The sequence below is a fragment of the Boleophthalmus pectinirostris genome, unplaced genomic scaffold, assembly GCF_026225935.1.
Source record: "Boleophthalmus pectinirostris isolate CB_2022bp ecotype Guang Dong unplaced genomic scaffold, ASM2622593v1 HiC_scaffold_19, whole genome shotgun sequence".
NCBI lineage: Eukaryota > Metazoa > Chordata > Actinopteri > Gobiiformes > Gobiidae > Boleophthalmus > Boleophthalmus pectinirostris.
The window spans coordinates 26725040-26797128 of NW_026571140.1; the positions used below are offsets into that span (position 1 = coordinate 26725040).

At 37.2% G+C, this 72089-nt stretch overlaps 2 protein-coding genes across 2 annotated transcripts in view; both read left to right on the forward strand.

The window, feature by feature from the left end:
- Window positions 1-878: 878 nt before the first annotated feature.
- On the forward strand, window positions 879-59744 carry rasa3 (RAS p21 protein activator 3). Its single transcript, XM_055154576.1, is given in 25 exon segments — window positions 879-1132; window positions 23976-24093; window positions 26036-26139; window positions 28762-28856; window positions 33891-33967; window positions 41478-41558; window positions 41639-41711; window positions 43506-43579; window positions 43661-43765; window positions 44944-45055; window positions 45057-45101; window positions 46219-46367; window positions 46449-46563; window positions 46689-46763; window positions 47048-47171; window positions 48524-48630; window positions 49301-49378; window positions 49471-49548; window positions 49667-49740; window positions 53800-53906; window positions 55144-55226; window positions 55337-55545; window positions 55869-55972; window positions 57272-57455; window positions 58884-59744. Coding segments are annotated over 25 exon segments (2502 nt in total). The 5' UTR covers window positions 879-1077; the 3' UTR covers window positions 58960-59744.
- Window positions 59745-63787: 4043 nt separating this feature from the next.
- The window catches only part of pros1 (protein S), a 12538-nt gene continuing 4236 nt past the window's right edge, over window positions 63788-72089 (forward strand). Inside the window, exons 1-10 of the mRNA XM_055154577.1 lie at window positions 63788-64044; window positions 64581-64738; window positions 65153-65177; window positions 65247-65330; window positions 65474-65596; window positions 67363-67488; window positions 69581-69709; window positions 70251-70491; window positions 71203-71389; window positions 71558-71722. Of these exons, the coding sequence (XP_055010552.1) occupies window positions 63966-64044; window positions 64581-64738; window positions 65153-65177; window positions 65247-65330; window positions 65474-65596; window positions 67363-67488; window positions 69581-69709; window positions 70251-70491; window positions 71203-71389; window positions 71558-71722 (1317 nt within the window). The 5' untranslated portion in view covers window positions 63788-63965. The remainder of the gene's footprint in view (window positions 64045-64580; window positions 64739-65152; window positions 65178-65246; window positions 65331-65473; window positions 65597-67362; window positions 67489-69580; window positions 69710-70250; window positions 70492-71202; window positions 71390-71557; window positions 71723-72089) is intronic.

Consider the following 72089-nt stretch of genomic DNA (forward strand, 5'->3'; position numbering starts at 1 on the left):
GATTCTGCATACAGTAAACTATACAATTTACTGAAGCTGATTTCTTAAGAGCATGAAATAATAGGCCTATAGCATCTATTAGATGTTGTCCACAGTGCTAATTGTACATGATGCCACAGGACGTGCCACCAAAGGACACATTATCTCCTGTGTACTAGGCTACATAATTACACAGCTGTTTTGTTCTCTGAAAATGTATTGTAGACTAAGGACACACACTGTGAGTGTCCTGATAGTTCTGTGTTCTCATGAGGAGGCTGACACAGCCTGATTAGATTAGAGCTAAAGCAGTGACAGGTAATCCCCACACCTTGACCGACAAAAGCACTCGAACTGTTACGATCATCTCACATGTTTCCCACAGAGCTCTTCTCCCTGAGCCTCAAAGTGTGGTTCTCTCAAGGCTGTGGCCCTATCAGGATTTGACTGTTTTCCAACACTATGCTGCTTTACTCAGGTCTAATATTATGTTTTGACATTTACATATTGATCTGGTATAGGCCAGTGTAGGCTAACAATTGGCTAATTTTTGTAAGTACTTTATGCAGATTTTTCAGGGTTTAACGCCCAAATAAAATTCTTCTTCTAACTATTGAAGGCCTACTACTAACTTTTATTCCTGTAATTCCTATTTATATCTCTAGAGAAACAGTCGATGACTGGCTGTTCAAACAAGAAAAAGACCATATGGCATTGCACACACATTGCTTTAGTGTTACTTATTAGGGTAACTAAAAATAAACAAATCAAGACTTTTCCCTCGTTGCACCCACTTCCGGTCACCCTGAGCCCTGACCACACCACATGGGAGCGTCATGCAAACCATCGGACACGTGTGGGCGGGGCGTAGCGCAGAGCCACACCCCCTGTCCCTGCTGCTGCTGCTGCTGCGGGACCAAGCAGCTCGTTCTTCGGGCAGGGAGCAGGGATCAGCCCGGAGAAAGCAGCGGCGCTATTCGGCTACTGCCTAGATGTGCACAACCTCTGGAATAACCGCGCGCTGGAGCACCCACAACAGACCACCGTGGAGGAGCGGGACTGCGCGTATCTGAAAAGGGACCGAGCCAGGGCGCAAGCATGGCAGTGGAAGAGGAAGGACTTCGGGTGTTTCAGAGCGTTAAAATAAAAATAGGTAAGAGGAAAAATTCCCACCTCCCCCAGTCTGAGCGCCTCAATGTATCGCCACACATTAACGGGCCAAGACAGGCGAGCAGCTCCCAGAACCGAGTCTGGAGGAGCGGGCAGATTCCTGGTGTTTAGTGCTGCTGGTTTTGTCATTCAAATCACACGCGCTGCTCCTTTCACTGAATATTCTGAGATGTAAATGAAAATAAAGAAATTGTGACTGCCCCAAAACAGCTTTATGGGGAAAATGTGCTATCTTGGTATAAATAAGGGTCCAAGTCATACGCATATTGCATTGACTATTATAGATATAGTTATTAGAAAAGATTACAAGAATAGGCATTTCAGCTACAAATCCTTTTATATATACATATATATATATATATGTATTTGTAATTGCACTGTTAATTACTGCTTTACAAATGATTGCCTACCCCTCCTCCCACGTCCAAAAAGCTGTACCCCAACGATGGACTGTCTAGATGTAGTCTGGGTTTGCCTGATTTGAATATGTTAACATTGTCACCAGTGGTTTAACCTGGTTTGTGTCCTGTTGTGTTTTGAGACCAGTGAGTAACGCCATGAAGAGGCCTTTTGGGGCCATTGTGGAAAGGGAGAGTATTTATGCAGATCTGTCTGTACTAGAGCCCATTGATCTTGACTCACATGTAGTTAGCCTCATGCATTTTAATATGCACCTCCAACTGTATCTCATGAATAGTAAATTTTAATTAAAAAGAAACATGTAGCCTAATAGACAGCAGACGTCTACTCTGATAGACAATGTTTTATTATGGTATTATTTTAGATTTATAATAGCCTGCCCTATCACCTTTTCTTACCAATTCCTAAATCTTCTCATTGCCTGTAGTATTTTCAGATGCAACCCTGTCTTTAACCATGGGCTTTGGACAGTACAAAGAGTGCACTGACTTACTTTTTACTAGATTACAACTATAGTATAATTTAATATCTGATATAATAAACAATTGTATGTAATTTTCATATGTCTTGAATTACATTGTAGTTGGACATCTCTTAATATGTTTTATGTTTTTGATTGCTACATTGTTTGCTACACAATTTTACAAGGAGGACAACATTTGTAAAATCAACCATGCATTAAAGTTTTCATCTCCAGGCAGTTTCTTTTAACAGCTTATGATTTTTTTTACTATAAATAGCACATTTAGATCTGCAAAGGAAACAATATTGTATTAAAATATACAATATATGTATTATTTATTGTCAAATGTAAGACTTGTTTATTATTGAGTTGGATGTTTTTATTGACATCTGGCCGTCCGTTTATCTTGTCTGCATTGTTTTGAGTCCAAACATGCAACAGAAGGGATGAGCGCCGGAGGAAGAGAAAATGACAACAAACACACTAGTAGCGGGCTATGGGGAGCGTGTGGTGCTGCCAAGACTCTGTAAATCTCTGTTGCTGTTAAACTAATACAATACATAAAATAATAATGGAGATTTGGCTACTGTACTTGTTTCTGGGAAATTGCTTGTGACGAAGAGAAGTGAGAGTGTATAGCAGAGCGTTGCGTTTGATATTCAGAGGAGGATTATAATATTAAAACCCCATAGGACTTGTTAGTTTCCGTGCACTTTCTGAATGACGCTAACACAGTTTTGTGAATGGAGACAGAAGGACCTCGCATTCAGAATTGTAAGTGCTAGATTCAAGGCTGCAGTTGAGTCATCCGTGAAAAATATAACGAGAAAAAAGGCAGGAAGGCAGGCTTTCAGTCACATTATTTTGAGTTCATCTAAAGGGCATCGCACAGCATTGTTGATATATTCAAACCCATATGTAGTATACTGAACATGAATATTAAACATTGTGAAGAGAAATAATTATGGTGGACTATTTTTAAACTTAGGGGTGGAGTACCACACCACCTATAGCTAATGAGAGTTCATTGTGATAAACCAGCTCAGCCCAGTCACTCACTCAAAACATGCCAGATGTTGACCAGTAGGAGCTGGTAGATTAAAGTGTGGACAAAGGGAGTATGACGTGACCTGTCAGTCAGATGAAGTTCACAGAGCTAGTGGTTATAGGGACAAATTTAGAGCCGAGTTCCACAGAATTTCTTAACGGACAAAATAGCAAAAAAAAACAAAAAAAAAACATGATCATGTAGAGTGAGCTAAAACAAACATTTTAAGACTAAAATGACAAGGCTTTCTGCAGCAGTTACAGAGGTGGTGATAATTTTTCAATGTAAAGTCAAATGGAGCCAGAGTAGATGGAGCCAGAAGTGTGCCATGCTCACTTCCTATTTGGAACGAGGCAGCTAGTGGGTTAGCTATGTCCATTTATATAAGTCTATGGTTTGAACAGGACAGCATCGAACAGAAATACTCTTAAACACAATATAACGATAACACCAAAATTGCTTCTCGCTACAGAGACAGTTTTATCACCTAGGCTTAATTTTTACCCATTGGATTATTATAATGTTCAAAGACTTGTCCTTAAACATTAACTATTAATTGAGTTAATATTAAACACATCCATTACTTGATCATATTGATTATTCAAAATATTTTCCTCCTTGCAGTTCTATTTAAAGGGCCCTTATTTTCTTGATCCATGTTATAATGTTGTTTCCTTATCAAAAACATACCTGGAGCTATGTTTTGTTTCATTCACACCTATTTAACACACAAATCCTGTATAGTTAGGCTGAGTTTTTGTGATGCCATGAGGTTGTACAGGAAGTGCACCGCTGTGTTTTTAAACTTCTTCATTAGAATCATTAGTATAATTTCAATCCTGGAATTTCCAGTCTCTACTGAAGAAAAGGTAAAAGGGAGCTGATAATACGAAAACTACTGCTACATAACATCACAAGATGGAACAGAACATTTTGAGCTTTGGAGGTGTAGACAGTCTAATAATGCAGGATTACTCATGTGTGAATGAAACAAAACAACTCCAGGTATGTCTTTGATGAGGTAACAGCATGAATGAGTGAACATGCCTTGAAGTTGAAGAGTTGATTTTGCGTAATATAGGACCTTTAATCTATATAAGCCCAAAATATCCCTGACTACAATAGGGAAGCAATTAACAGGGTCTTATAGTCAAGCTCGGCACATCCACTCAGATCATCTCAACCGCTTGTCTCTACATATCCGTATCATTTCTCGGACTAGATTTGACCATCATTATTCACAACAGCGTCATGAAAAAGGTGTATTTAGTTTCCTAGCAGCGGCTGTTCAAACACATTAGTCTGATTCCCGTGGCGCTCTGCTGTGTTGTGTCTGTGTAACCCTTGCATCACATTGTTTTCATCAAAGTCAGCAGCGGAGCTTGTCCTTTGGCATGGGGCCGTGGCTTCGTGATGACTCACAGTGGAGAATCTGCCATAGCTTTAGAGAGAGAGGAAGAGAGGGAGAGCGAGGGAGAGAGAGAGGGAGAGAGTGAGAGAGATGGGGCAAGAGAAAGGGAGAGAGAGAGGAGAAAAGGAGAGAGAGCATGCATTGTTGTTAGCCTGTTCTGACTGCTTTTGGCTTCCTGGCTGAACATGCATACAGATTCCCATAGTTTTAGACACAGAAAGGAGAGTGGAAGAGGGAGTTTAGAGAGAGCACTGGACAGAATAGACCAACTAGAAAGAGAGAGAGGGATAGAGAGAGAGGGATAGATAGAGAGGAAGAGACGAGAAAAGGATAGAGAGCATGCATTGTTGTTACCATACTATGACTGCTTTTGGCTTTCGGACTGAACATGCATACAGATTTCATCATTTTAGGTACAGAAAGAAGAGCAGAAAAGGGACTGAGAGAGGTATAGACAGAATAGACAAACTAGACAGAGAGAGAGATAGAGAGAGAGCATGCATCGTTGTTACCATGCCATGATTTCCTGGCTGAACATACATACAGATTCCCATAGTTTTTAGACACAGAAAGGAGAGTGAAAGAGGGAGAGAGGAATAGACAGAACAGACCAACTACAAAGAGAGAGCGGGATAGATCTAGAGGAAGAGCAGGAGAGACAGAGAGAGAAATAGAAGGAATAGACAAACTAGCCAAAAACAGAGATAGAGAGACAGCATGCATCATTGTTAACATGCCATGACTTCTTGGCTGAACATGGATACACATTGCCATATTTTTTAGGAATAGAAAAAAAAGAAAGAGTCAGATAGAGAGAAAAGGAGAAAAGGGGAGAGAGCATGCATTGCCATGCCATGACTGCTTTTGGCTTCCTGGGCCCTAGCTGAAGATGCACACAAATTGCCATAGTTTCTAAGATCGAAAGGAGAGAGAGAGGGCATGCTACCATGTTATTACTGTTTTGGCTTCCTTGCCAAAAATGCACACTAATTGCCATAGTTTTATAGATAGAAAGGAGAGAAAGAGGAGAGCGAAAGAGGAGAGAGAGGAGAGAGAGTGTGCAAGAGAGATGCCATGACTTTCTGGCAGAACATGCATTCAGATTGCCATAGTTTTAAAGATAGAAAAGAGGGAAACAGAGGAGGGGGAGAGTTAGAAGGAGAGAGAGAGTGTGACAGAGAGAGACCATGCAATGCTATGACTGTCTTTGACTTCCTGGCTGTACATGCATGAATTTCGGAAACTCAACAAGCGCTACTGGGATTCTGCACTGTCTGGGACCCGTACAGGAAACAGGAAGCTACCCCCGATCCCCTTCCTGATTGGCTGGAACAGACTACAAAAGAAAAATTGTGTTTGTTCCTGCATGGCAACAAGCTAATACAAACCAGATGCACAGGGAGTTTGAGATGCAGTGAGGGACAGAGTAGCAGGCTGGAGGTCGTCTCTCAGTAAAGACGTCAGGGTTTGGGAGAGGGGGATTTTGCAGTGGCACAGCTGGACCAGGGACACTGCTCTAATTAACAACAACACATGTGCCACAGGGATCTCTCTTATTGCCCCAAACGTGGACCTATAAAAGTTTAATTACACAGATGTGACCCAAAGTGAGAAAATAAGGTCAGGATGAGGCATGGGAAAGATAACTTAACTAACTAAATATGTTGTTTATGTCGTAATATTGTGACATTTAACAAGAGATTGGAAGGAGATTGCTGACGATTCCATTTGACAGTGTAGTAGCAGCAGTTCGGGATGCACTGATCAATCTTTTTCTGTTCCGATACAGATTCTGATTCTATAGCTTTAAACATCTGCTAATACCTGAAATTAACCGATACCACTGTAGAAACTGAAAACAGCATTTATTTTCTTAAAACTGTGACAAATAAGACAACGATCCCAATGTGTTATGTTATATTAGTAATTAATGGTTGTAGCTTAACATCTCTGTATAAATAACAATTAAAAACATTATGAGATATTATTTGGCCGATTATAAGAGTCTTATTTCATCAGTTTATATGTCCAACCAAAATATCGTCTAAACCGATATGTGGAAGCTGATTTCTGATCCAGCAGGCACATCTTGACACATTCTTGATGCATTTTTAAATGATTGTCTGAACATCGTGATTAAGATAATCATTTTTGTTAATATCGCCCACCCCTAGACCAATACACCTTGACTTTTTTTATTTATTATTCAGTATATCAATATTATAGTCGTGCTTTTATTTTTATTAAAATACATAAGTAGATATTTCACATTTGGTAGATGGTCCAGAATGCGTTGCCTTGAAAATAATGGGGTCTATATGGGAAAGTTTCAGTTAATCCAGACAGCAGAATGAGTATTCAATTCCTGTGGGATGGTTGTGTTTATTTATACAGAAATTATTAAATAAATCACAGTATTAGCAATGTAATTGAACACCTGTTTTTTTTGTTTTTTCAATTGGATAGACATTGCATATGCAGAACATTGGAGCCATTTATTTGTTTATCAATTATATTTGAAAGCATTATCTGAATTATTTATCAGCCAATTAGTTGTGTAATTTTAATTTAATTGTCTATTTATTGTGGCACTTGAGTACTTATTATGTTTTGACTACATTTTACTCATTAGGCTGAATCATTACAAGAGCTACATAAAGACCTACCCAAAACAAGGCTCTGTTTGGCATTTGAAGGATTTAACCACAAAGACGTAAGCCAGCAGCGTGATGTTTATTGTTGTCATCACAATACAAGTGTCCTTTCAGACAGACTGTAGTTTTCCACTCATTGCCTGTATACAGCGGTAATTACAGGTTGTGAGAGAGAAGGATCACATTTGGGGCAGGAGGAGTGGGAGGCTGGGTCGCCCCGGGGTGATCCTGGGAGGAACCGGGACCACCCCCTCCTCTGCTCTGACAGCTGGACAACAGAGAAGTCCAAACAATGAATGAGACAGGCATGGGGAGAAAGCGGAAATGTTTGGGGGGGAATTATCTATATTAAAGGAAAAGGTACACTGTGTAACTTTTTGGTTGGGGGTATGTCACCTTCTTGTTTCTATGGATATGTCATTGCTCTGTTTAGAATGTTCCACAGTATGACATTAAACAGATCTACCTTACGTTTATTTAATTACATGTGGTTTTACCGCTCAAAAATACCTAGAAAAATATGCATTCTGACTGTGAACGGGGTTTCTTTCCCACAGATTTGACCTGTAACTTGGTCTGGTTTGGTCTCCATGAAGATAGAAACGTTTAATGCCCTACTGTGAAACATTCCACACAAAGCAATGGAGAAAAGCATTTGACAAACCCTCCACCAGAAAAGTTATACAATGCACCTTTAAGAGTTTACAGTTTTAAGTGTAGGCCTGTCACAATATGGAATTTTGAAGTGACGTTTTTAGTGAAGGCGATACTAGTAGATGATAGAGGCATTTTTATGTTAAAGGAAAAAGAAAATTCTAGACAAAGCAATACACACATACACTTCACTTGAAAAGTTACATAGTGCGTCTTTAGTCTGTTAAAGATAAAATGTAAATACCTCTTCTATTCTTGCCTCATATGACAAAAATATGCAATATCAAAACTGCTTCACTGTTGAAACTACAGTGTTGTTTATCAAAAATAAGTAACATTTTGCCAACAATTAGTCAAACATATTTATCCTGCCTTTTTTTCTAGTTTATAATTTCTTCTTAATTGGTCAGCTTTGTCAAAATGCAAAGTCTTGATGAAATAATGTATGTTTTGGAAATTTAATAATGGCCAAAATGTAATGCCTTGACTAATAGACCTTGGTTTACGTGTTGAGTGACAGTGGACCCAGCATCATGGACAGTGCAGGGTAAATACAGGGCCACCCAGGTTCACCTTAAATACACCTCTTCAGGATGTCCTTCAAGCACCCATAGGAGTCACCTTTGCAGGGGACAATCACACAAAAAATTTACAGAGCTCAGTGCATCAGACACAAAGGGGTGAATCCATGATCATGAATATTGTATTAAATATATAGTTTCAAGTTAATGTTTGAATTATGCAGATTGATATGTAATTTATCCGAGTTTGGTCCTGTCACAAAATAAGGCTCTTATTTCAGACCTTTGGAATGCATAGAAGTACAGGGCAGACAAAATATATACTGTTTATATCTCAATGTGTATCTCAAAAATGCTGTCAAACTCAACTTTTTTGTTATCTTGTGGTCATATGTATGTAATATGGCAATTTATTACCTTAGTTCAACCAAAAAGTAAACTGACTGACTCTGTTTTTACAAGATTTCCAAAACAACATATGCCCCACCTTTACATAGACTAGTATTATTATAGCCTTCATTGATTCTTAAAGGTGCATTGCGGAAGGGCCTGTCAAAATGCTTTTCTCCATGGAGATGTTACTGCGTTGACTGGAATGTTTCATGGTATGGCATTAAACCTTTCTATCATCATGTTGACCAAACTAGACCAAGTTACAGGTCAGAACGGTGTTTTTTCTAGGTATTTTTAAGCTATAAAAAACACATGTAAGTTAGTAAATTTAATGTAGAGCTATTTAATGTCTTACTGTGGACATCTCCATCGAAACAACCAGGTGACGGACCCCAATCCAAAAAGTTACACAGTGCACCTTTAAGACAAAAATAATGCAATGAAATTAAACTTATCATGCCTGAGTAGCAGTATTCTTATTATTACCTCTCTAGCCGGTGCAGCCTCATTGAGTCTCAGATTTAACCCGTTGCCAAAGATATCATGAGTGCCACGGTGAGTTTAAACGTGGGTTTTCTGAGCTCCAGGCTTAATAGCTTTACTAGATGTTAGGAAAACAAACACACATGGAGCTTTCTGAGAATTAAGTGAATGAATATCTACAGCAGGTCTTGAGGAAGTGTCAAGGTTGAGCCTAACTACAACTACAACTCATAAGCCGGGGAACCTGCTCTCCCTCCACTGTTTTGAAATGCCACTCTAACATCCTGAATGAAAATACTGGCGTTTTAAAGTACTTTGACCCTGACTCTGAGGCAAAAGAGTGAGTCCTTTAAGGTGCACTTTGTTGCCTGAAATGCTTCACAGTATGGCATTAAATTGTCTATATTGCATTGGTGTTCTTCAAACTAAAACAACTGTGAGCAGGGTCATCTCTCCATTGATCTGATCTGACACTGTGCATTGTAGTGTCATCTGGTTGTCTCCATGGAGAAAGATAAGTTTAATGCCATACGGTGTAACATACTCGGTAAAGCATTAATACTGTACCTCCATGGAGACAGATGATAGGCCAATCCACTAAAAAGGTACATAGTGCACCTTTAAATAATTCTATAAACATGTACTTTACAAGCTTGATATAAAATTGTGGGATTTGGAGTTAATACAGAGCTTTTATTTGTACTGTATATTTGATTTTACCTACCTAGTATTTATTTATTTATTTATGTATTGCTTCAAGTATTGTCCCAGCCAATGTACTATATATGGCAAAATTGACTCTTGAACTTTAAGCCATGTCAGAATGTTGTTACCTCCTGAAAAACATACTTTCAGCTGTGTTTTGTTTCACTCACATGTGTTTGAGTAACCCTGCATTATTAGTCTGCCCACATTTCCAAAGCTCAAAATACTCTGTTCCACCTTTTGATGTCATGTAGCGGTAGTTTTCAAGTGTTAAAGATGTGTGATTGAACAAAACAACACACAACTCCAGGTATGTTTTTGATAAGGAAACAACATTGTAACATAGATCATGAAACAGTTGAAGCAAGTCTCATTGTATGTGTCAAAACGGGACTTTCTGAAGATTGTCATATTTTTTTCTACCAGTAATTCAATTGTAAAATAATTGTTCTGTCCAAGTTTCTCTGCATGTTTTGGGTTGTTGTGTCATTTGTTTTCATCACATTTTCCATTGGCTCTAACTGATCTGTGTGAACATTAGCTCTCAGAAACAACACAGCGCTGGTTTGATCAGTAACTGAAGCACTCTGAGCTGCACAGCCAGACTTCAGCTGTGAATGTGTTTTTCCACTGGTCCTGCTCAGGCCTCTGGAGTTATGGTTGACTGGAGGTCTACAGAACCAGAACCGAAACGCACTGATTGAGGAAGTGCTCCAAATGTGTGTGAGCATTGTTACCAAGGTTACAGGTTAAAGAATGCATGTGATATGATAGTTATGAGCAATAAAAACATACGTAATTTTGTATTGAAAATAGACATTTTGGAATCAGTGGTTATTGTATTCCATAAAATGAATCCTTGTGAATAAATTACAAAAAGAAAAAAAAACATCTGTAACTGAATAAATGTAAGGAGGAGATAAGCAGGTGTAAGAAAAGTTACATAGTGCATCTTTAAACTGAAATGGTAATGCTCAAATGTAAAATGTTAGTCAATTTGGGTTTTAGCGGGTATATTCAACATTTAAACATATTTTTAGCATGTAGTATGTTTTTATTTGTTGTATAAAGCAAAGCCATTTCTACTTGAAGAATTCTTGGTGATTCTACTGTAACACTTCCTGTGAGAAACCTTTTATTCTGCTGAGCATTTTTACAGTTAGCATTGTCTTTATTGGCTTGAATCTTTGTTGATAAATGAACTCCACCCCACTGAAACCCACTGTTGGTTTTTTAGGCGGAGGCTGTGAAAAACATGTGGTTTTCAATTCAGCAGTTCATTCAGAAGTTAGATGCTGTGATAGGAGCTGTAGTCAAAATAAGCCATCTGGAGTTTTCATGTTCTGTATTGTGTAGGATTGTGCACATATAAAATATTACTAACTTATGACATAAATGATAGACAGTTTTTTTTTTTCTAACTCATTGTTGGTGTTTTAACTCTACAATTAGCTAATATTTAACCAAAGCACACCAGGTATTCTTCCTTCTCTAACTTAGAAACAAAATCCCCCTTTTTGGAGCTTAACTTTGGAGGGGCACTGAGTTCAAAATGTGTGGGTGTTTCCGTGACTGGGAACAAAACACGCTATCAAGTTATAGGAAGTGAAGGATTGGTATTTTGAGTAGATTGTTGGAGAATAGCTTGCAATCTGATTCACAGATCTGTATCATGTGGTCCTGAAACTCTGAACACTTGATTCTGTTACGGCAAAACTGCGCATTTATTTGGCTACAAGATTAAGATTGCACCATTAGGGCCACTTTAGTTGTAGTCCATAATATTTTTTTATATATATATTTTGTACTGATTGTTTTCAGATTATAAACATGATGCTCATACTCCCAGATGGGGGGCAAGTTCCAGTTTTTCCTGTTGATACTTTGCAGCTGATGTCATCAACATTGCCTGGGCGTGTAAAGCTAACTGAAAGCACTGCTCTCTGTGAAGCTCTGTTACTCAAGTTAGACATAATCTGAGCTTTATTTTAACATGGTCTGATCAGAAAGAGCTGGCTTGGTTTGTGCTACAACAACTGAGCTGATTTGTGTGCTTTAAAAAAAAAAATCAAACACCTAAACAGGACCATGAACACTCGTATTGATCACAGGCTGCTGAACATGTGTTGTTTAAATTAGTTTTTAAAATTTTCTTGTATTTTCAGACAATCTAAAATGTTTTTGGTAGTTATTGCTTATGTTCACATTCTGTCACCATGGTAACTGATTAGGGGTGTAATGATATCCAAGTCTGATGATACAATATTGTCACGATATGAATCTCACGGTACAATATTTATTGCAATATCGTGGGAAAGCTTACGATATGGTGGGGAGGCTCACGATTAGGGATGTAACAATATCCAAATCACTCGGTACAATATTTTCACGATATACATCTCACGGTACGATGTTTATTGCGATATTTTGTGGAGGTTAACAAAACTGTTAATATGCTACTTTTTCCCTCTTAAAATGCCTTGACAAGACTTAATCCAAAGAACTAAAACTTAAAAGTGCTTAGAACTATTATTTCTTTATGTGGTTTGCACTGAAATGGAGCAAAGGATCGAGGTCTATGTAGTTCCGTTTGTCTTTTTTTTAGCTATTGCAGCACCATAACTCTTAATTTAAGCAAAGAGACTTGTAATTCAATATATTGTGATGGTCCACGATATTATTGCGAGAACTTTGACGATACAGTACCACGATATTTTGGCTATTGTTACATCCCTATAACTGATCAATGTTGAAATGCATAAAAATACATCCCAACCATGATCACTGCAAAATATCAATAGATTATTACAGAGTATTTTTTATGAGAAATATGCAAAAGGAAAATATACAAACTAGACATGAGAACTCACTGTTATATAAGCATTTTAACAATATTAATTTGAGCTGCCCCCATCTGTATTAAACATTACCGAATGAGGTGATGTCATCTGAAACCCAAATGATGGATGGTAAATGCTTACTTAACTTTTCTTGTGAAAGACAACAATGATTTACAGTGAGGTTTCTGTTCCTGTTTTTAGTATTTTTGTAGCAACATCAAAAGAAATCTGCTGCCCATATTTGTTACATATAAGTTACACCCTTTCTTTCACTTGAACACTGTTTTTAGTTTGGCTCAGATTGCGAAGGGTGACAGGGTTGCCTTTAAACTACATGATGTTGGATCCATCTTGAATTCCTTTCTCCTCATCTCATTTCCTGTTGTAACTAACTGCTCACTAGTTTTCTATCTGGCTGCGTCTCCTGTGCCCCTGGTTGACTGCTAAAGGCCACATGTGGTCTTTTCCCAGGCTTTTGAGTTACAAACATGACCACTGGGTGTGTTTGTCTTGAATGGGCTCATGTTTTGGAAGACTATATCCAGTGGTGTTTAGTGGTGTCTCTTGTAACTGTGAATGAGAAGTCAACAGCAGAAGAAAGAGGAACAAGGCTACATTCATTTGAGCTCCTCTACTTTCAACTTCTTTTTCACTTTTATTTTAGAAAGACAATGAATTTCATTAATTGTGTTCTTGGGTCTTTTTAATTGAGAGGTTTACAGCAAATCCTTTGTAAAAGCATGTGGTTTGAGCAGAGTTCAGACTCAAATGCGAATGCGGCTCTCAGACCAATTTTTGTTTCCTGCTGAATTTGCCCATATAATTTTAGGCAGTACTGCAATGCTAATGAATTATCACTATAACTTCATTAAAATCACAGTGCATTATGATACAGACCAATAATCAATGTCCCAAGCCTTATTAAGGGTGCTGTGTCTATGTCGAGAAGGTTTCATCAGGTATTGACACAATGTTTATGAGAAAATAAAGTTGGAATACCCTTGTTTTCGAGGAAATAGAAAAGAGGAAATTATAATATCTTTAGTTTTAAATATAAATTATGAAAACAGTGTCTTGTTTATGTTCAGGAAAGTCATTTGTATTGATTTATAATAAGAGAAAATAAAGTAAAATTTTGTCATTATACCACCCAGCCCTAGTATCCGGTCAATGCAGTATATCTACCAAAACATGTTAACTTTTTTTCGTTATTCTTGAGCCTTTAAAACAATTCCTTTAAAACAATATCTTTTCCTCCTCCAAGACCACTGTCATAAAATTGAAATCTTCTTTCTCTGTGTCAGTCTCCACTCCCTCTCTTTATTTGCATTCACACAGCAGCAGCCTCACGTGCCTGAACCCAATTTTACTCTGAAATTCTGGGGCAATTTATTCTCCAAGGGCACCTGGTGTGATTTGCCTGATGAAAAGAGAAAGATGCATGCCACTTTTATTTGCAGCTTATTGAGAAACTCGAACAGTAAAAATGCAATTCCCCTCACTCCAAGAAGGAAAGAATTCAAAAGAAGCAACCATTTATGTGAGTGAGCTTCTTAATGGCGCACTGCGTAACTTTTCAGGTTGGGGGTTCACTACCATGGAGATGCTATTGCTTTGCCTGTAATGTTCCATCAGATGCATTTATTCTATTATGGTTGTCTTTATTGCTGAAAAATACATTTAAAAACATGCATGCTTATTGATAGTGGGGTCACCTCTTCACTGATCTCACAAAATTGGCCTGGTGGCGTCTCCTGCTTGTTGTATGGAGATTGAAAAGTTTACGGCCATACTGTGGAATATTGGAGGTAAAGCATAGCATCTACCTGAAAAGTTACTCAGTGCACCTTTAAATCAAAATCACTACAATATAATTTTGTCTCACATCAAATACCTTTCAAGACATTTTGTGAATTTTGGACCCACAGTTGATATTACACTATTGCCAAACTATAGGTTTGACTCAGTACTTTGACCAGTTTTTAATTATTATTATTATTATTTATTTTTTTTACCTCAGGTCCTTTTGATGTTATGTTTGTGACCATATAGCCCAATACAGTCATTCTTGGTGATCAGTAGATACCAATTTTAAGAAAATATACATTTACTGAACTAGTTAAATCACTAATTTGAGACAGACTGATGATAGTGAGCAAAAAAAATAAACCCTGATTATGAATCTGAAGGTAAACAAAATAAGAGATGTGGTTGTGGCTTATCAACACTTCCATTTGAAACTTCCTTTTGCCCAAAACAGGAAGCAGAGAACTGTCTGGCTGTTCAAGTGCGGTGAATAGCTGGAAAGATTCTGGTTTGTTTTGTGTTGACCAAATGTGACGTGGGACCAAACAGGAAGTGACCTGAAGCAGGAGGGCATTTAGTAAGAGTCAGTAAATAAACTAATTGGTGTCTGTGTTTGTTTTCTAAAATGAAGGAAGGAATCAGTCTTTTGTTATTGAATTATACTAAAGGGTACTTGCATACTATTTTCCGTTTATCAGGATAATTGGAGCTCTCTTATGTAGCTTGATCTGGATCATTTCCAAATAATTTACAAAAACAATTCCAGATAAAAGGCTGAATGTGTATCTCTGAAGCAGAACCAGAAACAAGATGTGTGAAATTCACAGACTGGGAATTTGCTTTGGTGATGTGGTGCAACATAAAACAATGAATGGTGCATAATGTTTTTAAGGTGCCCTGAGATTTTATTGCTTTCCCTGGAATGCTCCATGGTATGACATTAAATACATCCATCTAGCATTACCAGTGTTTATATTTCTTCTGTGAATAGGGAAGACTCTCCACAGATCTGAATTGTAATGTAGCGTAGTGCTTTAACCCTCTTGTGATAGATAGATCTCATCTATACTATGGAACATTTTAAACAAAATAATAATATTTCCATGGAGTTAAGCAGGTGACAGGCAGACCCTCCACTAGAAATGTTACGCAGTGCACCTTTAAAGGTCAAAACACATCCTGATATTCTGTGAAAAATAAAAGTATTCCCAACAATTTGGTGAGGGATTCAGATTACCACCCTGGTCCCCTGAGAACCTCTTGTCTAGACTAATACGTTTAACTACTGTCCGTGTATTAAATGAAGTATCATGTATCGCAGTATTGAATGTTCCATGTGTTTTGTTACTCCTCTGGGCTCTTCTAGATACTGACACTTGTTGGTGCATAAAATGCATCCTATAGAAGTTTATGAAGTTAATTTTTTCACTCAAGATATATTGGTCTGGTTTATTCTTGATTTCTTTTGTACTGAATGACAGTTGGTAGCTGATAAATTTGATAGTGAACATAGGCCTGTCACAATAACACATTTTTAATATATTACTGAAGTAAATATAGTCGAGAAACGATAATATTTAAACCAAACCATGAACCAGAATTATTCACAAACAAGTATTCTAAATGTACAATACTGTTAAATAATGTTGGGCTGTATAAATAAAGAATTGAAATGGTAATTAGTTTAGCTATTTTAGTTAATAATTCAAACTTATACGGCTCAAACCTTATCATACTGTAGAAAAAAATAACAAAAAATGTCCCACTACTATAAAGAAAAAATACCCATGAGAATCACTGCCCCTGGAACATTATTGTTCTATTCATCATATATTGAACTATAAGTCAATGTAGTATTTATTAGGGGTGTAAGAAAAAATCGATTCATTAATATATCACGTGACTTCAGTGCGCGAATCTCATATCGATTCAAAATGCACCCAAATAGATTTTTTAAAGTCATATTTTTCATGAAAAATTTGCTAAAAATTTGCACTTACTGTTCTCATGATTATTTTATCCAGTTTTGTTCTTTTGAATGTTTACCCAACCATATTATATGTAATTATTGATAAATTACATATATTTGTATTGGTATGATATATTGAATCATGATTGGCATATCGTGATACGCATCATATTGCCAGATTTATGGCAATGTGCACCCCTAGTATTTATCATGGCAAGCCTATGTGAGTGTGACATAACTATGCCGACAGGATTTTGGGCTTGTTTTAGGGTTTAACTTTAACATACAGAAACATAACAGAAAACAGATACTACAGTGCATTTCAGAACATGCTTATTGAGTTGTTGCAGTACACTATACAGGGTAAGCAGGTTTTACACAAAAGATTTCTTGGAGGCAGGATTGTGCAATTCAATTTTGTGATTATTAAATTGGCTCTGTTATGATTAATCTTGACACCCTAATACATTTCACTCAGTTCTGTTTTACATATTGTGCTGATGGACTCGTTGCTTATTAGCCCAGAGACGCCTAAGATTAAGGTAAACTTAAGTATGTTAGATCACTGCAGTCGCTCAAAAGCTGTAATCCTTCTTTACAATCTGAATGGAGCAATCCAATTAAAGTCATCGTTAGTTATGAATGAGTTAAACATACAGGTTAGGTCAGTTCATAGAATGGACGAAAAGGAGAGTTAGTTAGACCACAAAGGTGAAGGGATTTATTTGTGATGAGGGCTGGATAATATGCCACAAAATTAATACCACAGTTTCCTTGGAACGAGACCACAGTTTTAATTTCATCACAGTTCATATACAGTCAGTATGTCCATAATGCCTTTTAAATGGTAAAAGTACTTCTTAGAGTCCACACTTCACTGTACTGTACTGTACTTACCTTTCAAAAATACATACATTGTTTTAGACAGACTTTTTTTACATATACATTTATATAATTATGCCTTATTTGACACCAGGCTCTACTTATTTTTAATGTATTATTTCCATTTATATATTTGCTCTTGGTTATTGTATTATATTGTGATGTGAGCTACTGTGTCCACATTTTTTCCCTTGTGGATCAAAAGTGTGTCTAACTAAGACTAAAAATTGTTGACTGTTTTGGCATTGGTCCTATTCTCATTCTGACCCCATGGATAGGAGGAACAGGCTGAGAATATGTGACTGTGTTTGAGCATAGAGCTAATTAGTGAATCACAATGTACCAATTTTACCAAAAGAGAATGGTCACGGTTGATTTAGTTCAGCATAACGCCCAGCCCTATTAGTGTTATACAAGATGTTCAACAAAAGTGCTGGAGGATGAAGATGAAGGATGAAGAGGTGAGCATCGTTATGTCATTACCTTGTGTTAATATAAGTGGATTTCACCGTATCAGTCAAGTGTATTTATGAATGGGATCCTTGTTGTTGTGAATCAGTGTTGTTGGGTTTGTTTTTGTCTCTAGAGTGGGAGTGGGCATAAATATGAACCCCTAGAGGAAGCCTAATCACCTGTGTTTGTCTCAACAGTCTATTTACATACAGAGCACAGACCACTCAGGAGCTGCTTTATACAGTATAAAGTTATAATATACAGAAAATAAATGAATCAAAAGTGAGTGATTTTACTTTTATATTATATTAATCAAAATATTTTGCTTTGCTGGTTTATTTGTTATTTTCTAGATAAGATCAGGTATGGACCAAGGACAATATATAACAATGTTTTAGTTTAGATCAATAGGAATATTGTCTGAACATGTTTAGAACATTGCGTGTAGAATTGTGTCACATTGGAGGTTATCTGGTATATGTTTTATTTGGGAAGTCACATGATTTACATTCTAATGTATGAATTATGAGGAATTCTTCAAGAAGTAGATGGGCAATACATCAATGTGTAATGTTGATGTTAATAATGACCCACTGACTTAACATGGTTTGACATATGTAGCCTGTCGTGGCTTTTGGGCAAACAGTTATGTCTAACCTTATAAAGAGTGATCGACGAGAGCTGCTACATATTTGTTTTGATTACATTAGATAACAGCTACATCCTATATGCTCATCTTGGTTATATATTTACCAAGTAACTCTGGTTTACAGTCACATGGACTGAACCAGATTATGTAGCATAAACAATGTAAACATGTAAAAGAACACACATTATGCTTATGTCTGATATATAGTTATATTGTATGACACCCGTGGATTATTATGCTACAATTTGCACATTTTAAATCCCAATATTGATCTAAAATTACTTAATACAAGAAGCAGACATCGCAGTAAGCACATCAAAACAAAGAGCCTATAATGATGGATCACATGTGGATTTTTTTTTTTCATTTATACCAAAATGATTACACACAAAAGTACAAAAGTACAAAGCAACTGACGTATGATGATGACTTTGAAAATCGGGGTTGACTGGCAATATGGTGTCTTAAAAATAAGTGATTAAAGTTTGCTCAAACATGCACAAATACAACTTGGAGAGGATACATGAGAAGGGGAAACAACTGCAACATGTCACATTTGAAAGTTGATTTTGCTTTAAAAATCTGCGAGTGTGATTTTAGTTGGTTTAGGCATTATTTGTAGTGTTTCTTTCAGTATGTTGATTAAAAATTGTTTACAAGTTGGCCATAGGTGCTCACCAGTCTCACAGGATTTGCTACATTTGCATTTTATATGAATCTTTAGCCTATTTATATTTATTAATTTAAATATTAATTTGAGGCTTATACTTTGTAATTATCTTTTTGCAGTCTCACATGAACTCCACCATAGATTGTACAGACTCCCACACAGTCTTAACGTGCAGAATAATGCAGTGTGGATGTTTGTGTGAAGTGAGATGTTTTACAGCTGTTTGTCCAGCATTGAGTGGCGCCTGACCCCCCTGCCCCTGCTCCGGTCAGTTACAGTCAAGTCAGTTCTGTCTGCCCTGTACTGTGTCTGGATATTATGGGTACTAAACAATATTCATATAATTGGTTGTTTTGCTGGTTGAACAAAGTGTTCCATAGATACAAGAATAATTAATTGACCGTGACTTTCATTTAGCTCCTATGTGAGAAATACAGTATACACTTCAGTACATACCCGTGGACTTGTAATTGTTCAGTGTTCTCAGCTCATCTTTACATTGAAGTATAGCCTTTTAGCAAGTCATTCATCACTTATGCCTTCACAAATTAAAGGTACTATATTGACAAAATTGACTCTTGTGAGTTTTAAGCCATGTTATAATGCTGTTACCTCACCCAAAACATACCTGGAGTTGTGTTATATTTCACTGATACATGTTTGAGCAATCCTGTTTTATTAGTCTACATCTCCAAAGATCAAAATGCTCTGTTCCAAGTAGTGGTAGTTTTCAAGATAACAGCTACAATTTACCTTTTATTCAGTGAAATAGATTGGCAATTCCACATCTGAAATCATCCAAATAATTCTAGTGAAGGTGTATGGAGTTTAAAAACACAGTGGAGCACTTGCTGTATCACCACAAAACATCAAAAGGTGGAACAGAGGGTTTTCGGTTTGAGAGAAGATCGCAGCCTACATATGCAGGTTTGTGTGTTAAACATGTGTGAAACAAAACACAACTCCAGGTCTGTTTGTGATGAGGAAACAACATTATAACATAAATCAGATGGGCCCTTTAAACCTTATTTTGCAGCCTGGATCACATCAATAATACATGGTTACTTATTAAAAGCATCTAGGAGAACAACACAACAATACATCTTTGGCTGGAATGAATCACAATGTAACACGTGTGTAACTGAAGACTGGGGTCAGAGGAAACTAAATCAGGACTAAAGGAGCTCAGTGGCTTCATAAAGACAATATATTACTCCTTTGAGACTGGAATGGGAGTCAACTAAAGAAATTCGTGGTCAACTAAAAACATGCCCTACCTCAATTAGTTGACTAAAAAGGGAACATGACAAAAGCTCCAAAACTATCATTATATTTTCAGTATTATAATATTAGTATCTCTATGTATCTGACCCAAACTGCAGTCACAAGACTACACCTGCAAGGAAGTTCATACAAAAACAACTATTTATGTAGAAAAGAAAATACTGGGAAACAATATATTTGTATAAAGACAGATTAAACCTGTGAATCATGAGTTTAACATGGCTTTTTACAATACCAAAAAAATACAAAATCTTCATCTAACTCACTTACTAACTTTTCCTTTCTGCTGTTGTCCCATATAAATCCTTAAAGTTTCACTGTGTAACTTTTCTGGTGGAGGGTCTGTTACCGTCTCGTCTCCATGGAGAAGTGGCACAACCAAGCAAATTACAAGTGGAGAGGCGATTGGTGGATGTTTTTTTAAGCAATAAAAACACTTGTGATTGAATAAATGCAAGATAGATACGTTTAACACTCTGGAATATTTCAGGCAAAGCAATAACATCTCTATGGGGAAAAAAAAATAAAATCAAAACCCTCCACCAGAAAAGTTACGCAATGCACCTTTAAATCATTAGTCAGCTACACATCTTGGCTGACTAAGATTCCATCAGCCAATTAATTGACTACAGCCTTAGAGGAAACAGAATCAGGACTAAAGCAGCTCTGTGGCTTCATAAAGATTAATTATTGCTCCGTTGGGACTTCAGCATTGTACCTGCCTCTGTTTTTGTTTGTTGTGAGTCTGTGTGGGGAAAGTATGGAGGTGGTTGGACGGGATTCTTGTGAAAGGGAGTGCTGATAGTCACATGGTAAAGGAAAGTATAGTGTTACAGAACATTTTCAGATTATGTTAAATTAATGGTTGTGGCAAATTAGCAAAGCAAAGTAATTCATTAATAACCCAAACACTCCCCAGTAAAGACTAGTGTTGTCTAGACCTGTCACGGTAACAGATTTTAAAGCACGATATATTGGTACAGAGATACACTGTGATAAACGATAACATAGAAACTACTTTATGCTACTCAATAACAAGAAAGCAAGATAATCCCAGTAAACCATTTTTAAATATATACAGTATCATTAAAAGGCCTCAGCTGCAGCCATAGCAATCACTTATTCAACCCTCTTCATCTTAAATCTTATTGTATTACAACAACAACAACAACAACATCAGCAACAACAACAACAACAACAATCTCCCCACTTTTACAAAGCCATTGTAGACATGATAAATACTGAGTGCCAATATATGTTGTTCCAGCTTTCATATATTATACTATAATTCGTAAATATAGTAAATATAGTGACAGGCCTTGTGTTGTCAGGATACTAAAATTTCAAACTCGATTTCGATACTAAGGAATAGATACGATACTCAATACCCATTACAATACAACAATGATGACAAAAACACTGTTTATTTAGACAATAGAATATGATTTTCAACATTAAATCATAGTACTTTCTTTTATGTTGCCATATGAGTATTGTGTTATATCCCAGTTAGGTTCTATAGTGGTCCATGAATGTTGTCTTACTTGTTCTTCTGATGTAGCTCAATCATCATCATTCTAAAGCTATTCATTTCGGTCCTGTGAATGTGACTTTTTTACTATACTAATTTTAGTTTTGAATAATATTTGATTTTCTATACTTTTGACAACCCTAGTAAAAGATAAACGAATGTGTCCACACTGCACTAAACTGTGGAGTTGGTTGTAACAGAGAGGGCATCCAGGGTAAAACCTACAAAATGCTCATATAACTGGTTCGATGTGGCAGTTATATGAGGATAACTTCGAACAATGTTGGAAAAATATCTGGTAGTGATTATTATTAGATTTGCAACAGAGTTAACCTTGCATATCCTAACATTTCCAGGAGGCGCTTTAACATTTGGGAGACGACTGACATTTGAACTGCTGAACTAATGCAAGAATTGCATGCATTTCAGAACATGTTTGTAGAGCTCGAGTCTATATTAGCAAGTTTTTTAACACTGTGGAGACAGGATATTTGATGTATTTTGTTACACTGCCTAGACATTGTAGTCTCTGGAAGATGTTAGTTGTGGCTATTCAGATTTCATGATAAACCTTGGAGCCGTAACACTGTCAAACAAAACGATTTAAATAAGCATAAAATTATTACTGGACCTATGAGATGAAATGTCAATGTGAGTCGGCCTGTCACGATAACAAATTTTGAAGCACAATATATTCCTACAGAGTAATATTACTATAAACGATACTATTGAAACTAAGTGTCTACATATTCCCACTCCTTTTTGGGCATGTAAATTTATAGCTCTGTGTCATTTGCATATCTATCTCTCAGTTTGATTGTGACTGCTATTTTATTATTTGTGACATGACTTCTCTTTTATAGTTTGCATGTTTGAAATAAATTCATTAATTCAATTGGGAAAATAAATCGAAAAGTAGTAGTACGGCTTATACAAATAAATAAATAAATAGTAGAATTAACTAATAACTAGCCATAAAAGTTACTTTTTCAACCCTTTTCAGCTCAAATCTTATCGTAATACAACAAAACTGACAAAAATCTGCCTACTACTGTAAAGAAAATGTACACACTATAAATACTGAGCTCAAAAATATATGGTTCCAGGTTTCATATTGAACGAAAAATCAATATCTAGTAATTATTGTGACAGGCCTAAGTGTGAGTAGAGCTTGTGTGGTTCTCTGTTGAAATAGTTGGATGTGTGAGGTGAATGAAGACGAGGCTGAAGTGAATTGAGGTCTGTATTTCTGTGTCAGCCTTGTGACTCAGAGACCACAGGGAGCACCCCGCCTAAGGCCCACAGCTGCTGCTTTGGACTCATAACCCTCGTAACTGTTATAAAGATACTTCACAAGTTACTAATATAAGACTAAATGAATCTTTTGGAAGTAGTGTCACAGTACAGTACTAAAATTTCAAAGGTAGTCGTTAACTTGAAAACTACTTCTACACTACATTACAAGGTGGTACAGAGCATTTTGAGCTTTGAAGATGCAGACATGTATTATATAGGATAAAACATTACTACAACATGTGTGAATGAAACAAAACACAACTCCAGGTATGTTTTTGATGAGGTAACAACAACTTGTCTTAAATAATCCATATTGTGTAATCTAGAGCCTTTAAAATGTGGTTAGTTGCACAGTCTTACATTGGCAGTTATTGATAAAACTAGACAAATTGTTTGATAAATGACCTAACTTTGTAAATGAATAGAGTCTGTACAGGCCATGTGTTTGATGCCCTGAACTGTAATTATCCTGGTTTGGTAAAACTCATTAGAGAGGTGATGACGTAATGACAATAAAAGTTATGCAGCAGGGCCTGGCGTGTGCTGTTTGTTTCTCCTGCATACGAGGCCTGTGTAAAGTAAACACCGCTCCGAGCTGTCCGCCTGAGTAAACAGTGTGTAGCCTACAGCAGTGATACTAAATAATAAGAGCTGACTCAGTCCTCTGTTCTGTCTCCTCTGTGTTTTTGTGCAGGTGAAGCTAAAAACATCCCTCCATACCCCGGGCCAAACAAGATGAGAGACTGTTACTGCACCGTCAACCTGGACCAGGAAGAAGTGTTCAGGACCAAGATCGTGGAGAAGTCACTTTGGTGAGAGAGCTCTGTCTGCACATTCACACATCAGCTGGGTTATAGACAGACTTAGACAAAACTTTATTGATCCTCAAAGGAAATTATTTGTATAGTAATAGTAATAGTTCACACATCACAATATAGAGAAAAAAAAAATATATAAATTGTAATAATAAATTCTAAGTAGTCTAACAAAAATTAGCAAGAGATTTCTCTATGGACTATGTATATATACATTTACATAGTCCAAGTAAAAAAACTCAATTTGGTATTATTCTTTATGCAGGCATATTAATAAATTAGAATTATACTTACATTGAATCATCACAGTTTTATTTTGCTATTAATTCCTAACGATGAACAATATAGACATTTAATAATTGCCTTAAGAAACTCTTCATCCAAAGTTTCAGCTCTGCTCCAAATCACATGCTTTTACTGATAGGATTGGCAGTGGAAATTTCCATTAAATGACATATAATTGACTATTAGAGCTGATTGAATCAGTTGCGATTTAAATTAAATTAATTGCACAGGTCTAGCCTACGAAAAATCACACGACACGCTTTACCAAATGTCCTTGTTGTTTACTACTTAAGAGCTTCCAAAAAGAATCATTGTATAGCTTTGTTACAGACATGCTACTGTTGGTACTTGCCAGGTGGTGTCACCTTTCAGTAGAGTCAAAATGTTAACATTTCACTGCATATCCCAGTACAAAAGACTATAGGCCACACAAAAGCAGTAACCACTCTCTGTTTGTACAGCGGATTGATGCATATTTCATCACTGCATGACTCATCGCCCGTGGATGGCTGAGTTGACTGTGACTTAGTTTCCAGGTTAATTTGACAGAGTTTTACATTGGGTTGCATTCAAAAGCCGATGGACAATCTCAGATATTTCTGAATTACGTGGCTCTAATTAACACATTTGTTAACATTTGGAGCTGCACTACAAAAATGAATTCTGTTCAAACATGAAAGGACTATAAAAAAGGAGAAAAAATACCCAACTATTACAAACAAAAGATATATATGATAAATAAATCTCCTTGTCAAAGCCTGTTCTTGTCAGATCTTAGAAGCTAAGAAACAATGAGCCTGGTTAGTACTTGGATGTGAGTTCACTGGGAAATTCAGGGGACACAGTCATTGTTTCCTTTGGCAAGACACTTCACCCACATTGTCTAGAATGTGGTGTGTGCGTGAATGATTGGTGGTGGTGGGAGCAACCAATGGAGCAGATTGGCAGCCATACTTTCATCAGTCTGCCCCAGGGCGACTGTGGCTACAACAATGGCTTTACCATCACTACGTATGGAGTGAATGAATAATGCAAAAAACTGTAAAGCAACTTTGAGTGAAAAGTGCTATATAAGACAATGTATTACTAAATGTTAGGGCCCAAAAGTTGTCCATTATTGTTCATCTTGCTGAATGAATAGTTGCCGTGGAGATAACAGTGACAGGCCAAGCTGCTAAACCCAGACTGTGACTTATGCACTACATATTTGTGATGTTCCCTGTAAACCTGTGGAGCTCTTATGTGCCTGTGTTGTTAGTAACAGAGGAAGTCGGTAATGACGGCGAGCCTTGGGGGCACGACTCATGAGACTCTCATTTCCCCGGCTGTTGTTTAAGTGAAGAGGGGCCCTGTAGCTCAGGCACCTCTAGCCCTGCTTATGCTTACATGGCAAAAACATGAGCTGAGACCATTTCAATTCAGAATTTTATTTTATTTTTTTAAGCTAAATTAATAATAATAATAATATTATTATTATTTACTAGAACAAACCATTTCAATCGATGACTTTTGCGGAGTGTTTTCTGAATCATTGTTCTATCAACAACCTTTAGCTTGTTCTACAATATAATGATAATTGGTCTTTCCTGTAAACGTATTGTGCCCTAATGCTTATTATTGACTGTGTTTGATTAAGTTACTGTTTTTCTTGCAGTCCGTTTTATGGGGAGGACTTTTATTGTGAAATCCCGCGCAGCTTCAGACACCTCTCCTTCTACATCTTTGACAGGGACGTCTTCAGGAGGGACTCCAGCATCGGTGTGTAAATGAGCATTTTGTTTATAAATTATTCAATTAAGATCTTTTATTAATAGTTGCCATGTCATGTTGCAATGGTACAAAGTTTTTTGATCTATGTTATGTCTCCTCATCAAAAATATACCTGGAGTTTTGTTTTGTTTAATTCACAAATGTTAAACATAAGAATCCTGCATTTTTAAGATGAGTGATGTGATAATACAGGAAGTGCTTCACTGAGTATTTGGATAATTTCAGTCATGAATTGCTAATTTCTACAGAACTTAAGTAAAAGGTAGCTGTTAACAAGAAAACTATCACTTCATGACATCTTAAGGTGGAACAGAGCATTTTGAGATGTGACGTAGACAGACTAATAATAAATGGTTTCTGAATGAAATGGGGTGTGAATGAAACAAAACACAACTCTGGGTGTGTTTTTGATGAGGTAACAACATTATATAATATGACTTAAAGCTCACAAAAGATAATTTTACATAATGTAGGTCCTTTAATGAACTTTTAACCTTTTTATAATATTTATTCCTCAACATTAGGTCACCCAAAGTTGTTTCACCTACCCCTGACACCACCCACAGCTCTGTATTTGCAATTATTCCAAAATTTTTGACTTTGGATAAAACACAAAAAGCTTCTCAATTTGTGTAGTTTTGAAAAGTCAATGGTCCTCTTATTATCAAGCTGTTTTGGCTTATTATTGAACATAACAATGAAAAAAAATGCAAAATAGCAATCTTCATGTGTAAAAAAAGCGTTTATTTTGAAGTATGAAATAAATAGCTTGATATGACTTTTTTAAATTGACAGAAAATCATTGAGTACCTGTGTTGGTGTGAAAAATCTGTGAACTACTGCAGCAGCATCAAACCTAACCACACAATCTAATCTCATTTTCCTGTGGTCTAACTGAAGTGAGTTGTCAGGACCCGCCTCTGTTCTTCTGACAGTACTGAATGCTGCTGTGGTTAAATGGGTGGGTTACTGTATATTTGACGTTTGTTGTTTGTTTGTACCACCTGACCACAAACTAAATAATTACTTTCAAAACACAATCTCACCCCATCTCAGATCCTGTGGTTGCTGTAAACACATTTAGCAGGGTCAGTTTTGGGCCACTGCTTTGTACGGTTTTCTCTTGGTTTTTTTCCACTTCTCCCCAGGTGTCTGTTGTAATTAGGAGACTTGAACTAGATTTAGCATTTGTGCAAGTGTAGGCATTGAAATCTGACAACTGTTTAGGAAGTGTGCTTGGGCTGCAATATCAGTTAAGTAAAGCAATATGAATGGGCAATTTTTGAATTTTTGAAGTACCATAAAGGTCCTATATAAATAGATTAGATATAGTGTAATATAGGCCCTTTAATTTCATCCACAAACAAAAAGAAATAGTTTTTTCTGCATAAAACAGCTAACCTTGTAGTTTATATCTATACAAACGTGCTTCAAAATGTGAGTCTTAGTAGTTTTTCAGTTCATTTGTCAGTCTTTTTGTAAATTTTTCTTTAAAATATGAACTTTGAACAGAATCTTATTATCTAAACATAAACTGCAAATTTAATAGCAATACTTGTCAGAAAAATTGCAGCTAGATATTTTTTTCCAAATTGTTCAGCCCTAAAGTGCGCTCTCTCTTCCTTTCTCTCTCTCTTTCTTTCACGCTCTCTTTCTCTTGCTGTCCCCCCCAGCTATCTCTCTATCTCTCTCTATCTAGCTCTCTCTCTTTCTCTCTATCTCTATCTCTCTCTTTTCCTTATCTATCTCTAGCTCTCTATAGTGATCGCTCTCTTTCTCTCTCCATTTATATCTCTCTCCATTTATATCTCTCTATATATCTCTCTATCTCTCTCTTTCTCTCTCTCTCCCTCTCTCTTTCTTTCTCTTACTCTGTCTCTCTTGCTATCTATCACTCTTTCTTTCTCTCTCTCTCTCTCTCTCTCACTAGCTCTCTCTTGCTTTCACTCTCTCCCTCTCTCCTTTTCCTTCTCTCTCTATCTAGCTCTCTCTCTCTTTCTGTCTATCTTTCTCTCTCTATCTCTCTCTTTTTCTTTCTCTCTCTCTCTGTCTCTAATTCTCTCCATTGCGATCTCGCTATCTGCCTCTCTCCCTTTATATCTTTCTATCTCTCTCTTTCCTTCTCTCTCTGCCTCTCCGTCTCTCTTTCTTTCTCTTACTCGCTCTCTCTTGCTATCTCTCTCTCTTTCTTTCTCTCTCTCCCTCTCTTTCCTTCTCTCTCCCTCTCTCTTTCTTTCTGTCTCTCACGCTTTCTCTTGCTTTCTCTCTCTCCCTCTCTCTCCCTCTTTCCTTCTCTCTCTCTCTAGCTCTTTCTCTCTCTGTCTGTCTATCTCTCTCTCTATCTTTTTCTTTCTCTCTCTCTGTCTCTAGCTCTCTCTATTGCGATCTCACTATCTCTCTCTCTCCCTTTATATCTCTCTATCTCTCTCTTTCCTTCTCTCTCTCAATCTCCCTCTCTCTTTCTTTCTCTTACTTTCTCTCTCTCTCTCTCTCACTATCTGTCTCTCTTCCCACCCCCCTTCCCCCTCTCTCCCTCCCTCTGTCTTTTTCTTCCTCTCTTTCTCCCTCTCTCTCTTATTTTAACACTGTTTTGTGTGTTTGTGTGCGCAGGGAAGGTTGCAGTGAAGAAAGAGGATCTGCAGAAGTACCATGGGAAAGACACCTGGTTTCCGCTCCAACCTGTCAGCGCTGACTCAGAGGTTCAGGTCAGTGCACCAAACAAACTGTCTCCAACTCGGCTACGATTATTCACCACTATTTTCCCCACTGAGAGATGTTGTTTTTGGACTTTTTATTTGCCAGACAGAAAAGTCATTACTGCTACTGCTGCCATGTTTTCAGCTTGACATAATCATGCACTTAAAGGAGACATATACAAAATCAACTTGAATGAGATTTTAACCTTGTTATAACAGTATGTCCTTATTAACTTGCCCAAAGTTTTATTTTGAAGGATGTTGAAGATTCATACATGTTTCAGTAATCCTGTATTGTCTTGGATATGAGAAAATTCCAGTTTTCACCTTTATCCTCGTCCAATACATGATACTACTGATACATGTTAAGTTATAAAATATCCAAAATAATAATTGCACTGCACTACTAGGTAAGGCTGTGCAATTAATTGGATTTTGATTGTGATTTTGATTTGTGCGTCAATTGACCTCCAAACTCATATAATCTAATTGAAATGATAACAAAGTTTATTTTCAGATATTTTTTATATAAATAAGTATATTCATTTTATTTTTTAATTATATAAAGATTGTAGAACAGCTGGATATATAGTTTATTTTGGATACATTTATGTTTTTCTATGCCTTATTTCATGTTCAAAGTATATCTTAATCATGTTTTTGTTTTATACATCGCAAAACTGCTCAAAGATACATATTTGTAGCCTATATTTATTTTCAGTTTGAAAGTTATGTGTAAATTATCAATAAAATGTTTGTTTGGAGAGAGAGAAATGCTGAATAAATGCATTGTGTTACTAAAAACTAATTATTTGAATAACCGTGATTTCAGTATTGACCAAAATAATCGTGATAACCGTGATACTACTAGGTGAAGTTACAGGTCAGATCTGTGGATAGGCGATCCAGCTCACAGTAACAATTCTTGAGTAACAGTAAAATGCATGTAATTGAACAAATGCAACATAGATAAGTTTAATGCTAAACTGCGGCAACATAACAACATCTCTGTAAAGACAAGCAAGTGACATTACCTCCAAAAGAAAAGTTACATACCGGATCTTTAAATTACTGACAGTTTAAACAAAATGCCAATGTAGTGTCTAGCCAACATCCGTAAACACAAATCTTATGGATATTTAAGTCTTTTGTGTTTTGATATTCCCTTGAAACCCTGTCAATTCCTTTGCTGTGGGTGTGTTGTATAAACAGATTTGATGATCAAGAGACAATGGGGACATATTGTTAAGGCAGCCAATAACTCAAATATTGACCTTTATAATGTGAACCAGACATTCACGCATGCCTGCTCAGTCACTGCTCCACAACTATTTACTGTACGTACAAGGTATCTAAAACATTTGGGTTAATAGTGGGAGGAGTTCAAATCACTGTGTAATAACAAATGAGATGGAGTTAACTGTTTGATTAACATAGTTAATGATTTAAAGCTGATACACTCTAAGGCTACAGCTCTAAAACTGTTGCGCAGTATTTGAACTCACAGCAGCAGTCACTCCGTCTTTCTCTCTTTCACTCTCTCTTTCTCTTTTACTCATCTCTATGATTTATTTCCCTATCACTTTACTCTCCCTCTCTTTCTGTCTCTCTTTCCCCCTTCCCTCTTTCTCTCTTCCACCTTCCCACTGCTCTCTCTCTGTCTCTCTCTCTCACTCTTTTCTTCCTATACCCTTCCAGCCCCCCTTCTCTCACTCATCTCTACGCTGCTTTAGTTCTACATATGTCCATACTCTCCCTCTCTTCTGGTCTCGCTCTCCCTTTTCCCTCCTTCTCTCTGCTATACCCTTCCACCTCTCTCTTTTTTTCTGTACACTTCCATGTCATCTTTCTCTCTTTCTCCTCTTAACCTCTCCCTCTTTTCTATACCCTTCCACCTCTCCCCTCTTTCTCGTCATTTTTTGCACTTTCACGTCTCTTCTCTCTCCATCTTTCTCTCCATCTTTCTCCCTCTTTTCTATACCCTTCCACCTCTCCCCTCTTTCTCGTCATTTTTTGCACTTTCACGTCTCTTCTCTCTCCATCTTTCTCTCCATCTTTCTCCCTCTTTTCTATACCCTTCTACCGCTCCCCTTTTTCTCTTCAATATTTACACTTTCACCTCTCTTCTTTCTACAGTTCCCTCTCCATCGCTCTTTCTCTGTTCGGTACCCTTCTACCTCTCCTCTCTTTTTCTTCAATCTTTACCATTCCACCTCTCTTCTCTCTCCATCTCTCTCTCCATCTTTTCTGTACCCTTCCACGTCTCCCCTCTTTCTCTTTAATCTTTACACTTCCACCTCTCTTCTCTCTCCATCTCTCCCTCTTTTCTATACCCTTCCACCTCTCCCCTCTTTCTTGTCAATCTTTGCACTTTCACCTCTCTTCTCTCTCCATCTTTCTCTCCATCTCTCTCCCTCTTTTCTATACCCTTCTACCTCTCCTCTCTTTCTCTTCAATCTTTACCCTCCCACCTCCCTTTTTTCTCTTGATCTCTTTCTCTCTCCATCTTTTGTATACCCTTCCACCTCTTCCCTCTTTCTCTTCAATCTTTACATTTCCACCTCTCTTTTCTCTCCACCTCTATCTCTCTCCGTCTCTCTTTCTCTGTTCTATACCACTTCTCCCCTCTTTCTCTTCAGTTTTTACACTTTCATCTCTCTTCTCTCTCCATCTCTGTCCCTCTTTTCTGTACCCTTCCACTTCTCCCCTCTTTCTCCTCAGTCTTTCTCCTTCCACTTCTCTTCTCTCTCCATCTCTCTCCCTCTTTTTTGTACCCTTTCACCTCTCCCCTCTTTCTCTTCAATCTTTACACTTTCACCTCTCTTATCTCTCCATCTCTCTCCCTCTTTTCTATACCCTTCCACCTCTCTTCTCTTTCCATCTCTCTCTTCCATCTATTCTATACCCTTCCACCTGTCCCGTCTTTCTCTTCCCTCTTTACCCTTCCACCTCTCTTCTCTCTCTATCTCTCTCCCTCTTTTCTACACTTTTCTCCCCCTCTGTCGCCTCTCTCTCTCTCTCTCTCTCTCCCTCTCTCCTCTACCCCCTCCCCCTCGCTCACATGGACAGACCCAGCGAACAGTAACATCTGCAGACAGAGGGGCGTGTGTGGCCCTGGAGCTGTGGTCGAAAACAGAGACACATTCATGCTACAACTCACACAGGAAGGATGTGAAAGAGAGAGAGAGAAAGTGAGGATCAAATGGAGTCTGCAGATAGACTGTCCCTCTTGTCCTTTCAATAGTGGACACATTGTTTGGACTGGGCGCGCAGTTGTAAAGGCGTTTTTGATGGAGACACTGGGCCCGTTTGCATACTGATGATCTTAATTAATAGAGGTTTTCTAGACAGCTGCAGCACCACACTGTCATTATGTCATTAAAGAGGCTATTTAAGATGGAAAATAGCTTTTGGTTTGTTTTCACACGGTTGATACAGTCACGACTAGAGATGTAACAATAACCGAAATATTGTGATAGTGTGTCTTCAAAAGTCCCACAGTAATATCATGGACTGTCACAATATACCAAATTACAAGTTCCTTTGCTTAAATGCATGGATTTTAGTAGCAACAGCTTATTAACATTGCAAACTACATATTCCATGATTCATTTCTGTGCAGACACCATGAAGAGATGTTTTTTACTTGAATTCTTGGGATTATGATGGAAATAATTCACACCAAAATCTTGTCAAGGTATTTTAAAAGCAAAAAAGTGTCCCATCTAGAATTATATTAGCCTCTTCAAAATATCGCAATAAATATCGCACTGTGAGATGCATATCGTGATAATATCGTACCGTGAGATTTGGATATCGTTACATCCCTAGGTTACGACAGTTACTATATCAATTTATTGTTTAATATATGAAAGCTAGGACAATATATTTTGGGGCTCAGTATTTACCGTGTGTACAGTTTCTGTGCGAAAGTGAGGAGATTAGGGGTGTTTTTGTTGTAATACAATAAAATTTGAGCTGTAGAGGGTTGAATAACTAACTTCTATGGGTAATTATTGGTTCATTCTGCTATTTACTTGTTGCAACTTGGGCCTTTTAATGCTACTGTCTATTTAAAACAGGTTTACTAGGATTATCTTGCATTATTTTTTTTGTGTCAGTGACTTAAAGGTGCATTGTGTAACTTTTCCGATGGAGGGTCCGTCAAATGCCTTTCTCCATGGAGATGTTATTGCTTTGTCTGGAATGTTTCACAGTATGGCATTAAACCTTTCTATCTTCATGAAGACCAACCCAGACCAAGTTACAGGTCAGATCTGTGCAGAGGCAACTCCCGCTCAGTTAGAATGCTGTTTTTTTTTTGTAGGTATTTTTGACCTATAAAACCACCTATAATTGAATACATGTAAGGTAGAGCTGTTTAATGTCATACCGTGGAATACTCCAGGCAGAGCAATGACATATTCATAGAAACAAGCAGGTGGCCAACCAGCAAGTTACATAATGCACCTTTAAAGTAGTTTCTATATTATTGTTTATCTCAGTATATCTCTGTAGCAATATATTGTGCTTCAAAATGTATTATCGTTACAAGCTTGGATACATTTGTTGATGGTCAAAGATTTCAGCAAAGTTTGTTGATTTGTGCTACATTTGATAATAATTACAGTATTTATAGCCTTAATAAAACATGAACAATACTTGATTCATAATGAACAAATACACAGATTAGGTTTCCTACTTCATTAAATGTTATAGATGTTTTTTCTGTGTATTTATTCTCATCTACACAATGCAGAGGTGACAATGGCTTAATCTCTGTTGTCAATCCCCAAATAATGCAATGTACAGTATCCCTGAGTCTATATAAATGTATTTTAATTATTTTATTTCCTATCAAGCAAAGGAAGGGGATCAGGCCTAAACAAAATGCTTTTGTGGTACTATAATGGCCAAAGTTTGCCACACCCCTGCATATTTCTTTTTGATATCATGACGTGTGATTTAATGCATCAATGTAAAATAAATTGTAGAAATTCAGTAAAGCAAAATAAAATGTGAACTGGCTGTGTTTTTGTGCAGGGTAAAGTGCACCTGGAGCTGCGTCTGAGTGAAGTCATCACAGACAGTGGAGTCATCAACCATAAACTGGCCACACGGTGAGACGTCGGCTTACATAAACACACAAATAACACAGGCAGCCTTTGTTATTTAACAATGACATTACCAACTCAGAGTTATGATTGTGCAAAACTGTCTTCTGTTTTATCATCTGTTCATATCATAGGTTTTAGCTTCCTGTTATATGCAATATTTTGAGGATTTTGAGGGTTTAAAATTGTGTATTGCTATGGCAACGGCCCTAATTTCTCATCATTCTGAAACCCATGGATTAACAACTTGCTTTAGGAGGAGTCTTATGTAACTCATTTCATACGTTATTTTCTGCATGGCAAAGTTTATTCACATCTTGCTTGTTGGTTTAATGAAAAGGTTGCGTAACATTAGCATACACTTGGCATGTCCATTAAGTATATGGGCATGCCAAGTGTATGCAAATATTTATATTTATATTTATATTTATATTTTTTAATCAATATAGAATAGTGATTAAATAATGAACCAGTGAATCTCCCTTATCTTATACAGTTTAAACCTGAATACATTTGTGACTGGTAACATGTGTCCGTCCAGAGGCTGCTGCTGCAGAGACTCTGCTGCAATGATCTGCCAGTGCCTTTCACATCTCTGAGGTGCATGACTTGTTGCCCAGCAACAGTTTTCCCCGGTGCTAAAAATGCTCAAAGGCGCCGGCTTTTGTTTAAGAACATTTAGTTTCTTTTATTTGTGAAGTGACGTCTTGGAATGTGTTGTGTGTGTTTAGTGCAACTGCACTGACCAGCAATTTGCTATATTACATATGTCCATTAGATTGTCACTTTTCAAAACCAAAACATGAAACTAATGCACCTCTGACAACTGAATATTGTGAATAGTGAATATAAACATGATGAGAATCTAATAGACTTTTTCTTGATATGCAAATGATCCTAAAATGTCATTTATAGATTAGATATTAATCAAAATATCACTATACCCAGAAGTTCACAATATGAGTTTTACGTTTAATCAGCTTTTTGCAGCATTTTTTGTATAAACAATATATTGGAAATTAATTTTTTCTTATCTTAAAAACAACATTCCCAATTTCATCAGTATTGTTATAATCTGCCCACCCCATTTCTCAGTATCCAAAATCCACATTGAACATTGAAATTACACAACATTTATGTGAGTCAGCCGCCCGTTAGCATGCCTCGATTGCCTTGTGTGTCTCTGCAGTGATGCTCTTGTGCATGGATTATTCTGTGATTGTGTGTTTGTTTGCTTTCTCCCTGTGTAACACTGTGGAGCCTGATGAATGCGATCTGATGAGGCAGTGGCTGCGCTCTCAGTGCTCACTGGGGATAAGGAGCTTACAGGGCCCAGAGCAGGAGGTCAGCACGACAGATCTCTCTAGAAAGACACGTGTATGAAAAATGAGAGAGAAGAGAGAGGAGAGAGAGACAAGAGAGAGATGAGAGAGAGAGGAGAGAGATGATAGAGAGATAGGAGAGAGACAGAGGAGAGAGAAGAGAGAGGGAGGAGAGAGAGGAGAGGGAAGAGAGAGAAGAGAGAGAGGATGTGCCCATTCACATAAGCCACCGCAGCCATCTGAATGAGTCTGTCCACACACCTCTGCAGCATACAGGGATTACAGCAAAACATGATTAGATAAAGCTTAAAAAGTACTGCATATTTGTTTCACTATATCCATCATTTGATAAACCTAGGCTGTGTAGGGTGGGTGGTATTGGAAAAAATAATGCCTATATTTTGGGGAATTATTTTGATAACAATAATCAGATGTTGTGGTCCATCAGAAATGTTTTAAAATACACCTGTGTGAATGTGTGAACTCCATTCACCTTCACTAGAATCATGTGGATAATGTTAGACTTGGAATTGCCAATCTCTAGTAAACAAAGATAAAAATTCGCTGTTAACTTGAAAATTACCACTACTGACATCACAAAATGTAACAGAGCATTTTGAGCAGCATTATAAAATGGCTTTAAGCTCTCAATGAGATGCAGTGGACAATTACGCTTGTTTCTCGTGATATTGCAATGAAATTAGTGATATACGCGATTTCTTTTCACATTTTCTGATTTTCATGATTCATAGATTTCCCACAATGGCACTGCCACGTATCCACATCCTGGGGCTATGATATAACTCTCCAGTCTGTATTCCTGTGAGTAAATGATTTTTGACAGGAAACGTGGGCGCTTAAAGAATCGCATTAACCTAATATGAGTAATGTCAAGTAAAACAAACAAGTCCGCTCCAGACATCAATGGAAAGTGGAGGCAGAGGACTATCGCTAAAGAGGGAGAGATAGGCTGTGTAGTATAGGCCAAGCAGGGGTTATATAAACAAGCTTATTGGACAGGAAGCGAGCTGGAATTAGTGACGCTTAACCCAACCCTCTCCTTATTCCTTATTAGGAGCCTGTCTGCTATGGCGTGTGTGGTGGTTTGGACGTGGGTGGATTAGGGATGGGACAATAAACAATAATATCGTTTATCAATAATAGTTTGTAGCACATTTGATATAATCGTGATAATCAGCAACAAAGATAATCACCATTTTATCACCAGAATATGCTAGGAATGGGAAAATAGACAATAATATAATTTATCAATAATAGTTTGTGGGACATTTTATATAATTGTGATCATCGCCAACAAAGATAATCACCATTTTGTCACCAGAATGTGCTGAAAAAGCTACTGATACATGATGTTTTCTTCTAGATCACTGTTGTTTTCACTCATAACAAAGTACAATTCTGTAAAATTTATTTAAATATGGAACCTATTCATGATTAAAAGTAAAATTAATCATATGCATAACATTTTAAACTGTCAAGAATTTAACATTTATTGTGATATAATCATTAATCGCAATTATTTGAACCATGATGGTGAATCATGACACCAAATGTGAGTATTGTGCCATGAATAGGGTGGATAGGTGATCTGGCGTGACTAGATCATGTGCATCACTGTGACACAGGGGAAGCGATTTGTCCCGCTGGGTGTCACTCCTCTTTGTTTGGGTGCTAATCCCCTTACGACAGTGATGTCATGTGGGAGCGGGATGGGGCGGCTGGAGGCAGGGCATGTTCTGGCAGGAAGTTACACACTGTACCAGATGAGACACTTTTAGAAACAATGGAATCTATGCCAAGCTTTTTTTCACATGCCCCATGTTACTCTTGATACTTTACAGTGACGTCATGCTGGGGGTGTTCTACATGTATCTTTGATGATGGGATGTTTAGGAGTTACCATGGTGACACAATGCACAGAACAATACACAATAGCAAACATAGCCAAAATGTTTTTTTAAATAGTCTGAAACACAAAATGGATTTAAACAACATATGCGAGAGCCTGTGATCAATACAAGTGTTCATGGTCCTGTTTAGGTGTTTGATTTTCAACAAAAAATGTGAGAGTGATTAACTAAAAAACTGTTGGCCAGTGCTAGCTTCTGCCTGTAATGTTATTTGAGAAAATTTTTCTTTTTTTTAACAGTAAAAATCATCTCAACTGTTGTAGTTCAAGCTATGTCAGTTCTTTATTGTGTTAAAATAAAGCACAGATTAAAGTCTAACAAAGCCTCAGACAGAGCAGTGTCTACAGTTAGCGTCACACCCCCGAATGACATCAGCTGCAAAGTATAAATAGTCACCTTCAAGTACCTTCCAATGATGTAATCCAAAAAGTATCAAAAACTGTACTGTTACTTTACAATACAACTCACTGTTATATGTAGGTGCGTAGTACCGGGTGATCAAAGTTTCAAAGTTCAAAACTGGGACACACCCGGGTTGGGATGTTTGTATAACAATGAGAAATTTGCCAACTGGACAAAACTTTATTTTGGTCGAATACGTTTCACAGCTCATCCAAGCTGCTTCTTCAGTTTCAGTCAGACACTGGTGGACGCTGCCTTATATCTGCCTGCAGGGAGGAGATATTTACCCTGAAACTACTCAGAAACTAACACACCTACTTGTTTACAGTTTCTGTTGGTTAATTAGGCCTGTTCAACTGTACTGAGTGTGGGGTCATATTAGCATAATCATTCAGGCCCATAATGGGTGTTTTCACACCTTTAGCACTGACCTGGCTACCCCTGTTGTTTTCTTTGTTTATCTAACCAACAGAAACTGTAAACAAGTAGGTGTGTTAGTTTCAGAGTAGTTTCAGTGTTGTTAACTCCTCCTTCAGCACCAGAAGGTACCGTCCACCAGCGTCTGACCAGAACTGTAGAAGCAGCGTGGACAAGCTGCGAAACGTATTCAACCAAAATAAACTTTTGTCCAGTTGACAAACTGAATTTATCCTTTTGCCCTGGATTCTACCTGGACAAATGGGGGATTTAACACACATGTTGGTGGGTGTGAGATTGGTCAAAAATAGGGACAAAATCACTGGTTTTGGACAAATCTGTTGGGAAAGGGGACACAGGGCTTGTCTGGTCAACCTACTGTAGTCGCTTGCACTCCCACGATTTTTATTAAGCTACATAGACACATACAAACTACAAACTCATCCTGGTTTTAAACTAGAAACAATCATCTTGAAACCAAAACAAAAAAAGGATACTTCAACCAACTCATGCTTTTAATGTTAAATAACATTTATTAATAGTTATCACCAGGTTTGCTTCTCATCCGGGGACACACAAGTCATTTCATGTTTAATAAATATAAATAAATAGTATGTTTAGTAGTAAATAAATATAAACTTCCTAAACTAGCTTTTTTCTTCTTCCTATTGCCATTACAAGTATTTATGCATTTATTTATTCTTCTGATGCATCAACCCTTACTGCTTCCAGGAGGTCAAAATAGCAATAATAAAGGTATGGTCAAATAAAACCTTTCCCTAGAGGTTTTCTGGTGACTGCGGTATACTCCATATACTATACATCCCTTTTACTTTATGCTGAGGTGATGGGCACACCTCCTATGACCCGGAAAAGCAAAAGTGCTAGAAAGCAAATCAATGAATAAGTTATGATTTGCCCCAAATCCTGTACCACTGTAGTACTACTATAGATCTGTATATTTGTCTTTGCTAGCTTTCATTGCCCCTGTAGAGATATTGAAATGGATGAATCTGTTAACAATGTAAAAAAAAAAAATCTTCCAGTTGTGTTTGCATTTGCAATATAGGGAATATAATATGTAATTTTTAAGCAAAGACGTACACTAATTAATAAAATCTAAAAGACCCATAAGATATTTAGTTTAGCTTTTTATTTTAGAGATCAAGATGTAGCCAAGAACATAAACTGCACTGTCTCAGTACAAAGCAAGATAGCTGAGGAATCATTTTCAGTAGTTTTCTTTTGTGGTGCAGTAATGATGAAACACATATTTGCTCTTTTATCACAAAAATAGTAGCAAAAAATTGTCTGTACGACCACGCTAATGGAAGTCTGTCCCCTCCTGTGCTTCTGTCTCTTCTGTGCCTCTCCTGTGTTGCTGTTTGTTCATCTGCTGTTACAATATGTTACAGTTGGACTATATTTAAAAGTGTTAAAGGAGGACCTGGTCCAACATTTCACAGGCTTGTCTTTCACGCTTTACTTTGGTGTGAACAAGCAGCTCCCACTAGTACTATCCAATCTGGTATTTGAGTCTGTGAATTTAAGAATATATTTGATTTCATGTAAATGAGCTGAAATAAGATACTGTTACAATAATATTATGATTTTGCTGTCTTATTTTGACTTGCATTTTTTTGCTTAAGCCAGTTTCACCGACTTACCTCTTAGCCTCTTTTAGCTTTTTCTAGATTGTCACTTGATGTTTGCAGCAACAAGAATACGACATAATCCAAAAGATTTCATTTTTCATTTTGTACATAGGCTGTATATATAAATGGACAGAGCTAACCTGCTACCCGCCACTGTACAAATAGAAAGTGTTATAGGAGCGAATTTGGAGCTAGCCTCATGAGCTTCATTTAACTCCAGCTTGGATGCTAGGGGTCACGTCACACTCCCTTAGTCCACGTCTTTCTACAGTTCATAATTTAGTTTTACTTTTAATATTAATGATACCTTCTTACTGTGTCTTCCAGTTTGTAAACTCAGATCTACCTTGTAAAGTTGGACACAGAGGAGCAGAAGATAAATCGTCAGACACAGACATAGTCGTATTGTGTTGATTTTGGCTGTGCTGCTGCTGGTGATGCACAGAACAGTCCAGTGGCAGGGTCCATGTGTAGGAGGGCCAGATGTTTGGTGTCCGGAGGAGGGGAGGAGGGAGAGGGTTGTGTCCGAATGACTTTTCTCTTGTTTCAACATCTCATGGGCTTAAGATTGACAACATCAGGAATTTGGGTTCTATGTTTTACTTGGAAGGATCAAAAGGAAAATATTTCACAGTGCTCTTGGACATTTTGGGTTAAATGTGCTTATGCGTGCATGCAAAGTCAAGTCTTTAGAAAGTAAATGTATGAGGTTAAACTGTCCTTCACTTATTTGTATGATTGGCAGACATAGCTGTAGCAGAAGTAGCCATAATGGTTATAATGCAGAGACAAATGCATATAAATGTACACATCTAAGCAGTAATAGGACCAGTATTCAGTATTAGTATTTGTAGTATTTAAAGGCATAGCTTTATTTTATTGTACTTCTGAATTCTTCTAAATAGGTGAACCAAACTTAAAGGGCCCATATTATGCTATTTTTGGATTTATAATGTTGTTTCCTCCTCATATACATACCGTGAGTTTTGCTTTATTTCACTCACACATGTATAACACACAAACCCTGCATATTTAGGCTGAGTTCTCTTAAATGGATGACACTGTGTGATGTCATGTAGTAATACAGGAAGTGCTCTGCTCTGATTCCATACATTTTCACTAGGATCATCTGGATGATATCGGCACTGGAATTGCCAGTCTCTACTGAACTAAAGGGAGCTGTTAGCTGTTAACTTGAAAACTACCACCACATGACATCACAAGGTGGAACAGAACATTTTGAGCTTTGGTGGTAGACAGGTTTCCCCCAACATGTGTGAATGAAACAAAACACAAATATACACAAAAAGTGTGTTTTTGATGAAGAGACACCATTATAACATGACTTAAATCTCACAATAATCTATTTTGTGTAATAATTGTGTTTAAGACTCAGCTATTTAGAATGGCCTTTGATAGCAAGCCTAGAGGTACTTTGTTCGTAATTGTTAATTTTGTCCATCTTTTATTCAGGTTTTATTATTGTGCAGCACTGTGGTCAAACTTGGGACTTTTGAAGTGCTACAGAAACAAATTTGATTGACTGAACTTTATCTTTTTCCAGAGTATGCTTTAATCTCACTTACTTTGTGATTTTGAGTGGTCCTCCTCTGCACAGATGTGTCCCATTCTTGAGTGTACTTTGTCATTACGTTTATACAGGCTCTGCTAGTTTAAGGAGCTTTTAAAGTAAACATGTCATTAAATAACCCCATTAGATATAAATGTGGTTTATATCTGCTGTAAGTGCTGGTTAAGTCTTTCTTCATTACTGTGTGTCTGTGTGCAGAGTGCTCGAGTGCCAAGGACTGCCCATAGTCAACGGACAGTGTGACCCCTATGCTGCTGTGTCTCTGCTGGGACCCTCAAGGTAAAGACGTCCATACAAAATATGTTTATATGTGATTTTTGCATGATAACGTGAAATAACATTTGAGGTCTTGGTTTCAGATCAGAGGCCAAAAAGACTAAAGTGAAAAGAAAAAACAACAATCCACAGTTTGACGAGGTTTTCTACTTTGAGGTACAATAAAATATGTCATTTGTTTACATAAAAAAAAAAAAAAAAAAAGACTTGTCCGTGGTGTCCCTATTTTTGACCAATTTGATACCTGCCAACAGTAAAGAGATCCATAAATTGTCATTTGTTCAGGTAAACTACAGAAAAACATGCTTAAAAATTACCAAAACACAAAGAAAATGTGACTATATTGACTCACATGTTAGTCATGAATGGGCTGAGTGCAGAACAGTTTTCCTTAATTACGCACTTGTTTCATAATTTTATTATTACCAATCAGTTTTGATTTTGAAAATCTGGTCACTCTAAAGTTAATTAAACATGTGTGAATGAAACAAAACATGACTCCAAGTAAGTTTTTAAGGAGGTAACAACATTCTAACATGGCTTAAATCTCACAAGACTCAATTGTGTAATATAGCCACTAATATATACTAATAATATATACTCAGACAATATATTTTTGAATTGATAATTTTGATAAAGTTACTTAATCTATAATTCCAGTGTCCCACAAACCAGTAGACTTATACTTATTAGGCTGTTGTTAATTGTGTTGCATAGCCACACAACAAAACAAGTTGAAAACCTTTTACCAGATCTTCAAACATTTACATCAGTCTTCCTCCGATTTCTCACATCACACAACATTGCTTGATAATTAATGCAATAGGCAGAGGCTGAACAATCTGAGAAAAATAAATCATTGAGATTTTTCTGTGTTGTGATTGCTATTAGATTTTCTATTTATGCTTTATTTATGTTTTAACAATGAGATTCTGTTCAGAGTTCACATTTTAAGCACATTTGTGACTAGGCCTATAAACGGCTACAAGGACTACGCCTATAATCTGATACAACGGTTAGGGAATCAAATTTATTTCAGAACATGTCTTTACAGATCTAAACTACAGGGTTAGCAGTTTTTTATGCAGAATAAAATCCAATATTTAGTTTGTGGAGGAAATTATGGCACTTTAAAATTGCAGCCTTTGTAGTTAGCTAATTTAGTCTAATCAAATTACGATTTTGATTTGATTGCGATTCATCTAGAAGCCCTAACCATACACACACATACTTTCTTCTGACCATGTCCCTATTAACCGCAAACTATGGTGACGTTTTACAGGGTTAGCAGTTTTTTATGCAGAATAAGACCCACATTTTACTGGTAGTTGTTTGTGGAGGAAATGATGGTACTTTAAAATTGCAGCCTTTGTAATTTGCTAATTTCGTCTACTCAAATTGCAGTTGTGATTTTGATTTGATTGCGATTCATCTTGCAGCCCTAACCATACACACACATACTTCTTCTGACCATGTCCCTGTTAACCCCAGACTGTCTCTTGCTCTATGGTGACATTTTCACCTCCTCTCCCTCCCTTTTCCCCTTCCTCTCCCCTTCTCTCCCCTCCCTCCTGCTGGGGCTCAGAAGACTCAGGACAAGAGTATGATTGATTCAGACAAACCACCAAACAATCCCACCCATTGACTTCTATTGAACAAAAACATCTTATTCCCCCAGCCACATAAACAGCCCTTCATGTTCTACTGCGGTCTGCATCCACACGCTATCTCTCAGGCTTTGGCCAATTTCTTATTTAAATTTGAATTCTAAGAACTTCCTATAATGACAAATCCATGATAAGTATTACGTCCAATCAACTTAAATTAAAAGCTTGTTTCAACTCAGTAATATGGGCTCATGTGCTTTTAATCCAATAGCTCTGGCATGTTCTAGTTGGGTTGTTGGCTTTCCAGAGCTAGCAGAAATATTGTTTTTGTTTGTTTCCCCAGGTTACGCGACCATTGAGTCACACAAAGCGGCAATTTGACGTAGAAGAAGAGGATGTAGATAAATTAGCATTAAGGTGGGGAAACAAAACATTATTCAGATAAGTACTGAACAGTGCGTTTGTGTTAAGCCTGTTGTTCTTTTTGTGTGTTTTTAGGGTGGATCTGTGGAACGCCAGTAACCTGAAGTTTGGAGATGAGTTTTTGGGTGGGGTCCGTGTTCCTCTCAGGGTCCTGGGACAAGCAGGGGTCCATGATGCCTGGTGAGTAAAGGGAGGAGTTCTTTTTTTCTTGAAAGATTTGGATTTATTTATTTTTTGTTTAATTTTATATTTATTTAGATATAACAAATATTATACCATAGACCAGGCATCTCCAACCTGTAGCTCGGGAGGTATCAGTAGCTCTGCACCTCCTTTCAAGTAGCTCGCCAAAAGATTTCTGAGATTTCTTGTCCTGAATAACTCAAATTTGATTAATTAAATGCCTATTGCCCATTATTATTGCAAAACTATCATTGTGATGCCTGACTTTGTGCTCTCATAAATATATAATGGTTTATGTTTTATCTAACTGTACCCCGTCTAAGTTTTCCAATGGCTTTTATGTACACATAAATTCCTGCAACTGTCTAAACTAGTAGCTTTTTGGCATTTTCATTTTGTAAAGGTAGCTTACCGGAGGAAAAACATTGGAGACCCCTGTATAGACTGTACACAGAAGTGGACTAAGGGAGTGTGACGTCAACCATAGCATTCAGCTCCAGTTAAATTAAGCTCACGATGCTATCAGTTATAGAGGTGAATTTGGAGCCAGTTCCATATTAGGAATTTATTAAAAAAAAATAGCAAATACCAGGATCACCAGGTAGAGCGGATTAATACAGACATTTTAAGACCAAAATGACAAGACTCTCTGCAGCAGTTACAGTGGGTCAGTCAAGTGAATTTGAGCTGGAAGCACCCCCATGCTTTCTTCCTATTTAGAATGTGGCTGTCAGCAGGTTAGCTATGTCCATTTATATATACAGTTTATGTATTTTACAGACAAATATCTTCTATTTAATATTATAACTATAATATCTTTCCCTTGTACTTTAATGGTCTTTTTCATTTCTGCACATGCATGAAACCACCTGATTTTCTCCTTTATTGCTTTGCCTGGAATGGCTCACAATATGAAATAAAATCTAAGTTTCATGCATTTATTCAGTTACAGCTGTTTCTTTATGTGGGTGAGCTCACATCTTCACAGATCAGACTTGTAACTTGCCCTGGTGGTGCTGTCTATTTTGCTTTTATGGAGATATGTTTAATGCCATACCGTTGAACAGTAGAATTACCAAGTGTGATTTTCCCATATACTCCATCTCTATTTGTACAACTTTCAGTAATACATGATAGTTGCTAAAATCATCTGTTCTGTCCCCTTCGTTGCACAGGTACTTCTTGTTGCCCAGAGAGAATGGGGGGAAGTCTGTGAAGGTGGAGGAGCTGGGATCACTGCGTCTGAACATCGTTTACACTGAAGACCATGTTTTTCCCTCAGAGCACTTACACACCACTCAGAGACCTGCTGCTGCACTCTGCCAATGTGGAGGTCTGTATCTGAACCAGCTCTTTAGGTTTATAAAGTTAGGTATATGGAGAAGTAGTGGCTAGAGCAGATGCCGGCAACTCTGACAACAGGTAGAGATGTCAAGACTATTCGAGTAATTGATATAGTAACTCATGTAATCGTACCTTTTTCTCAGACGGGAGAGTTTGTTTACCTGCTTTACATGTTTCGGCTCCTTCCTGTAGCCATCCTCAGGAGTGTCACATGATGGTGTAGTGACAAGTCTTGTAGGCTGCTTTACATGGTTTTGCCAAACAGTAGAGGAAGCTTGCGCCCCCTTCTGTCTGACGCCTTCTACAGGACTGCATCTCGTGTGTGTTAGGATGTATGCTCCCTCATCACGGTTTATGCTCCTTTGACGTCGTTTGCGTTTCTGATCCAGCTGTGGTATTTGTAGTTTTCAGTAAATGAAACCACTGGATCAGAGAGGAAGGAGCTAAAGCTTCTGTCTGACGAACAAACTCTGCCATCTGACGAAAGCAATTGTTGATTCAAAGCTCAAGTGAAAGCTTAACTGAAGACAGAATGAATCTTTACCAAAGAAACAATATAACAATATAATATATAGCAGTGTTTCCCGCAGCGCTTTATAGTTAGGGCGGCTTGACAATAGTTGCCCCCTACCTTGACTATGTCTCTCAGAAAAAATAAATAAATACTGCATTAATAAGGTTGTCGCGTCCTAGGACTGAATAATATAATCGTAAAATAATACATTAGGTAATTTTTACTCAATATATACTGGTAGTCCAATAATAAACCTAAATGTAAAATGATTTTTCTATGAATGGTGAAAGTCACATTAGTTTATAATTCAGAAAGTTTGATTTCAGGAAGCCGGTCACATTTTAGAGAAATGGTGAATGAAAGAAAAATAAGGTTTTCACGGTTGGTCATGGCTTTAATGGTGAAAGGCCACTGACTCATTATTCCTGCCACTGCTCCCTTAGTCTGCTTCAGGGCAGCTGTGTTGTCTGAGATAGTTTCTTATCAGCAGTATGTCTGAGGAGTAACATGTATTTAATGGCTTCATAAATATTTTACATAAATTCCATTGTAATTATAGTATTATCATCATTATTTCTTATTTTATGTGCAGCCCGTGTCGGCATCCACGGCTCATATCCTGGGGGAGGTTTGTCGGGAGAAGCAGGAGGCCGCCATCCCTTTAGTGCGTCTCTTTCTTCACTACGGCAAAATCGTGCCTTTTATCAGCGCCATTGCCCACGCAGAAGTCAACAGGACACAGTAAGCTCCCACTCTCATTTAGGTTGATTCATTCTTTCATTTGTGATAATTCATTTATACTGTAACTTCTTCCTTGTATAGGGATCCTAACACAATTTTCCGAGGAAATTCACTGACATCCAAGTGCATTGACGAAACCATGAAGCTTGCAGGAATGCACTATCTTCAAGTCACGCTCAAACCGATCATAGATGAGGTATGGCATTATCATTTGGACAGTTCAAGCTCTTTTTGGTGTTTGATATAATTTATGTCAGATGTCTGTGGAAATGTTCAGAACGTTTTCGATAAATTACAATATCTTTTTTCCAATCTTTGCAGATCTGTACAGACCATAAACCTTGTGAAATCGACCCGGTCAGGCTGAAAGAATCGGAGAACCTGGACACAAATAGGGTAAGGCATCCAGATTTTTTTGGCGAAATGTGTTTTTTTTTTTAGGCAATAAAAACATGTGTAATTGAATAAATGCACAATAGATGACTTTAATGCCATAATGCGGAACATACCTAGCAAGGCAATTACATCCCTATGGAAGCAAGAAGGTGGCAATCCCCCTCCAATCCGAAAAGTGACGATAGCATAGTTTATAAGTACATTACATTACATTTTACATAATAATAAACCTTTGGGCTTTCTCTTTTGTTGATTTGGATTTAATCAGATATTTTGCCTTTCAGGAAAACCTTCGTCAGTACGTGGACCGAATCTTCAACGTAATCACCACTTCAGGCGTACGTTGTCCCACCGTCATGTGTGACATCTTCTTTTCTTTGAGGGAATCGGCTGCCACGCGTTTTCAAGGTAACACCACAAAAGATCGGAAGCAGAACAAGTCATCAACTGCATAATGGTAATGGACAGGAAGCAGGAAGAAAGAAATGTACAGGATGTGCACGCAGCCCAAGGACACTTCTCTTTATTCACACAGGATCTCTGAAAAGCTTTTTGTGCTCAGCTATTTGTGTCAGACCTGAAACCACTTAAGCCCGCAGGCAGCAGGCTCATACTGTGTGTGTGGGTATGATATGCACTGTGAGGGTATTACTGTATGTGTTGCGCTTCCCCCTGCTGGTCAGCTTGGTGTAATACAGACAAAGCTCATTATTGAACCGAAATATGTTGATTTCAAATATAATAAAACACTAATGCAGCTAGTGGACTCTGATTTACCTCTAGACTAAAGATAATTTTTAGACATAAATGATCAAATTATTTTTTTACCATTATATTTTAGACCTTAAATGTGCGCTGTGTAACTTTTCTGGTGAAGTTTCCGTCACCTTGTTTTTATGGAGATCATTGCTCAGCCTAGAATGTTATACATCATGACATTAAACTGCTCTCCCTTACATTTATTCAATTACAGTGGTCTTATAGCTCAAAAATACCCAGAAAAACAGGCATTCTGGCTGTGAGCTGGGTTGGCTCTCCACAGATCTGCTCAATAACTTGGTTTGTCTACATGGTGATGGAAAGGTTTAATACCATACTATGAAACAGTCCAGACAAAGTAAATAACATTTCCATGGAGAAAAGCATTTGGTGGACCCTCCACCTTTTAAAAAATGCTTTTATTGGATATTTATGTTTTATTGTAAAAAAAAAAAAATGTATATCCACTGATTTTACATAGTGTGAAACAAAAAAAGCTTCAGACAAAGTCCATGTTTCTGCTGTTTGTGTCTATAGGATTAAGTTGGAGCTCTGATGTCACACTTAAAGGTGCACTGTGTAACTTTTTCAGGTCCGTCAAGTGCTTTACTCCATGGAAATGTTATTTACTTTATCTGGAATGTTTCACAGTATGGCATTAAACCTTCCCATCATCATGGAGACCCAGACCAAGTTACAGCTCAGATCTATGGAGAGGCAACCCTGCTCACATTCAAAATGCCTGATTTTATAGGTATTTTTGATATACAAAACCACCTGTAATTGGATTAAATGTAAGGCAGAGCTGTTTAATGTCATATTGTGAAACAGTCCAGTCATAACAATGACAACAAGCAGGTGAGAGACACCCAACCAAAAAGTTACATAATGCACCTTCAACAGTCCCATAGTTTTTTCACCATTTGTTTATGTCAACAAAACGAACCACTGATGTCTGTAAAGGTAATGACTTTGCTTTTTGTTTTTCCTCCCCCTCTCAGTCGACCAAGACGTCCGATACACCGCTGTGAGCAGTTTTATCTTCCTCCGTTTCTTCGCACCAGCAATTCTCTCCCCAAACCTCTTCCAGTTACGACCGCACCATCCAGTGAGTTACACAACATCAACTCTTTTTCTTAATTTTTTTCTTTATTATCATATTTTTTTGTATTCTATCTTTCTATTTAGAAGACATCAGATATATGAAGTAAGATTTCTGGAATTATGTGGCAAAGCAAAAGTTTAAATATTTTTTGACATTTTATATTCAATTTCTCAAAGTAGTCATCCTTTGCTTGTACTTGTTTCTGTGGAGATGTGACTGCTTTGCTTGGATTGTTCCATAGTATGACATTAAACATATCCACCTAGCATTTATTCATTAAAAAACACAATAATACTTCTGTGAACAGGGGCAGCTCTCCACAGATCTGAATTGTAATGTAGTGTATTGCTGTAACCTGCTTGTGTCCCTTGTGATAGATGGTTTAATCTATACTGTGGAACATTTTAGACAAAGCAATAACTTTTCCATGGAAGCAGACAAGCAGGTGATGGACCTTCCAGTAGAAATGTTACACAGTGCACCTTTAACATTCTTTCTTTGTTACATAATTCCATATATCTTACTTCATATATCTGATGTCTTTTGTATGAAAGCAGTAAAAAGAAGAAAAAAGAGTCCAAACTTTTGATTGGTAGTGTAAATGAAAATGTGGACCTATAATCTAATGTGAAAGACAGATATTAGTTTTCTTATAAATTGCTTTTTTGCGTAGGACCCTGCCACTTCTCGAACCCTTACTCTCATCTCCAAAACTATCCAGACTCTTGGAAGTCTCGCCAAATCGAAATCTGTGAGTTTGAAAAATGCTTAAATGTGACCGCTTTATGTCCTTTTTTTATGTCCAATCTCTAACATCTGTTTTACACTGGTTTTCTCTTTTAGGCCAATTTCAAAGAGTCCTACATGGCGGCATTTTACGATTACTTTAATGAGCAGAAGTATGCTGATGCAGTGAAAAATGTACGTCCTGGTTTGATTTCCCATTGAACAAAAGGAGCTTGTGTGGCTGTGGTTTTAAAAAAATGTGAACGATGTCTTACTGGCAATAAAATATGCCTTGTGTTTTTTGTTTTTATAGTTCTTAGATCTTATTTCAACATCAGGAAAGTGGGATCAGAAAAGCATCGAAACACCTATCATGCTAAAAGAAGGGTAAGTTCACAATTTTACAATATGTAACGATGTTTCTTAAAAGATACACATTTAAAACATAGAATAAAGCTGGAAATCTGTACACTATATAAGACATGTATAATTTTGGATGTGGAAGCACTTTTTTCCCCCATTTTCACATTTAGATCATTTCTATTTTTGTAGTTTGTAGCATCAGTGGTATTATGTATGATTATGTAAATAAGAGTTGTTGTTTTTAATTTTGTTTTGATTAAATTCATTCCAAAAAAGTAGTAACTGGATTGACGTATAATAGGCTTCTAAAAGGATTGAATTTGGCTTTTATACCATTTAACCATTTTTTTTAACCTATAGTGATTTTATATAGAAAATATTTTTTAATTTCAAATAGACAAATGGCTCAGTTTAGTATTTAAAGATGCACTGAGTAATGTTTCTGGTGGAGGGTCCTTTATTGCTTGTCTTCATGGAGATGTAATTGCTTTGCCTTGAATGTTATACAGAATGGACTAATAACTAGGGATATAACAATAACCAGAATATCGTGATATGGTGTCGTCAAAGTTCTCACAATAATATCGTGGACCATCACAATATGTCGAATTGCAAGTCTCTTTGTTTAAATTAAGAGTTATGGTACAGCAATAGGCAAAAAGACAGCGGGAACTACATAGACCATGATCCTTTGCTCCATTTCAGTGCAGACTACATGAAGAAATAACAGTTCTAGTTCTAGCAGTTTTAAGTCTTAGTTCTTTGGATAAAGTCTTGTCAAGGCATTTTAAAAGAAAAAGCAAAAAGTAGCGTGTTAACAGTTTTGTTAGCATTCACAAAATATTGCAATAAATATAGTACCGTGAGATGTATATTGTGAAAATGTCGTACCGAGAGACCTGGAAATTGTTACATCCCTAATTGTGAGCCTCCCCACCATATCCTGAGTTTTCCCACAATATCACAATAAATATCGTACCGTGAGGTTCATACCGTGACAATATTGTACAATGAGACTTGGATATCATTACAGTTACACCCCTACTAATAACTAATCACATCGAGAAAAGTTACTGAATTTAAGGTATTTTTGAGCTATAAAACTGCCATACTGTCACTATGGAGACAAGCAAGTAGCCGGCCCTCTGCCTTAGAAGTCACATAGTGCACCTTTAAGTCTTCAAGGTACAACTCAGCCACTAACACAAGGCTGTTTTTAGTACCATATTTTCTAGTTGCTAGTTTAGTCATCTACATCCCCACCTTCTTCTGTTAATGCTGTCGTCCTAAAGGAGTGTAAAACTCACTATAAAGAGGGTTGATGGTAAGGGGTCAAAGCACAGCACTAAGGGCAGGTAAGAGCGTCTGTGAATGGAGCTTTGCCCTGTGTCCCCCCTGTGTGAAATGTCCCCCCGACCCAAACCAACCAATGCATTAGGAGCCGCTGTTAGATGCTATAGGACTTTACTTTATATCTAGTGACTACCATATATGTCCTAAAGGTCTTATATTATGCATTACTGAGGCTTTTTTATACAGTTTAGGGCAGTGGTTCTCAAAATCTCAAAAATCTTACCACCGCCCAAGATAATATTTGGCTTTCCGAGAGCTTAACCTAGACTTTATCAGGTCTAAAGTATGGATAAATATACTCAAAACATACACTACGGCATGTCTAAAATGGATAAAGTAGTTCTAAATAATCCAAAGTAAATAAATATCAGTAGCTTTGTTTCTAAATTAAACAAGCACTCAAACTGTAGAAAACCACCAGAGGCATTTTGAGAAACAATGGTTTCTCAAAAAGTAAACGCATTTCCTCCATGATATCTGAGCATGTAAAACACCACAAGGGCTGCTGCAAAGTCATTTAAGGACTGAAATGCTGTAATTTGTCTGCTGAAGGTATAAAGTGAACAGCAAAAATATGTAGGAACACTTCATGAATTACCACACTCTGACATGACAAGATGGAGTAGAGTGTTTTGGCCTCAGATTGATATTAAATGACATTTTGCTAGATTATTCAAACAGGTGTGAATGAAACAAAACCCATATCTAATGCTAATATTGACAAGGAGGAAGTATTAGAACAGGGCCAAAGCTCAAATGTTTAGTTAGCATAATATAGGCCCTTTAAACAGTTCTGATCATAGACAGTGCCCATTGGTTACACTGGTATAAAGTAAAGTGGTCAAGCTTGCTATTAGAAATCTTAGATGGTGCCGGAAACGCTTGGTGTAATAGTTCCAGCTGGGGTGAAGATATTGCCACATAATCTGATGGGTTCTTTCAAGATTAGAGATGTAGAGATGTCATTTACAGCCAGAAAGGTTTGTTTTTGCTGATATTTTGTCCATTTTAAGTTTAAGTTTAAATCGCTTGACAAACTATTTAAATTATTTGTAATTCTTCCTCAGTAATTCAGACAATTCTATCATGTCTTGACAACATTCTGGTGTACTATGTAACTTTTCTGGTCAGGGGTCTGAATCCAGCTCTTCTTTCGATGGAGATCATCACAAAGGAGACAAAATAATGATGCCCAAAGGCCAAGACACAAGTCAGATCTAAGTAGATGCACCCCTGGTCATATTAAGAATGCAGATTTTTCTAAACTTTTCTTAACAATAAAAGCACATGTAATTTTAAAAATGTAACATGGAGTTGAATGGCATATGTTTTGCCATAATATTACAGGCAAAACATCTCCATGGTAGTTGCCCTTCACCAGAAAAGTTGCATAGTGCACCTTAAAGTGTCGATATTGGAGTAACAGTACTTTCAGATTTGCTGTCTGAATATCACATCATAATGGATAATATTTAGGAAAGATTAAGTTCAGTATCAGATCCAAATCCCAGACCCATTTGGTGTCTAGACCCTGGTCCACTTTATCCCATGTGACATACCAAAAACACAGCTTTTCCTTGTGGTTTCTTTCCTCGAACAAACCGCCTCGACTGTGTTACATATTTTTTCCCTTTATCAGCAAATAATGTACACTTCATGGTGTATTTATGCATTAGTTATAACAATTGGCAAAGGCCCTGCTTTAGTTTTTGTTTTGTTTTTTTGCATTGATTGAACAAAACTATAATTTTGACTTTGATTTCATGAACCAGGAGTCACAATGATTTGTACACAATTTGTTGGTCATTGGAAAAACTATGTAAAATAATTGTTAAACTCATAGACTGTGATTTCTATGAGAGCTGTACAGAGATTATAGATCTGTACAGCAGAACAGAGGAGACTGAGAGCATGCTCCTCTGGTGTATTTTACTACAGCAGGCTGATGACAGAAGCATGCAAATGAAAGCTTGCATATAACAATTCAATATTGGTGGTATAGTTATTGACATGGACACAAATTGTTTAGTTTATAAAAAATATAGGTACTTAACTTTAACTTTATCTTATAAAAAATACTGATGCACCAATACAGCCTTTTTCAGTCAGTACATTTTTCTACTTGATATCAACCAACACCAGTGTAAAGCCTTTTAATTTTAGTAGTAGTAGTTGTAATTATAGTAGTAATAGTAGATAATAGTAGTAGTTTTTGTAGTAGTGGTTGTAGTAAGTAGTAAACATTAGTAATAAGTAGTAAATATGAGCTATAAGTAGTAGTAGTAGTAAGTTTTGTCTTAGTAGTTGTAGTAAGTAGTAAATATTAGAAGTAAGTAGTAAATATAAGCTGTAAATAGTGGTAGTAAGTAGTAGTAGTTTTGCAGCAGTAATAGTAATTTTGTAGTTTATTCGGTAGCACTATAAGGACATAGACTATAACCCCATTTAGATCAAGATATGATCGAAAGGGTTTAGGCTGAATTAAAAAGTACACTGTTAAACAATGACAGTGACTTAAAACAAATGAACTGATTCAAGAATTTTTCAGTACATAACATACATGAATATAATATTGCATAAATCACATTAATACTATTTCAGAGTCAACAGTGACCAGTAACTAGTCTTTACGTTTTTCTTAATTTTTAGCATCTTAAATCAGACTGGTATTGGTGCATCTCTAACAAAATCAACTGAAATTAATTATTTTCTTTTTTTATTTATTTCTAGGTTTATGATAAAGCGAGCCCAAGGTAGAAATCGTTTTGGTATGAAGAACTTCAAGAAGAGGTGGTTTCGTCTCACTAACCATGAATTCACCTACCACAAAACCAAAGGTGCGTTTACTGTCTTACTGAAAACCAATGGTGCATTCACTGTCCCATGGAGCTGTGCAGTGCAGTGGTTTCTTACTGTGTGGAGGAGGAGTGTGAGAAACAATGGGGGAAAGTGCTGAATGTTCACTTGGCCCAGAGCTGTGTCTCACATGTGTGCCGCAGATTCAGTTACTGAGCAGGCAATAATTCTGCTGCATCCACCCCAAGAGCTCCCACACTGTAGACTGTTGTGTGCAGAGGTGCAGACGAAGCATATATTACGTTAGATTAATTACTTTAAAGGCCCTATGTTACCCAAAACTTACTCTTCTGAGCTTTTAACTATTTTAGAATGCTGTTACTTCCGCATAAACATACTTGGAGTTGTGTTTTGTTTCATGTTTGAGTTACCCTGCATTGCTGGGCTTTGTACATTTCCAAAGCTCAAAATGCTTTGTAATGTTATGTAGGGGTAGATTTCAAGTTAACAACTACCTTTTACTTTTTGTTCAGTAGAAATGGGAAATTTCAGAGCTGAAATTATCCAAATGATTCTAGTGAAGTGTGTGGAGTTTAAAAAACACAGTTGAGACATTCTGTATTACCACTTGACATCACAAGGTGGAAGAGAGTGTTTTCCATCTGAAAGAAGAACTCGGTCTAAATTATGTTTGTGTGTTAAACACAAACTCCAGGTATGTTTTTGATACAACAACATCATAATATGGGCCCTTTAATTATCTAGCACAAAGTAACAGTAAGTGCAGAAGATATTTGAATCCTAGTTTAAAAGAATGTAATGCAAAAATAAATCATTTAATAAAATAAAAATTTGATTTAACAGCAATGAAGTCCTAAAAAGTAAGGACCATTAAAAAAGGAGACATTAAATGAATCAAAATAAGGAAAAACAAGGAACAAACATTCAAAAAAATAGTTTAGTTGTAGTTTTAGTATGGTATGGTATGGTTTGCTTTTTATTTGTACATGGACAGTGCACAACAATACATTAACTAAGACAGAAGTTGTAGTAATATATTCATATATTCATGATTTATTTTTGATGTTGTCACATTTTTTCTTTTTGTGGCTGTTCAATGTTGTTGTGTTTATTGTGTAATAAAATAATGTGAACTGTTAAATAAAAGTGAATATTTGTGCTGTTGCCCCTGACATGCTTATGCAACAGATTATGCATCCGGTGATTATTTAGTTCTGTTCTGGCAGTTTGTTTCAATGTGCTCCCCTTGTCTTCCAGGAGAGGGCGCCCTGTGCAGCATTCCCATAGAGAACATCCTGGCAGTGGAGCGACTGGAGGAGGAGTCTTTCAAAATGAAAAATGTAAGGCCCACACACAGCGACTTTTGTCAGACCTTTGGGATTTCAAACTTCCAATAAAAACTACTTCTTGCTTTTCCCAAAATTCAACTTGAATGTTTTTCTTGTGTTAGATGTTCCAGGTCATTCAGCCAGAGAGGGCGCTCTACATTCAGGCCAATAACTGTGTGGAGGCCCGTGATTGGATTGATATTTTGACCAAAGTGAGCCAGTGTAACCGCAAACGCCTCAGCACGTACCACCCCTCAGCTTACCTCAACGGCCACTGGCTCTGCTGCAAACTGTCTGCAGATACAGCTCCTGGTTGTACCCCCTGCACCGGGTATGTCCCTGTCTGTTAATGTCGTCACCATACTAAAACTTCTAACTCCATTTCATTACCAAGGAATAGACTCAATACTCAATACCGATTCCGATACCACAGTGATTAAAAAAAATGTATATTCTAAAGCCATTCAGAAAAGGTTCATTTCTGTCTTGTGAATTGGACATTTTTAGAATCGCTACTTGCTCAAAAAAGTATCTACTTTCAATACTAGTTTCAGTATCAATTAGTATTTGATTTTTGATACTTTACTCCTACTGTCTATAAACTGGGATGTTTTACTTTTTTTTATACTTATCTTTCATTTGTTCATTTTTCAGAGGTCTTCCTGCTAACATACAGCTAGACGTTGATGGAGATCGAGAAACTGAAAGGATCTACTCCCTGTTCAGTACATACATGAACAAACTCATCAATATGCAAGGTCAGGAATCGTTACTTAATCTAAAATACAAAGTTGCAAAATATTATTCATCTTATGACATTGGCCTTTATGCAGTAAATTTTAATGTACTATGTACCAACTTCAGAACCATGCATACATTTCTTAAACAAATTGTCATTGATTTGATGGTAACGACACGGCCCATTTCCATAACCAATTTTGATACAAACCCACACAACTCCCCACAAGAGCTGTAGCTTTGAGATGTTCTGACCAAGTTATCTTCAGAAATTCTTGGAAAATTTCAAATATTTAACAAATTTGAAAGATGTGTAACATCTAGGACAAAATGATCACTTGGTGGTTAGTATCATAAACTCTGAAAGATGCTGTAATCAATAGTATATAAATAAGACTTATTCGTAGTTCTAATGAGATCAGCATAATATATCACAATCAAATCAAAATCGCTATTTGAATTTGAAATCACAAAGACTGAACAGAGTGCAAATATTGTGTCTTTAGAAGAAAAATCTTGCGGTATCTGTAGTTTATAATTTTACAAACATGCAGTGAATTTTTTATTTAGTTTATCAGTTCATATTTGTCGAAAACATCAAAAAGACAGAGGTGAGTTTGTTCCATTCTCACTTTTTTGAGTAATCCTGCATTATTAGTCTGTCTACATCTTCAACCCTCAAAATGCTCTCTTCCACCTTGTGATGTCATAAAGCGATAGTTTTCAAATTAACAACTACCTTTTAGCTTTTGTTCAGTCCAGAGCTGAAATCATCCAAATGATTCTAGTGAAGGTGTATGGAGTTTAGAAGTGGAGTGGAGCACTTCCTGTATTACCACATGACATCACAAAGTTGAACAGAGTATTTTCCATTTGACAGAACTCAGTCTAAATATGCAGGATTTGTGTTAAACATGTGTGAATGAAACAAAACACAACTCTGGGTATATTTTTGATGAAAAAACAGCATTATAAGATAGACTGGAAAATAGTGTAGTATGAACACTGTAAACTATCTAATTGCAGTAGAAAAATTTGAACAAATTATGCCACACTAGTGCTTTTCATGCTTTTTGTCATCTGGAATGTTTCACGGTGTGGTTTATTAAACCTTTATATCTTCATGGATACCAAACCAGACCAAGTTGCAGGTCACATCTGTAATTGAATAAATTTAAGGTAGAGCTGTTTAATGTCATACTGTGAGTAATGTCATATCCATAGAAACAAGCAGGTGACAAACGCCCAACCAGAAAGTTACACAGTCCACCTTTAATTGCCTTTTTGATGTATAACTCTTAACTATTCTTCCTGAACAGAGGCGTGTGGCAGTAAGTCAGTGTACGATGGTCCAGAGCAGGAGGAGTACTCGAGCTTCGTCATTGATGATCCTCAGGAAACCTACAAAACTCTGAAGCTCATCGTGTCAGCCGTGCACACCCTGGAGCAACAGCACACCAAATACAAACGAGACAAGTTCAAGAAGACCAAGATTGGCAGTCAGTAAGTGACTTTGTCATTGACACATTTGAACTCTAGATAATAAGGGTGTAAGAAAAATCAAAGCAATGCACACCCCTTATAGGTAATTATGCATATCTCTAATAAGTGGCTGCGGTTATGTACACGTTCAAAATTATTAGGGAGTGGGATGCACCGATATGATACTAATATTCGATATCAGTGTGACACATTTTGATGGATTGAAATCAGTTCAGTCGCTATCCTATTTTGGTCTATAAACTGGTTTAAGAAAATGATGCACTGGACGATGTTCCCCAAAACACCTCTTAATAAAGTAAATTAATAACACTTACAAAACACATTTGCATATATACTGCATATATTTGTTACCATACTGTGTGTGTTAAAAGCCACGCAGTACTAGCCTTCCTCACATTTAACACAATGGTTCATTTATATAAACAACATTTGATGCATTAACCCTCTCAGGCTCAAATTAATTTTTAATATCAGGAAAAATCTGATATTTGGGGAAAATTATAATATGAGGTAGTAATATACAATCCTGACTTTTTTATCCTTTGTAAACAAAAAAAGTATTTTGCACTTCTGGCAGGCCATTTGTGTGTAGCCATTCTTGCACAGACTGCATCGCCCACATTTATCAGCATGGATGGGAAAAAAGGCTTCTGAGTAAAAAAAGCTCATAAAATATGGATTTAGAGTAAGTAGGTAATTGGAATTTAGCTGTTGCAAATCTGCAACACCTGCCTGGAGAGGGTTAATAGTGTACCATTAGTAGGTGCACTGCATTGTTTTGTTTTTGAAGCTTTCACCACTTTTTGCTGTGTTGCTTATCTCAAAAAAATTCTTTAGAAAAATAGATTTAGACAATACTGGTTACTGTACAGAAAAATAATATATTGTTAACCCATTAATACTATGATTTAAAACCATTTTGTTCAATAAACCATTTCATGTGTACTTTTAAAGGGCCCATATTATGCTGTTTTCTGATCTATCTTATATTTTTGTTTCCTCACCACAAACATACCTGGAGTTGCGTTTTGTTTCATTCACACATGTTTAACACACAAACCCTGCATATTTAGACTGTGTTCTTTCCGCAAACAGAAAACGCTCCACCTTCTGATGTCATGTGATAATACTGGAAGTGCTCAACTGTGGTTTTTAAACTCCATACACCTTCACAAGAATCATTTAGATCATTTCAATCTCTACACAGAACATTTTGAGCTTGGTAGATGTAGACATACTAATAATACAGGGTTACTCAGACATGTCTGAATGAAACATAACAAATTTCAAGGTATGTTTCTGATGAAGTAACAATATTAAAACTTGGCTTACACCTCCCAAGGGTCAGTTTTGCATAATAAAGGATCTTTTAGCCTTTACATTATAAAAGTTTTTTGTTGTTAAAATGTTATTGTTTTCCTGTTTCAGGGAGCATCCAATTGGAGATAAGAGTTTTCAGTGCTACATTCGACAGCAGTCTGAGAGCTCCACTTACTCAATTTAAGCGCTCTGAACCTGGCAACCAGCAAATCCTTCTATACTGTCTGAAGACCCACCTCAGCTACGGCTATGCCCAGTGTCCAGGTGTGCTCATTTTACCTGCTCGCAAGACTTGGATAAAGGATTTCCAAGCTTATACTGGACAGAATAAGCTGTTTTGGGGTCCTTTTTTTGCATTGGTGCATTGGTCCAATATAATGAGAACCTTGGATTTCAACAAGGCGATGAAGAACCAGTCTGGGAAATTCAAGATGAAGTTTGAGCATTCGTTTGAACAAATTCACTGGACAATTTTGACAGTGACACGCACTTTAACTGTCCGCAAATATATGGATGAGCAAGCAGAACACTTTGAGCTTATTTTGTTGTAATTTCATTCGTTGTGCTTTGGACAGACCAAATTTAAGAAAGATGGACTGTATTTTTCCATTTTTGGGAGGTGTTGTGCCCATATATTTTTATTGTTTTTGTTCCTAACCTCCTCAGGAAGGCTGTGAGGGTCGAGGGCACACACGAAGGGACCAGACACAGCCCAAAGCGTTTCAGACTCACGATGTTTGTTGTTTTAAATTGTGCTTAAAGATGTTGTATCTTATCTCCACATTTCAAAGCCTTGTTACAGTCCCTTTGTAACTGGTACAGTGGTTAAAGTAGTGGTTTTAACAGTTTTTTTAATGCGACAAATTACTTTATGCTTTTATTGATTATCTGCATTTTTGCCAAATCACATCCAGTTCATAATGCAGTTGTATATTTAAGATTTTTTCTTTTACAATTAATATTTAGACCGATTTTAGACCAAAAATGTAATTCTTATCTTGCCTTTAAGCAAACGGGCAGACCTGAAAATGGGATTTTAATTTAAGGTTAAAGCAGTGTGTATCTTATATTTATTTTTTTGATTTGTGGAAAATCTGTTCAAATATAAAATTTTTAGATTATGTCATTTGGTAGGTTTCATACTGGATGCCCTGTCCTGAAGTTTGTAAAATGCACTGTGCAACTTTCCTGGCCAGGGGTTTCTCTACATGCTTGTCTCCATGGAGATCTTATCTCTTTCCCTGGAATGTTCCATGGTATGACTCTAAACATCTAGCATTTATTCAGTAGTGATTCTATTGCTCAAACATGAATTCCTTCTGTGAAAAGGGGCACCTCTCCACAGATCTGAATTGTAATGTAGCGTAGTGCTGTAACCTGTTTGTGTCCCTGTTGGTCGACAGGTTTAATCTATACTGTAACATTTCCATGGAGTCAAGTAGGTTCCAGACATTCCACTAGAATTGTTACACAGTGCACCTTTAATCGATAGATTGAAAGATCATTTCAACAGATAATTTACCATTCTGTACTATTTAAAGCTTCTTATACATTTTTAAATCCAGCAGATATCCAATGAAAGCGTCACTGATTTTGTCTTGAAGTCTTATAACAGTTGTATGAATGATGTGTTGTTTTTTGCCCTGTTGGCTGCTTACACGATTCCCCATTTCCTCCATGACAAATCCCAATTGATACTTCGCAGTGACTTCACGCTGGGGGTGTTCTATAATGCGTTCCTATTGGCGTAATGTTCAGCAGTTTCCATAGTGACACAGTACACACATTAGCAAACACAGACAAAAAGTTTCAATATAGTCTGAAAACTCAAGAAAAAAATTCAAAATGGATTTAAACGGCACATTTTCAGGAGCCTTGGTCCTGTTTGGTCCTGTCTGAATTTTATGCGTGAGAGACAGAGACAGAGTTCCAACCAAGTCAGCTCTTTCTGATCAGATTGTGTTAAAATAAAGCTCAGATTAAAGTCTAACTCAAGTAACAGCTTCAGACAGAGTAGTGCTTTCAGTTAGCATCACACCCCCAGATTATGTTGATGATATCAGCTGCAAAGTTTCAATACCAAATCCTCATTTTAACACATTCCCATAAGAGAAACTCCCTCATGTGAACTGGTCAAAACCTTACATTTTCACCAAGGTACATATAAGAGTATAATTAGTTTTTTCCATTGATTTGTGTGTCGTGTGATGCTTTCAGTGCACATTTTTGTACATGGCCCTTTGATTTCCACTTTTTCGACAAATCCTGTGCATGTAAAAGCCATTAGCCATCGTCAAGTCAATCTTTTGTGTACATTTTAACATTTCTTCCCCATAGAAATCCTACACAAATGTCCTACACAGTGCCAGAAATCACGTCACTTTGATAAGAAACCCTCTTTTATGGAAAATAATTGTTTAGATATGTTTTTATATCACAGTTCCTGTACTGTTTTCCAGTTGCATTTTCTCTATATATTGTTCTCATGATATTTTTGTCATACAGAAATTTTGCCATGTAACTGAATGACTGAAGTGTGTTTGCAATGAGTAGCTCTGTGTGTATGTTTGTATGTCTAATAATGTATTTGAGTGACTGACGCATTGAGTTGCATTGCCAATTGATCTAACCCAGTGTTACCGATGGGAGCAGGCAGAACCACTAAAGCTGTACAAAGGATTCACTGCCTGTAGTAGTTGTAGTAGCCGATTTTCGTCTTTATAAAGTACTTTTACATTTCTGTTCAACATGGTTATACATTTTAAGGGACTATAGTTTGGCTCTGCTTATACCACTAGCTCTACTCATGTCTCTGCATTTTATCATTGAGCTCTTTGCCAATTGTCAAGCATAAAAACACAAAATAACAGACAAGGTAAGCCCAAAATTATTCATACTCTTGTTTAAATTCAGTTTATGTCCATTAAGTTGTTAGGAAATTATGTAACAGCTACCAAATGTGCTTCTAAATGTGCACTGTGCAACTTTTCATCTTCTCTCTATTAAGATATATGGCCTGGAATGTTCCACAGTATGGCATTACACTTGTTTATCTTTACGGAGGCATGAGGTGATTGCAAAGGGCCAAGTTATATGTCAGATCTGTGGAGATGCAAGCCCGCTCACAGTAAGAATGCAAGATTTTAGCCCAGTAACAACCATGCTAGTGAGTAAATGTAAGATGGATATGTTTAATGCCAGACCGGAACATTCCAGACAAACAGATAGCCGACGCTCCATCTGAAAAGTTACACAGTGCATCTTTAAACTACTTACCACATTTTTGTGGCATGTTTTACCAAAACTGTCCAAAATTACTTTTTGCTTTCTTCTAAACTAAAGGCACTGGGTAAGATTTCACTTTCTGTCGTAGCTGTATGGTGGGCTTTAAATCAGTCAAGAGAAAGGAAAATAGTTTAATATGTCTTAAAAATTCCCACCCATACATGCAGCTGTTCATTTATTAATCTTTAAAAATTCACTTCTTATTATTAAAACATAACACTTAAAAATTACTCTTGCAATTGTGATCTATAAACACCACATCAAAATCGAAATTTAAATGTGACAAAACGTGGAACTAACCGAAATCCCGTCTATCCACTTCCAGTAGTTCAACCATTTCTTAACCAGTTTTAGTTGTTGTTGTTGTTGTTGTTGTTGTGATCTATAAACCCCACATCAAAATCAAAACTTAAATGTGACAAAACCTGGAACTAAGCAAACGCAGGTCTACACACTTCCAGTAGTTCAACCATTTCTTAATCAATTTTTGTTGTTCAGAGCAGAGTATGCATAAATTTGGTCTTATTGTCTGTTTTTCATCTTTGGCCACATATTTCGTATAATTTAAGATAATCCTTCCCAGCACATCGTCCCAGTTTGTTGGTTAACCGAAAGTTACAGTAATGAACTCCTCCTCTTACCCTAAGCCAGCAAAGACATGACTTATGCAATAACTGTTTTTACGCATGCAATAAAGTAGAGAATCACTCAATATGCCCATTCACCTTTCCAAAAAATAACAAGCGCACATCTGCTGACTGGTAGCCTAATGTGCATAACATGTTATAAAGGGAGAACAGTGTATTTTGTACAAATATTTTAAAAAGTATTAAAATAAGCCTCTTAATATGTGTATATAAAATGTTGAATGAATGGTGAAAATGTGATGTGTTTTTCCTGAATATCTAAAAGAGACCAATATTAATGTAAAACTTGTGTGTGTGTCTTTTGTTGTTTCCTTTTATAAATGGAGTTCTGTTTTTGTATCTTTACATAGACCTTGAAGTTCCACTGTGTTTGTGCCTATGTTTAAGTGATAATTTTATTGTGACTTCTTTTGCACCATGGCCATTTTCAGGATTGAGGAAGTAAAATATGCTTACACTCGGAATAGGACTCTCAGCACAACCAAATAATTTATCAAACATAAAAAGTAATTGTGTATCTGCTGAGAGGGGTCAGAAAGTTGACACTGGTTTAGGGTCATTGCAGTGTATCAACGATATCCAGTTAAGTTGGACTACAATGATTATTAGGAATATGTTTAAAAACAATTAAATATTGTGCACAATTAGGTACAGAGTGTAACTTTCTGGAGATGGCACTTTGTATGATTCCATGGAAACAAAGTAAAAACAAACACCTTGGAACATTCTCTGTGGACATATATTCGTTTTGTGCAATACTGTGGAATATTATCGATAAAGGAACAGTTCCGTGGAAAGAAGCAAGAGGAGAACCCTCCTCCAGGCCAAAAACTGACAGGTTTGTGGAGATGCAAGCCTGCTCAGAGCAAAGACGCATGTTTTTCAGTGCAACCAAATATTGCTTGTTATTTTGCAAAAACGTAACAAGCTGTGGCTTTCACTGGGTCTAAACACTTGCACGTAAATCTAAGTATATGCATACATGTAGACTGAACAGGTTTGAACTCTGTGGTCAGTTTGTTTAGGCACGTGCTCTAATTCTTTTGCACAAACGGACGCACGGCGGTTCCTGAGCTCCGGTCCCAAAGGGGGACACAGCGCTCTCTGCTGCCTCAGACCCTGTTATCAGCAGCCCCCCTCCTCTTCTACCCCACTCTCCCCCCACTCCAACGAAAACACTTTCGGGAAGAATTAAGTTTTTCCTGCGCTCAGCGGCGCGCACTCGGAGCCGAGCCGTGGCCTAGCACAACACCTCGATATGTGGAGACGCCGCGCGCTCGGGGACTGTCTCCTGGCCTGTCTCCTGTTCCTCGTGACTCTCGCTGATACGTATCGATGTAAGTACGTAAGTGTTTAGCCACTTTCAGATCATGAGTTGAAACTTACTCGAAACAGTCATTCACGTAGTTAGCCTTTAGGCTGCACTGCCCCACTTTGGGACTCCGACACAGGAGCTAGTTTTGGGTCTGGTCCTGGAGGCAGAGGAAAAACTGACACTGTGTGAAGCCTTCACTCTTAAAATGATCAGCTCAAACTGAAACAATGCCTGGACACTGGAGGTCCACAATAGAGGTCATTTCTGGGAAACAACCATTTCGCAATGAGTCTTTTCAGGCCAATTCAAAGAAGCGCAATTAGTGAGTGCAGTCCAGTGGGTCCGTGCTCCATCAGCCATCTGTCAGACACGCACAGGCTGCACTGTGGTCTAGATATACACGCCATGGGACAAATAAATAGTTAGGTTTAATAATTTAAAATCATCATGCCATTCTGATTATTAATAGGTTATTAAGTTAATTTACATATAGTGAATTTCCTGGTTTAATTTCTTCTCGTCTCTCTCAATCTATCACATTGTGTAAATCTGTAACAGTCCTGAGCAGGAGCGGTGCCTCACAGTTCCTCAGTCGTCAGCGGAGAGCCAACTCTCTGTTTGAGGAGAGCAAGAAGGGAAACCTGGAGCGAGAGTGCATCGAGGAGCTGTGCAACAAGGAGGAGGCACGAGAGATCTTTGAGAACCAGCCAGAGACGGTACCATTAGACTCCTACTATAACCTATTGAGACTTCGCAGTGACATCATGCTGGGGGTGTTCAACGTGGGTCTCTATTTGCGGAAGGTTCAGAGGTTACTATGAAGACACAACGCACACATTAGCAAACACAGACAAAAAACTCTGAAAAAAGGATTTAAAAAGCACATCTTTTGGAGCCTGTGATACACACATCGTCTCTCCTGTTGCATTTCTATCTAGCTTCTTTCAGGTCAGTTTGTGTTAAGATACAGCGCAAGTTAAAGTCTAACTTAAGGTACAGAGCTTAGTGCTTTTAGGTAGCATCACACCCCCAGGAAATACTGATGACATCTGCTGCAAAATATCAATACATGATAAAACATCTTTATTCCATGCTTTTCTGAAGATGTGTGTCTTTTTTTTTTTTTTTAGGAATATTTCTATCCCAAATATGTCTGTAAGTTTTCTCATAAGTTATGTTTAAATGTTGTTTAAAGCTTGTTTCTTCAGTGAATTTTGTTTTCAGTTTGCCTGGGATCACACAGAGTTGGAATTAACAACCAAAACTCAGATTCAGCCATCCCTTCAAACCTTCGCACCTGTGTCAATGGTGAGATACAGCAGAAAAATAACACCATTTATTATTTTTTCAGACCAGAGTTTGAGTAGTGAAACTTTGGTCTGAAACTCTACTAGAATGAATTATTATAAAACCAAATTAATCATGTTTTATTTGTGCTTTGTGTGTGTCAGAGATCAGTAACCAGTGCTCCCCGTATCCCTGTTATAAAGAAGGATCAGAACGTTGTGTGGACGGACAGGCCACCTTCACCTGTGTTTGTAAAACAGGCTGGAAGGGACCACGCTGTGAAGATGGTAATGTCAAAAACATCACAGAATAGCAAACGTAGACTTAAGGCCACCACACAGTACAGCAGAATTTGTGTCTTTGTGTGTGATTTTGAAGGTGCTGCGTTCTTCATGTGTGGTGTTTGTGTGATTTTGAGCTGCTCCGTCAGGTCATAACCATAAAGCATCACCACGGCAACAGCCAATAAAACAGAGCATCAGGAGCACTTAAGGAGGATTTAAGGAGGATTTAAACTGCAGCTTCTCATCCACATTATCTGTAGTAATAATGGCCCCAGTCCACAAAACAGCACTGTGAATCCAGTTTGAGGCGTTCTTTAAAAATAAAAAGACGAGAATAGTTCCTCACGTGTGTCTGTTTACATTCACATAGTGCGTAGATCGAGGTGAAGCTGCAGATTTCTTCCTGTGTACTTTATCGCCAACTTTCTATGCATTAATCATATATCTGAAGCTCTGCACCGTATTTCACAAATAATAATAACATAGTTTTGACTTGTATCTAAACTAGAAGTGCAGTGCTTTGATCTTTTGAACACTTAAGAGTCTCAATGCAAGTGGTTTTACTCTAGACAGGAAACAACTGACGCAATTGTGCTCACTGCTTTGTAGCCTGTGAATATGCAGGCATGTCCCACTGCAGTCTTTGGGATAGGTGATTTAAAATCTTCTCATGTCTGTGGTGTGCGCTTTTTGTTACACGTTAAAAAATTGTTTAAGACCGAAAAATCCTGTAGCGTGTGGCGGACCTTTATACAAACTTTATTGATCCACATGGGAAATGATTTGGACACAGTATCTCCCACTACAGTATATTATAATAACATAGAGCAAAAGTTTAAATGGTAATAATAAATTCAAAATAAGTGGCAAAAGAAGGTCAACTAGACAAAGTTTTTAGAGTGAATGGGTGTCACCACCATCCAGTTAGGTATTTCAGTTCAGTGAGGCTATACATCACTTTGAAGGTACATATAGACCTAAATAAGTCATTCCCCTAAACAGATAACTATCTGATCTGAGTGAGAAATGAAGACGCTCCTTGGATGACTGCCCAAACCTACCTATTCAGTCTAAAAATTTAGTTCAGGTGACAGGTGAAGGATTGCACAGATTGCACATGGTATAGAATGGTAATAGGATGGAAACATCATAACTAAACTAAATGTGTATAGAGAATTACTGCAATTGAAGCAGTTTTGACACATCCAGGAATAAGATACTATCATGAAATTTTATCAGAACACCTGGACCTACTAAACAAGCTGTGATAACCTGTTGACTGTGGGAGAGACCGACCTGCTGACACCTGCTAGGCCCCATCACTAAATCTAACACAAGCCCTGAAGAAGCTAATTTCTTAATAGCAAAATGTTTAGTATTTCCAGCTTGTTTGATAACATTTCATGATAATATATATAACATGGTAATTATTCATCATAGGAACAAGACACAGCTATCTTTCTATTATTTCATGACCATTTGATCTTTCTCTAACACTTAACTAACAAGGTTTCAGTTCCACCTACAGTTCCTGGATAGGCTCATGTAAAAAAAAAAATTAAGACTACAAAATTATCTGTAATCACAGTTTCTATTTTCTTGGTAATAACTTAGCAACAGGGCGTCAAAATGCTTCTCTTGTTATTTCTGTGTTAACTTATGAAGTGCTTGATTGATGCTCTAGAAAAAGAAGCTCTTTCTATAGTTTCTGAACATTTCTCTTGATATAATTTGGTCTATATTTTATCCATTGTCTTGTGTTTTTACAGACATTGATGAGTGCACAGACCCAGATCATCCCGCTGGGTGCAACCAAAAATGCTACAACTTCCCCGGCAGTTTCCGCTGCATGTGCGAAGACGGCTTCTATATGAGTAATAAAATCAGTTGTGTGGGTAAGGCCTCTTCGTAGATTCAGGTCCAAGTTCTCTTCTTTATTGTCAGACTAATAATGTGAATTTAAGTGTTTCAGCACCTCTCAAAACAAACACAGACAGAGCAAACAATACACAGAAGATGAGCGAAATAAATATATAAATAATTAAAAATAAGTCAAATATAATAGGTGTATTAAATAATACATTGTAAGGGGTATACAGGGTAATTTTGAATTTCAGAGTGTGCCCTACATATATATTTAAAGGTCCTAAATTTCGCAAAATTGACTCTAGTGAGCTGTAAGCCATGTAATAATTTTGCCTCATCAAAAACATATGTGGAATTGTGTTTTCTTTCATTCACACGTTTATCTGTGTCTCCAAAGCTCAAAATGGTCTGTTCCTTCTTGTGGAGTCATGTAGTTGTGGTTTAAATTAACAGCACCCCTTTTCCTTTTGTTCAGTAGAGATTGGCAATTTTAGGGCTAAAATCATTCAGATGATTCTAGTGAAGGTGTGTGGAATTTAAAAACAGAGTGGAGCACTTCCTGTATTACCACATCATATCACAAGGTGGAACAAGGTGGAGTGTTTTCTGTTTGAGAAAAGAACTCAGCCTAAATATACAGGGATTGTATGTTAAAGATGTGTGAATGAAACAAAACACAACTCCATGATTTATGACATAAATCAGAAAACAATGTAATGTCTTTTAATGTCCTTTAATGCCTGTCATAACCTATATATCCCTGCAGCTGTGTGGTGTGTTTAGGTTCAGTACACACGTTGTTCTTATGGCAGCTGAACAAACATGTTAAACCCTCTCCAGCTGTTTCCCTCGGGTCCATTTTTGTCATTTCTGACTCTGACCTGATCTCACCTATTATGTAACACACACTAAAACATCGAACTATGGCATACATCTGTGGAGTAAATGTTATTTAGCGTGGTAATAGTTCTTTAGTAAAACATTATTATATTGCATGTTTAACATTTTTGTGTAGTTCGCGTAACAACTTAATCTGCTTGGTCACTGTTTACCATGGAGTGGGTTACCAGTGCAAAGTCTTTACAAACATTTAATGCGTCACTGTCACACATTTGCCTTCAGTATTTTCAACAAGATCTAACCATCTGCACTTTAAGTTTTACTCCACAAAATGTCATATTAATACAAAGCTTAAATGTCCTATATTATGTTGTAACCTCGTCAAAAACATGCCTGTAACTGTGTTTTGTTTCATTCACACATGTTTGAGTAACCCTTTATTATTAGTCTGTCTAGATTTGGGCTGGGTGTCATTAAGAAGTTGCTGATACGATATATATCTCGATACAGTGCACTTTCGATTCAATATGATATATTTCAAATTGATTCAATACGGTTCAATTAAAATAATGGCTAAATCATGGCTGGATACTAAAAGTCTTTGTTAAATCACTTCTTGTACAAAGTCCATATGAAACACATGCATTTTACTCATCAAAACAGTGAATTTGTCAAATGTGTTGCTTAAACGCGTTTCCTTCCTCTAAACAAGCAACAAAACTGTAGCGCTGTAACAAAATAATTTATTAAAATATACCAAAAAATACTCTTCGATATTATATCGATACAACAGCCCACGATATTGATATTATATTGTATTATCACATTAAATGATACAATATTTCGATATTTTTGCACACCCCTAGTCTAGATCACCAAAGATCAAAATGCTCTGTTCCACCTTGTGATGTCATGTAGAGGTAGGTTTCAAGTAAACAGCTACCTTTTATATTTAGTTCAGTAGAAATGGGCAGTTCCAGGGTTGAAGTCATCAAGATGGTTCTAGTGAAGGTGTATGGAGTTTAAAAACACAGTGGTGCACTTCTTGGAGCATGACATCACAAGGTGGAACAGAGTGTTTTCTGTTTGAGAGAAGAAATCGTGTGCAAATGAAATGAAACACACCTCCAGGTAAGTTTGTGATGAGGAAACAACATTATAACGTAGATTCTACCTGAAAGACTGAGGGATTTTTCACACAAATTGCGTAATATGTGCCCTTTAACATTTGAAAAATGTTCTGCTGTAGTTACTGCATTATATGTGTATGTTTTCCCTCAGATATCGATGAATGCCTGCTGTATCCTAGTATCTGTGAAAAGCCGGCCAAATGTGTGAACACCCCCGGGATGTACGAGTGCGAATGTCCCACAGGATTCAAATATAACTTTACATCAAGGACCTGCAACGGTGAGACCATAAACATGTTTATCACTCTGTATGTCAGCCCCTGTGACTGTGAAGTGATAGAGGATGCCTTCTGTTGCTGCGTCCTTTGGCAAGTCATTTTACATTTTTGGTTTCATTCACACACAACACCCAAACTCTGCATGTTTAGGCTGAGTTCTTCTCTGAAACTGAAAACACTCCACCTTGTGATGTCATGTGGTAATACAGTAAGAGCTCCATTTCGTGTTTTAAGTCCAAACACCTTCACTAGAATAATTTTAATAATTTCAGCCTTGGAATTGCCAATCTCTACTAAACAAACGATGTTAATTTGAACCCTACCGCTTCATGATATCACGAGATGGAAAAGAGCACTCTGAGCTTTTGAGATCTAGACAGACTAATTATAAAGGATTACTTAAATGTGTGAATGAAACAAAACACAACTCTGGGTAGGCTTGTGAGGTAACAATGTTCTAACATGGCTTAATGCTCAAAGTAAATTTTGTATAATATATGATCTTTAATGTTATAGTTTGACACGCCTTCTTGTGTATTTCAGATGTGGACGAGTGCGCTATGAATGTTTGTGAGGACACCTGCATTAACACAGTGGGCAGTTACGCGTGTTACTGTGACGGGAGGGAAGGGCTGCGTCTGGCCCCTGATCAGATTCACTGTGACTCGATCCCTGTCTGTGTGGGACTGTATGATCATAAACACCCAGAGATGCTTTACCTTGGCGAACAGTTCGCAGGACTGCCTGTCATCTACCTGCGCTTCAGACTGCCAGAAAATACCAAGTAGGAACAATTCAAATATTTTAAGGTATTTACAGGGATAGAAAAGTTTCAGTAGTAGTCAGTCATCTGGACAATGTGTTGAGATAACTATAATAATTTTTTATCATTGTCAGAGTACACAAACTAGGGATGAGCTATTCAATACTCAACACACCACATGTTTTATGTGTATACATGAACAGAGATGTTGTGTCCTTAAGCAAGACACTGTAATCATCTTGCCTATGCATGAATGTTGTGTGTTGAGAGTCTGAGAGACTGCACAGATTGGCAGTCATGTTTCCACAGAAGTACCACCACTGAGTTTGGAGTATGGGCCTGTGCAGTTTATTGCATTAAATCGAAATTCTGTCATCTCTAATCATCAAAGATCAGAGTCTTTTTAATTGAGAGGTGACTGTGACCGATCAATATTAGGGGGGAAAAAAATCAATTTTTTGTCATGTTGCCAGAGTGAACAGATAATAGCTCACTGTATAGCTTTGAGGAACTTGTCAACTTGTAAGGCCCATGAATAAATGCATAAATGTATGCCATTATATTAAACAACATTTTAAAACAGCATTTTAACTCTATGGATTGGATTTTGCTCTCCTTGGTTTCAGACATGACCTGCAAAAAGATTAATGTGCAGAACTTTTAAATCTAGAAACACGCTCCACAAATCCCACTTTAAAATTAGATTATATTTTAATGTTTGTCCCTCCTCAGGTTTGCAGCAGAGTTTGACTTCCGCACCTTTGACCCAGAAGGAGTGGTTCTGTATGCAGAGTCGTCCCAGGACTCTTGGTTTATGCTTGGGCTGAGGGGAGGGCGCATCGAGGTCCAATTCAAAAACCAGCACACCTTTAAAGTGACCAGCGGAGGCAAAGCTATCAACGACGGACAGTGGCACGTGGTAAGAAGACACTGCAATCAATTCATCACTTATCAAAGCTGCGTATCTCTATATTTGACCCCTCGACTTCCTAAGTGCAATAAATAAATAATGCAAGGACAGACTGTATGGCTCCTTAGTTATTGTGTGAGGTAATGGTCCTATAATTGAACTGTGCTCATTTGTCAGATCTCGGTGGATGAACTTGAGAGTAGCATCAGTGTGAAGATAAGTAAAGAGGCTGTGATGAGCATCAACAGTCCTGAGAGTCTCTTCACCTCCGTCAATGGGAAACTGGAAACCAAAGTTTACATCGCGGGAATGCCGAACAAAACCGACAATGTCATCAAACCGGTAAGTTCCTCCACATGACAAATACAACACACCAAGTATGAAAACTACTCATCAAAAGTCTCACAGTAATATCGTGGGCCGTAACAATATATAGAATCTCAAGTCTACTACAGAGAACTACATGGACCATGATCCTTTGCTCTGTTTCAATCCAATCTACATGTTGAAACAACTGTTATGAAGCACTCTTATTTTTTGGATTTTTGGATGACGAGAGAAAAGTAGCATACTCACAATTTTGTATTATTATTATTTTTTGTTTCCACAAAATATCGCAATAAATATTGTACCATGAGCTGGATATCATGAGAATATCGTATCGAGAGATTTGGATATCATTATATGCCTAATGAATACCACCTTATCT